The following is a 72,089-nucleotide window of genomic DNA, read 5'->3' on the forward strand; positions in this document are numbered from 1 at the left end:
CCATGATTCTACCTTGTCTTAAGAAACATCTATCCTCCTCAAACAAAATAATCTAGAGGATTTAGTTGATATATGAAAAAAGATGAGTCTATCAAGACAAGAGCAGTTTTACCAAAAACATGGGCATATAGCACATTTTCTTGTAGAAATGTTGACAATCAACTAGTCAGAGTTGCAGCATAATTTTGAGATCTTGCATACAAATATTTCATCTTCAATGAAGTCGATATGACACCAACCATCAAAGAATATTCGACTTTGTTAGGTTTGCACCTCAAGGCTTCTAACAAGATATATGTTAAAAAACAAAAATCAAGATTTCATAAAGATTTGGCTCATTTTATGGGGATAGACAAAGATATTGTAGACTCTCATACAAAGAAAAAACAAGAATAGGTTTGCCTACCTTAAAAGTTCTTTCATGATTTCATAATGCAACATACCGACGAAGAACGAGGGTTAGATGTATTCGCCTTAGCTATATATGGAATGGTGATATTTTCAAAGGTTTTGGGTTATATTGAAATAACAGTGGTTAACTTCTTCGAAAGTGTGATCAACAGTCGTAACCCTTCAACAGTAATATTAGCATAACTATTAGATTTTTGAGTCACTGTCATCGAAAGGGAGGGCATTTTATAGGCTGCATACAGTTATTGTTCGTATGGATGAAAAGCCATTTCGAATGGAGAAAATGTGCTTTCTCGAAGCTTTATGTCCGCAATCGAGCTCCAATCAAAGAATTCTATGAAAGTGGGTGGTCAGAACAAAAGTAAAAAAAAAAAAGTGGATAGCTTTTCTATAAGAACTGACAAGTGCCAAAGTAAGGTGGTTGGTCGCATGGATGAATCGTGAACCTATGCTATATCAGTGTGGAGATAATACTATGGTCCCACTTTTGGGTTTATGATGGGCAACAAGTTATGCACCACTTTTAGTAAGAAGACAGTTTGGGATAGAATAGTTCATTCCTATGACCCACGGGTTTCATCAATTGGATTTTTCTTACAGTGTGCCAAAAGTATTTTAGAGGATGAATGAGATAATTAAAGCATGGAAAAATCCTTGTACAGTGAGTCTTGGACTGCTCACTGATAAGGTCACTCAGGGGTACTTAGTTTGGAGAGCAAGACGATGACAAAAAATGGTATTTACTTATGAAAGCTTTCAACCGCCAACAAGAAGAAAGCTTGAAGAGACACCATCAAAATTAAAGCTTGCAACAAAAGAATTTGAGTCTAAAAAGGCTAAGTTAAAGCAAAAAATCTAGAAGCTTCAAGAAAAAAAAGATCAATGGAAAGATAGAGCTGAAAGACATGAAGCTAAAGTTTGCAAGATTGCTAGAGAATGTGATACAGCTGTTGAAGACCTAGCAGAGCTACACTAAGAACATAAAAGGTTATGTGTGAGGGAAAGGACTAAGGAGATAACAATTGTTAAGCTGACCGAAGAAAATATGCAATTGAAGAAAGAATATGTTGAATTGGAAGAAAAAAGTACCCAAGTACATATAAAAAATAACATGTTGAACAGCTACTTAAGCAGGTTGAGACAAAAGTTGAATGAACAAGGGGACCGCATTATTACATTGGTTAGAGAGCATAGAGAGTTATCATACCAAGTCTGATGTGGTAAAAAAGAGAACTTAGGAAGACAGAAGTACATTGAGCACCTAATGACCCAAATTTGTAAAAAGGTATACAAGGTAAGAGAGATAATAGAAGAGGTAGAGGCATTGAAACAAGTAGTGGCCCTAGTAGAAAAACATGAGCAGCATCTATTGAACTTCATCGAGGAAGCCAGAGCCCAGTATGAGCAGATCAAACAATTTTATGGTTATAACTCTAAGATGATAAACTCTATGTAAATGAAAATTCTTTGAATTAATGAAATCTTTTGGTTAAGCACTGTCTTAAGGTAAATGTTTTTTGCATTACATGCATTTTCATTCATTGCATCCTCAATCATTACATTTAACAAAGTAACCATGAGATAGTCATATAAACTTGCTAATTCTAAGATACGATATTAAAGGTTCAAAGATAGCTCCATCCAGTAAGAACCTCACTCATTGATATAACACAAGAGCCAAAGCTAGACAAATGGAGCAAAAAAACTCTCATCGACTTGAAAAGATAAAAAAAGCCCAAGAAAAGCTTGAGACTGAGTTGAGTAAGATTTTGGATGCTCTCAACAAGCTAAATAAAGGAAAAAGGATAGAAAAAAATATAAGCCAACAGGGCTCTCCATCGTAAAAAATGGTCAACCCTTTATATCCTCCAGGTTTTAGTCCACAACAAGCTCAGTCCACACAGGATATATTACCACAGCAGTTCATATATCCTGTATATCCTAAAATGCCATCAGCCTTAAACCATGGGCATTACCATAGCTATGTAAACCCTATCTTTACTGAAAAAGATAGTAGAACTAATCCAAGTTCCTAATCTAGATGATTCGAAAGAGAAAGAGAAAGAAAAGGTAAAAGTGGTGGAGTCTCAAGAAGATTCAAAGATTAGTATACTGGAACAAAGGCTACGGACTGTAAAAGAAATTACGTTCTATGGTTCTGTCGATGCTGTTGGGCTATGCTTAATCCTAAATGTGGTTATTCCACTAAAATTCAAAGTATCAAAATTTGATAAATATGATGGTATGAAGTGCCCAAAGACTCATATCACCATGTATTGTCGGAAGATGGCAACCCATACTCATAATGAAAAATTATTAATGCATGTTTTTCAAGATAGCCTTATGGGCTCTGCTACTAGGTGGTATGTCTAGCTAGACAGAACTCGCATCCATTTTTGGAGCAATATGGCCCATGACTTCATCAGTCAATTTTGTCATATTATGGATTTGGCTCATGATCGTTTATCTTTACAGAACTTAGAGAAAAAGGCAAATAAATCTTTTAAAGAATTCGCCCAAAGATGGAGGGATGTGGCTTCTAAAGTGCAACCTCCTCTAACCGAAAAAAAAACTACAGTGCTATTTGTCAGCACTTTAAAATCTCTCTATTATGAAAATATGATAGGGAATGCAACCAAAAACTTCGTTGACATGATGATTTTAAGAGAAATTATTAAGAGTGCCATCAAGAATGACAAGTTGAAAGGAGGTGAAGCATCCAACCAAAGAGCCCCGAAGAAGAAAGAGATTGAAGCTCAAGCTATGAGCTTTGATAGACAATAATTCAGGGGTTATCGACCCTATCCACCATAAGGATACCCTTCATATTATACTTCTGTGAATAACACTACCCCTTACCCATACCAACCAATCCTACAATCCTCTTATCCTCAAACATATCAACCCTCTTTTAGGCCTCAAAATACCACATACAGTCCTAACACTCAACCTACCTCAAGAGCCCAGACCCGTCCAGCCAGCCCAATGAGAGGTTTTTGAGAGCAACGAACTACTCATAAAAAACCTGTATTTGATCCAATTTTCATAACCTATATAGAGTTATATTGTGAGCTTTACAATAGTCATCTGATTACTTCTAGTAAATTAGAGTCACTTAAGCCACCTTACCCTAAGTAGTATGATCCCACAGTCTATTGTGACTATCACTATGGGATTACTGGTCACTCTACTAAAAATTGCATTGCCTTGAAACATAAAGTGCAACGGGTAATCAAGGATAGAACAATTAGTTTTGATACAGAAGGGATAACTGCACCAAATGTTAGTGGCAATCATTTGCCTAATCATAATGTGAATGCTCTGAGTAATGAACATGAACATCATTTGAAGAGAAAAGTTACAAATATTAGGACACTTCTCAGTCAGCTGTTTGATGTTTTAAGAAAAGCTGACATGATACAACTAGTGAGTCCGTACTGTTATCATGAAACATATATAGCAGGTACTAGTTGTAAATATCATAATGGGGTAATAGGTTACTCTATCAAAACTTGTGAGTAGTTTTATAGCTCTTGGATTCATGCTAGATGGAGGTCTGTGAAAAGAGAAAAAACTTAAAGAATGTTGAAGTATCCATGACTAACAAGCCTACAAAATTATTTCCAAAGTCGGTGACGATTCATTGTGGGAACAAGCTAAAGTCAATCTTAGATAAACTCATTCCCAGACCGATAACTTTTAAAGTTTCGACTCCATTCTCATATAAGGATGATAAAGCTGTACCTTAAAAATATGACTGCGATACAGTAGTTCAGGGGCAATAAGAGAATGTCTCTAAGGCTGACGCCTCTAATATAACTGGTGTAAGAGGCATTATCCGAAGTAGAAGATACTACACTCTAGAAATATTAGAGAAGGCTAAAAGAGAGAAAGCCAAGGTATGAGAAGGACGAAATAACCCTGAAGTGAAACCTGAGGAAGATCGCCCAAAGTCGATGTCAGAAAAAAAAGCTTGTGAATTCCTAAAGTTAGTAAAACATAGTGAATATTCAATTGTTGAATAAAAAAACAAAATGTCAGCACAAATCTCATTATTATCATTGCTATTAAATTCAAAATCACACTAAAATGTCCTACTAAAAGTATTGAACCAGACGTATTGAACCAGACGTATGTGGCACATAATATATCTGTTGAATATATAAACCACCTGGCTAAAAATCTAGTCATGCCAAATTATATTTCATTTAGTGATGATGAGATTCCCCTATAGGAAAGGGGAAGTACCAAGGTTTTGTATATCACAGTCAAATATAAAAGCCATATCATGGCTAAAGTTCTTATTGATAATGGTTTCGCTATCAATGTCATGCCTATGTCAACTTTGGCAAGGCTACCTATTGACTACTCTTATATGAAAAGATAGTCAAATGATAGTGCGAGCTTTTGATGAGATCAAAAGGGAAGTCCTGAGAGATATCGAGATGCCCTTACAAATTGGGCCGTGCACTTTTAATGTGAAATTTTAAGTAATGGATATCTTTTCATCTTATAATTATCTACTAGGAAGGCCATGGATTCACATGATAAGAGTTGTTCCTTCTACTTTTCACCAAAAAATTATGTTCAATATAGAAGGCCAATTAATGGTAGTGTTTGAGAATGAAGACATGCTAGTGACCCAACCTTTGAATGCCCCCATATGTGGAAATTACTGAGAAAATGAAGGAATGTTCCTATCGATCTTTTGAACTGGTCAACTTTTATGGGTGAAGGATTTAAAAATCAATATTTTTCAAAGATAGTGATGAGCCAAGTCATCAATAAGGGTTGGTATCTAGGAATAGGACTGGGTAAGAACTTGTAGGAAATAAAGGAACCCCCAACAGTGGTAGACAATAGTGAAAGGCTAGGTCTAGGCTATGAAGTAGTATAATGGAAGATCAAGAGAAGGCCAGCAGGTAAAACAGCAAGACTAATGATTATCTCACACTTGTACAAGACTTTCAAGCTTGGAGGATTCATGTACCCAGATGTAGAAAAAAGTACAAAAAAAGCTTTCACCCAATTAACCATCTATGCTATTAAAGATGAAATAGGGGTTAAGCAAGAAACGTGGGTCTACCTTTGTCCGTCAGATTATGAGCTGAACAATTAGAGTGCCATTGAAATGCCTTTGACTTTTGAAACTAATTTAATGTAATTGTACATCTCAATAGTTATTGCCCAAGGCATTAGGGTGATCTTTCTTGTTTGGGCCATTTATCTTTTATTATTCTAATAAAGATTAAGAATGCATTTTCATTCATTTCTTCTTGTGTTTTCATTATTGCCATTTTTCCAAATACATCTTGCCAACATATCCCATTTCATTCAATTTCAGGTCCTTAAATAAATAAAAAGATAATTATGATAACAATCAAGATGTTAGTTTTGAGAATTCAATTAACACTGATGAACTTGACAATGAAAAAAATTATGAAAAATATGTTATGCCTTCAGACCTAATGAGATTGATTGAACAAGAAAATAAGCCAATTGAGCCTCACCATGAGATAATTGACTTAGTGAATCTGGGAGATGAAAAGAATAAGAAAGAAGTCAGAATCGGTACTTCACTTTTGTCGAAAGATAGGTAACGTTTAGAAAATCTACTTCAAGAATTCATAAATGTATTTGTTTGGTCTTATCAGGATATGCCAGGGTAAGTACGGAGATAGTGGAGTGCAAACTGCCCTTAAAGCCAGAATGTAAGCCAATCCAGCAGAAATTAAGGTGAATAAAGCCTGAAATGCTACTAAAAATTAAAGAAAAAGTGAAGAAGTAGTTTGATGCAGGCTTCTTACAAGTGGCTAAGTATCCATAGTGGGTGGTCAATATAGTACCAGTTCCTAAGAAAGATAAAAATGTATGAATTTATGTAGATTATCATGATTTGAATAGGGTTAGCTCAAAGAATAACTTTTCTTTACCTCATATCGATACACTGGTAGATAACACGGCTAAACATTCAATGTTCTCTTTCGTGGATGGGTTCTTAGGGTACAATCAGATAAAAATAAATAAGAAAAAAAGTCATTGAGCTTCATCAAGAGATAATTGACTTAGTGAATCTGGAAGATGAAGAGAATAAGAAAGAAGTCAGAATCGACACTTCACTTTTGTCAAAAGATAGACAACCTTTAGAAAATCTACTTTAAAAATTCATAAATGTGTTTGCTTAGTCTTACCAGGATATGCCAGGGCAAGTACGGAGATAGTAGAGCATAGACTGCCCTTAAAGTCAGAATGTAAGCCAGTCCAACAGAAATTGAGGTGAATGAAGCCTGAAATGCTACTAAAAATTTAAGAAAAAAATAAAGAAGTAGTTTGATGCAGGCTTCTTACAAGTGGCTAAGTATCCATAGTGGGTGGCCAATATAGTACCAGTTTCTAAGAAAAGATAAAAATGTATGAATTTGTATAGATTATCATGATTTGAATAGGGCTAGACCAAAGGATAATTTTTTTTATCTCATATCAACACACTGGTAGATAACACTGCTAAACATTCAATGTTTTCTTTTATGGATGGGTTCTCAAGGTACAATCAGATAAAAATAAACAAGAAAATAAGCCATTGAGCCTCAACAAAAGATAATTAACTTAGTGAATCTGAGAGATGAAAAGAATAAGAAAGAAGTCAGAATCGACACTTCACTTTTGTTGAAAGATAGGCAACATTTAGAAGATCTACTTTAAGAATTCATAAATGTGTTTGCTTGATCTTACCAGTATATGCCAAGGTAAGTACGAAGATAGTGGAGCATAGATTACCCTTAAAGCCAGAATGTAAGCTAGTCCAGTAGAAATTAAGGTGAATGAAGCCTAAAATGCTACTAAAAATTGAAGAAAAGGTGAAGAAATAGTTTGATGCAGGCTTCTTACAAGTGGCTAAGTATCCATAGTACGTGGCCAATATAGTACCAGTTTCTAAAAAAGATAGAAATGTACGAATTTGTGTAGATTATCATGATTTGAATAGGGCTAACCCAAAGGATAACTTTTTTTTACCTCATATTGACACAGTGGTAGATAACACGGTTAAACATTCAATGTTCTTTTTCATAGATGGGTTCTCAAGGTACAATCAAATAAAAATGAATAAGAAAAAAAGCCATTGAACCTCATCAGGAGATAATTGACTTAGTGAATCTGAGAGATAAAAAGAATAAGAAAGAAGTCAGAATCGACACTTCATTTTTGTCGAAAGATAGGCAATATTTAGAAGATCTACTTTAAGAATTCATAAATGTGTTTGCTTGGTCTTACCAGGATATGCCAGGGTAAGTACGGAGATAGTAGAGCACAGACTACCCTTACAGCTATAATGTAAGCCAGTCCAGCAGAAATTGAAGTGAATGAAGCTTGAAATGCTACTAAAAATAAAAAAAAAATAAAGAAGTAGTTTGATGTAGGCTTCTTACAAGTGGCTAAGTATCCATAGTGGGTGGCCAATATAGTACCAATTTCTAAGAAAGATGGAAATGTATGAATTTGTGTAGATTATCATGATTTGAATAGGGCTAGCCCAAAGGATAACTTTTTTTTGCCTTATATCGATACACTGGTTGATAACCGATTAAACATTCAATGTTCTATTTCATGGATGGGTTTTCAAGGTACAATCAGATAAAAATAGCTATAGATGATATGAAAAAGACCACTTTCGTGACCATGTAGAGAACTTTTTATTACAAAGTCATACTTTTTAGGTTAAAAAATGCTGGCGAAACATATCAAAGAGCCATGGTAACACTTTTTCATGATATGATGCACAAAGAGATTGAGGTGTATATAGACAATATGATTACAAAATCTTGTGAGAATGAAGATCATGTCACCAGCCTCGAAAAGTTATTTGAAATGTTGAAAAAATTTTAACTTAAGGTGAACCTAGCCAAGTGCACCTTCGAAGCAAAATAAGAAAAGTTGCTAGGCTTTGTGGTTAGTGAAAAAAGAATTGAAGTTGATCCAGATAAAATATAAGCCATTCAAAGTTTGTCACCTCTGAGTACACCAAAAGAAGTTTAAGGTTTTCTGAGAAGGTTAAACTATATTTTACGGTTCATATCTCAGCTTACTTATAAATGTGATCCCATTTTTAAGCTTCTCTATAAGAATAACCCTAGAGAATGGAATAAAGAATGCTAGGTAGCTTTTGATAAAATTAAGCAATACTTGTTAAATCCTCCAATGTTGGTGCCATAAGTTCTAGAAAAACCCTTAATTTTATACCTGACAATGTATGAGAATTCAATGGGATGTGTGCTGGGACAGTAAAATACGTATGATCGAAAAGAGATAGCTATTTATTATCTGAGTAAAAAATTCACTGAATATGAGTCCAAGTATTCTCTTTTGAAAAAAATGTGTTGTGCATTAGCTTGGACTACTAAAAGACTCAGACAATATATGCTCTATCATATCACTTGACTTATAGTAAAATTGGATCCAATTAAGTACATTTTCGAGAAGCCTTCTTTGTCTGAGAGAATTGCTAGGTGGTAAGTAATGCTCTCCAAATATGATTCATATAAGTAAGCCAAAAGACAGTAAAAGAAAGTGTTATAGCTAAGTTTTTTATAGATCGTGCTGTTGAAGACTATGAACCAATAAGATTGAAATTCCTTGATGCAGATCTAATTACTGTTTTCTAATTAAAAAAAGGAAAGCATGAAGAAAAGTGTTGAAAGATGTATTTTGACGGAGCTGCCAATGCTTTGGGACATGGAATTAGGGTAATTATGATTTCTTCAGAAGAACAATATTATCATATAACAGCGAGGTTAAATTTCAATTATATAAATAACATCGTTGAATGTGAGACATGTGTCATGGGTCTACAAGCTACTATAGATAGAAGAGTGAAAGTATTAAAAGTGTTTGGGGACTCAGCTCTAGTTATATATCAATTGAAAGAAAAATGAAAGACGAGAGATTTAAAACTCGTTCCATATCACAAGTATATTTTAGAGTTGATAAGGCAGTTTAAAGATGTCCAATTTAATCATTTACCTCGAGAAGAGAATTTGATAGCTGATACATTGGTTACTCTGGCTGTAATGATTAGAATTAGTGATAGTACCTATATTCAGCCTATCAAGTTAGATGTCAAAGATATGCCAGATTATTGTTTTAATGTAGAAGATGAGAAAGATGAAAAACCCTGGTATTATGATATCTTACAGTATATTAAAGACCAGCAATACCCAATCCAAGCGATGAAGAATGATAAAAGGGTCATCTAAAGATTAGCTAGGAGCTTTTTTCTGGATGGAGATGTTCTATACAAAAGAAGCCATGATCAAGTATTACTGAGATATGTAAATAAAGTAAAGGTAAAAAAAATCTTTGAAGAAATGTATGATGGAATATGTGGGGCACATGTCAATGGACATATGATGGCAAGACAAATCATGAGAGTAGGGTATTATTGGTTGACAATAGAGATTGTATTGACTATGCTTAAAAATGTCATAAATGCTAGATATATGCTGACAAGATTCATGCTCTGTCATTTGCTCTACATGTTTTGGCACCACCTTGGCCATTCTCGATATGGGGCATGAATGCCATTGGTCCAATTACCCCAAAGGCTTCTAATAGGCATAGGTTTATTTTCGTGATGATAGATTACTTCACAAAATAGGTGAAAGCAGCATCTTTTGGAAGTGTAACACGATCTACGGTCTGTAACTTTATTAAGAAAAAAATCATCTATAGATATAGACTACCAGAGAAAATCATTTCAAATAATGCCAAGAATCTAAATAGCAAGATGATGTAAGAGATATTTGTCCAGTACAAGATTAAACATCACAATTCAACACCATATCGTCCGAAAATGAATGGGGCAGTTGAGGCAGCTAACAAAAATGTAAAAAAAATTCTTAAGAAGAAGACTGAGACCTATAAAGATTGGCATGAGAAGTTATCATTTGCACTGCATGCATATCGAATATCAGTGCACACCTCTACTGGGGTCACTTCATTTTTTTTTGGTTTATAAGATTGAAGCTGTATTGTCAATAGAAATAGAGATCCCATCCTTAAGGGTCTTAAAGGAAGTTGACTTGAAAGAGGCTGAATGGATTCGAGAGCGTTATAAACAATTAAATTTCATTGAAAAAAAGAGATTGACAGTGTTATGCCATAGTCAGCTATATCAAAGACGAATGATGAGGGCTCATGACAAAATGGTCTGACCTCATTGTTTTTGAAAATGAGAATTGGTCTTGAAAAGAATTCTTCTAAATCAGCATGATAATAGAGGGAAATAGACTTCAAATTAGGAAGGGCCATATGTGATGAAACGAGCTTTCTTGGGTGGAGCATTGATACTGGCTGAGATGGATGAAAATGATTTACCTCATCCTGTAAATTCTGATGCTGTGAAGAAGTACTATGCTTAAAAAAAGAGAGAGAAAATGAAAAAAATAAAAATAAAGACTCAAGGTAAAAACCTCAAAAAGACGGTTTGAGTCATAAAGGGTTTATCTAAGTTGAAAACCTAAAAATGTAGCTTAGATAGGGAAGATACAACATCAAATCTGAAAGTTCATTGGCATGGAGGCTCGTATATTCTGAAGAGCTCTAAGTTTTTTATTGCATCAAATGATTGAGTTTTCAAAAGGATTTTGAGATGTGTTATCATGATTTGTTCGATTGTTCATTTTTGGGCATTGTCTCCTTATGCTTATTTTTGTAATTCTTTCTTGACCAAAGTTTGCTAATATTTTTGCTAATAAAAGACATTCTACTTCACTCTTTGTGTGCCTTTTCTGTTGACTGTTTCCTAACCATTCATATTATTTTCTCCTTAATACTTTACAATGAAAGAAATGTGTAAACGCATTTTTACTTTTTGAGTTTAAAATAATGATTGATAAATGAATAATGGCATGAAAGATTTTCATATTACATTGAAGAAGTCAAAAGTGATAAAGACAGAATCAAGATGTTCAATTCCTGATAAGAACATTAAATTTGGAAAGAGATTTCTTACAGAAAGAATGTGAGAATTAAATGGAAGAGATGATTGAGAGTTACACTGGCTCGATCTTAAAAGAATAACGTAACTTGGCCTTTGAAGAATCAAGGGTTTGAGGCCCAAGAAAAGAGCTTGAAAAACTTGAGTACCACAATTGAATGGGAATTAATTAGCAATTGCATAGTATTCATTGAATTTTGCATGCACCCTATTTCGCATAAGCATATACTACATTTAGGAAAGTATGATGCATAAAATCAAAAAACTGGGGTATTCCAAAATCCCACATAGAGAGGACAAATGTGAAGACTTTTTTAAATTTAAGAAAAAGCTTGTCAAGTAAGTTTCTAATCCTTGAAATAGGATATCTCTCGGTATCAGGATCTTTTTCAAGATTTTTGGGCATAATCTTCTGAAATTCCTTCAAACATGATCTTTGACTCATTTGGACATGATTGTCAAGGAGTATTTTACTTTTCAAAGTTTTGTTGCCTTTATTTAGAAGAGCCGTTTATTTTTTCAAAAGTTCTGTTCTCTCTATTTAGAGGAGTATTTATTTTTTAAAGTTCTGGTACCTCTATTTAGATGAGTGATTTATTTTTCAAAAGTTCTGTTACCTCTATATAGAGGAGCATTTATTTTTCAAAGTTTCGTTGCCTCTTATTAGAGGAGCTTTATTTATTTTTTAAAGTCGTTAAGCCTCTGATTATAGGAGTTATTTATTTTTCAAAGTCGTTGAGCATCTGCTTAGAGGAGCTTAATCAAAATTTCAACCAAAAAAAAAAGTCGAGTGGAGCCTTGAATGGGTGTTTACGTCTTTGCACAATTCTTATTTCACAAAAACTGTGTAAAGGGGGACAACTGTAGACATTTAATTTGGTCCAGGCCCAGATCAATTAGGCCTGGTCCAAATGGGTAAACCCATTTTATATTTTATAATTTTATTTTATTTTTATTTTTATTTATCAATATATATTTATTATTATTTATCTATTAATGTATTTTTATTTATCTATTAATATATTTTTTATTATTTATCTATTAATATATATTTTTTATTTTATCTTTTATTTTATTGATTTTTGGCTAGGATTAGGATAAAAAAAATTAGATTTGGCCGTGAAATTGGAGGCTGAATTGGGATTGGATTCAAAGATTGAATCCAAATCCCATAGGGAGTTGGGATTGATCAGAAACTCTTTTGATCAATCCCTATAAATAGGTCCATAGATCATACAGGAAAAGGGGAGAGGAAACAGAAGCTAAAAAAAGGTTCTGATGTATTAGAAACAACTTTAATAATTTGTGGGAAATTATTTAGAATTTTTGAAGTTTTTTTTTTTGAAAAATTTGTGAAAATGTTCCAGAATCCGATGATATTTTTGGTCAACTTTGAAGTTTCCAGTGTGTTTTTCCAAATTTCGATAGACATTCAACTGGAATCTGGATTTTGTTTAGAGAGAAGGAAAAGAAAAAGGAAAATGAAAGAGAGAAGGAAAGAAGTAGTCTACGAAAAAATAGAGGTTGAGGCCTTTTATACCTATCAAAAATGACATCGTTTTAGCCTTACTATTCCTAGAGATTTGCGCGTTTTGAAATCGGGTGACCCGACCCGAGCACCAACCCGATCAGCGACCCGCGTCTCTATCCAAACCTCAGTCGAGTTGAGTCGAGCCGTTTTCAGCTGAACCGTACGTTTAAACCACTTCTATCTGTTAAGCTGAGCTGCATTAAGTCGATTCGAGCCGTTCCAAAGGTTTATTATTATTATTATTATTATTATTATTTATTAGATTAGAATTATTTGGTATTCTTTATTTTATTATTATTTTTATTGTTATTTTATTTTTTTAATGATTTTCTTAAAATAAAATTCTAAAAAATATTTTTGAGGAAAAGTTGAAAGTATCAATTTTCCTTGAAAATAAGTTTTCTAAAAAATATTTTCGAGAAAATGTTGAAAGTATCAATTTTCTTTGAAAATAATTTTCTAAAAAAATATTTTTGAGAAAAAGTTGAAAGTATCAATTTTTTTTAAAAATAATTTTTTTAAAAAAATATTTTTGAGGAAAAGTTGAAAGTATATCGAAATTAAAGTTTCAAAAAAACATTTTGGGGAAAAGTTGGAAATACCAATTTTTCCTTTTAAAAAAAAACATTTTAAGGAAAAGTTGAAAGTATCAATTTTTCTTATACAAAGCAATGAGTTTTTGAAGAGAAAAGGATTTATATCAAAGCTGAATCATTATTCTTTTTTTTCATTTTATTTCTTTTCCTTTTTGTTTTTTGAATTTTTTTTAAGGTTAAATAATCCGACGATGGAGCCTCTGCAAGTGAAACAGTAGTCCTCTTGCATACTCTTGAGGTGAGAGAATTTTTTCAATTTTTTGCTAAAAGTATTAGAATCAATTGAGAATAATTCTTAATAATTAATTATTTGGTAAATTTTAAGGCTTATTGGATAACACAAAATTAAGCTGGTACTATCTTTTGATGAGCGTTGTGAAAGTGCTATAACCTTTCTCACACATAATCGTACTCCCGAATCCTGTTCTGGTTAACAGACCCGAATCTATTCTTTTAGGGACCTTTAAACTTAGGTGTTTCTTGAAAGGATAGATTCTTTAGTTGGCCAATAGCACCTAAACAAAAAAAGATAAGTGGTGACTCCTTAAGTAAATGTCTAGCAATAGATCCCCAGATCTAGATGTTATGACACTTGGTGAAGCCTACTTTGGGAACCTAGGAAATCCTAAGTTGACTTGGTATTCCTACCTAAAGTAGAATTGCATAAGGTAGAAGAGCATATATAGGTATAGGCAGTATATACTTGAGATTTAAATTCATAATTAAAACTTTTTTTCTTTAGAAAGAGTCTTACTTAAAGGCAAATTCTATGAAATCTTCAAGAAACACAAGATTTACTCCAAGTTGAAGACTTGATTCTAAAAGGCTGCTAGGGTTCAAATTAAATTAGAAACTTTTTTTTTCTCTTGAAAAAATCCTATCCGCCAAATGCTCTTGCATTATTAAAAAAGAATATATCCAAAAAAGGTTACAAGATTACATGTAACAAAGCTACCACTTAAATGAGATATGACTAAACCTATTCTCTTGAAGTCTAGAAAGCCACATCGAAGTTATCTTATCTTTTTAAATGCTAACTAGAAGACATGCAGGAGATCCAATCCACAAGCCAAGTCAAATTAGCAGAACAAATATTCAAAGCAAAAAGACTTCTGCATTCAAGAATCCAAGCTTGGCCGAACCTAATCACATTAAGAGTTGAAGATCAAGTCAACCAACTCTTAGTTTAGGGTTTCTACGTAATCTTGTTTCATAAATAGCTAGATTAGGCATTAAGAAAATATGATTGAAGTGATAGACCAATCTTTAATTTTGTAACTTTCTTATTCTCTTTTAAGTTTTTATTATTCTTAAACTTTTCTTTACTACAATTTAAGTTGTTCAAGTTTATTTTTAATTTTCAAAGCAATTTAAGTTTCAATTTTCATGTTAAATTCTATTCTTGTTTTTCTCAATTCAAAATAATTTAAGTTTATGCAATTTACTTACTGTTTCTCTTTAGGTTGATGTTTGTATATTTTAATTAATTAATTCTAGTTCGATTTACATGTTAATGTTTTTTTATTGATTTAAATTGCTATTATCTAAGTTAGCAAAAATTAATTTAGTTAGATTGCATGTTCATAGGTTTAATTGAATTCAATTAAGATTTAATTGAGTTAATTTGTTTAAGTTACATGCTGTTAGGTTAATTAGTGATCAATACGGTTTAATTAAACTTGTTAAGTTTAAATTTAGTAACTTTGCATGTTAAATTAGTTAGATTTGCATGATTTTAAGTTTGATTGGTTTAATGTGCATGCAATTTACCTTAATTCTTCTGGTTTAATTTGGTTCTTGTTAATTTGTTATATTTGCATGTTTAATTTTTTGTTAGGTTGCTGCACTAGTTAATTTATAAGTTTTAGTTCTTGATTTCAGTTAAAGCATATAGTTTGCATAATTGGTTTTTGTTTAGAATTGCTACATGTTTAAAGTGATTTTGCATGCATAATTTTAAATTTTCAATTATTGGTAAGCTTGGTTTTAGTTTAATTTCAATTGTTTGCATTTTAATTCAATTAGTTACTTGTTGTTTTCATTAGTTTAAAGTTAAATTCATATTAATTCATTGTTATTGCATTTTAATAAGTTTAATTGCATTAGTTAAGTTCTATTTTGATTATTATCCTTATTATGATTTCTTCAAATATAAGAAAGGTGAGCCAATTTTAAGAATTGAATTAACTCTATTTGCAATTCTCATGAAAATTATCTTTATTTACTATTTGTATGATCTATGCACTTGCACATTCTTAATCACAAGCCTAGAGGCACCACTCTTGTAAATAACGATACCATTACCTCTTCCCTACCACTTCATTCTATAAAACCTCTAAGCTTAACCTTATTAACGACCTCCACCTCTAGTACTATCATCCCTATAATTTCACTCTCTAACTCCAAAACAATTATGTTTTTGGCTATTATCTCCCAAACATAGAACTACACAACCATAGAAATGAAAACACCAAAGGAAAACACTTAACTACGAGATATTGTTTGAAATAATAACACCACTAAGGCAAACACCTATAAAATCTCATAAACTCCTCTTTTGTTTACAAAATTGGTAAAGTAACCTTTAAAACCTTCCCATCTTCTATTTAAATGGTCTGAACTATTACAAACAAATTGACTCGACCTTTAATAACAAACATATTTTTTTAAAACACAATCATTTGAAATAACCTAATTTTTCAAAAACAATCAAAATAAATGATTTTGCAACCTAAAATGGTAAATTCAAAATTAATTAGTAATTATTGTCGCTATAGTTTTTTTTTAGTGCCATGTTTCCTACATTACCGCTTAAGAATCGTAACCAATAGCATGCCATAAACATGTGCTCAGTTACACGTTAAGGTTTCAAATCGAATGCTCACTTAATGAACCATCATAAAAGAAAAAAAATTCTAAGTCCTCACCTATTGCCTATGTAGCTCGTCAAGTCCAAAAAAAAATGCTTGCTTTCTTCTTCAAGCTGTTTGACACTTGTTGTTTCACCAACCACCTATTTTACATTTTTCCTCGACTAGCAACCAAGGTAAAAGTCTAAAGGTGGCCACTTTATAACCCCTTCAGACCTAAAGGGCTATTGTTATGCCTAAACAACCAATTAACAAAGTTAACTCCTGTATTCGCCAAGTCAATACTTACTTGCTACCATGTCACCATTAAAAAGGATCGACACTCAAACCCTTCGCCATAGAAAGGCTTGCCTACTAAGACTTCATCAATCATAAAGATGGATGATCAAATTATCTCCACTAACATCATATCACCCTTACACAAACCCAACTTGCCCCCAACTTAGCCCCAACTTGCCTGAAATCACTGTATACAACTCATACTAACAACAGATATTCCCTTCGAGCTCCACATGAACCCTATCAATTGCTACTTATTTTAACTTTAATATCGCCCAAACACTATCATGCACACCCCATATATGGTAAACAAAAAATCCAAATATGTTCATGAATACCTCTTCCAAGTACTTTATCATTAAGCTTTCTATACACTTCACCTTCTTCCTTCTCTCTCAACTCTTACATATTTACTTGACTTGAATGCCAAAGCGTATCCTAGAGAATAAATTCGGGTTTTCTCTAACGGTGACAATAAAATGTGATATTAGAAATTAGGGTTTAGTTATATTGTGATTTATAAAAGAAATTGAGAATTTTACGATTTAGTGCAGCAATTGGTGATTTAGAGAAAATTTAAAAAATTTAGGATTTTGTGATTCAAGGCAGTGATTGGCAATTTAAAGATATTTAGAAAATTTAGGATTTTGTGATGTTGTCATGATTTAGGGTTTAGGTTATTTTGTTATTTTGTTTTAAGGTTTACAATTTCAGTTGGTGTGTTAAGGTTGATTTTAAGTTTAGACAAAAAATGGATAGAAGAAGATGTCGAGTAACAAAGAACCCTATGCTTTTTTTTGGTATGAATAGAACTTGTTTATTTAAGTTTTTTCTTTTCTGCCCATTCATGAATCCACTAGTTTTGTTTCTGCCTATACATGAATGAACTAGTTTTGTTTTGAGCATTAAGTTGTTGTAGACATCCTTTTCTTATAATTGTTTTTGCTTATACATGAATGAATTGGTTTTGTTTTGTTTGTTATTATTATTGTGGATACCTTTTTCTGCCAAATCATTTGTTATTGTGCATTGTGTCATGTTGAGTGTTCATGTGTTTATTATGTACTTATTGTGTATTGGGGAGCCATATGGAGCAATGTTTGGGTTAATTGTTTTTTGAGGCATGTGAAGGCTATTATTATATTATACATATAACCTTATGATATATTTTATTGAAAATTAAAATGTTTAAGCTATTAGGGTTTATGTCTAAATCAAAATAACCATCTAATTAAAATTTTAAAAATTGATAATTTTTTAGAGCCTAACTCAGACTATTTCTCAACTGTTATTCATAATAGTAGTCAATTTGTGTATACTTGATTTATATTGAAAAAAAGGTTGATTATTTTGATTTATGCCATGTAGATGCTATTCCAATGATTGAAATGAATGATATGATAAAGGTATTAGTCTATGCAGGCAATATAAGATGTTATTAGAAAATGTCTGCAAGGGCATTTAATACTGATTTTGTTAAGCCTCTTAGAACAGATGTTGATATTGTTAATATGGTTACAAGCATGCCTAAAAATTATTACATCCTTGTGTACATAATCTATCATTGATGAACATAACGTAGATGATAGTTTTATTAAGAAAATACAAGTGGATGTTGCTTCAGACACTAAAACTAAAGCAAAAACAAAAGTAAGATGTAATGTGGAGAAAGATAAAAATGATAGTGACAGTTCTGATTCCAATTTTAATGAGAATGAGTGTAATATGAAAGGTGATGATGATCATGATTTTAAAGTTAGTGTAGATTTGATAATTAAAAGAGATATGAGTTTAGGTGATGAAGATAAGGTTGGAGTAGATGATAGTTTAGGTGTTGGAACAGAAGTAAATGAAAAGGAATATAAAAAATTAATTTTTTACACAATGCACGTGAATTTGATTCAAAAAGTGTTAATAGATGGCCATAATTCAATAGTGAAACAGGAATGAAAAATCCTAAGTTAGAGAAAGATATGTTATTTTTTAATGGAGAGGTGTTGAAAGAAGCCATAAAATAGTATGGTAGGAAAAATAGGTATAATGTCATGTTTGAAAGGAATGATAAAATGAAGGTTAAGGTGGTCTATAATAAAGGTTGTCCGTGAAAACTGTGGGAGGCAAAATTCAATTCAGAAGACTAACTGGACCATACTTGACAAATCAAGACTTATGTTTCTGAATATACATGTCTTAAAGAAACAAAAAATAAAAACCTGACTTTTAAGTGGATGGGTCAGCATTATGTTGACAAGTTTATTACTAATCCAAAATTTTCCTTGAGTTCTCTTCAACAAGATGTGATGACAAATTTTGTCATTAGTATGTCATCAATAAAATGTTTTAGGGCTAAACAAAGACTACTTGAAATTGTGTATGAAAATCACAAAGAAAATTTATAGGTATTTGGAGTAGCCCAAGTAAAACAATAAAAGAACCACTACAATCTATTTTCTAGATTATAGATTATTTAAAAAGATGTATGTTTATTTATAAGCATGCAAAGATAGGTTCAAAGCTATTTGTAGATGTATTATTAGTCTTGATGGTTACTTCCTAAAAGAGTATTATGGTGGATATTTGTTTATAGCTATTGGGATTGATGCAAATGATTGCATCTATCCACTAGCTTATGTAGCTATTGAAAATGAAAATTATAACTATTGGTATTGGTTTCTGCTTTACTAAAAAATGATTTTAAAGTTATAAATTCTTATCGTTGTACTTTTATGGTAGACAAACAAAAGGTTTAATTTTTTATCCCTTTAATTTTTTATTAGTTCCTTTTAAAATGAAATTAAAGTTATGGTATGTAACTATAATTTATATTTCTATTGTTTTGAAAAGGACTTGTGGATGCACTTATGGATATTGTGCCTAATACTAATGCTAAACACATAAACTGTATTAAGTATTTATACATAAATTTTAAGTCAAACCCTACAAATAAAAGAAAAGCTTTGAAGGACTATTTGTGGAAAACTACTAGAGCTACCTACTTAAAGGAGTTTGAATACGCAATGAAGGAAATAAAAGCCTTGTTAATTGATGCACACAAATGGCTTAAGGGAAAAGATCCATCTCAGTGGTTTAAGTCTCACTTCTTAACAATGATTAAGTGTAACATGCTTTTAAATAATTTAAGTGAGTTTTTTAACAAGTTTATTTTGGATGCAAGGGATAAGTCGATTCTGACAATGATGAAGACTATTAGGACAAAATTAATGCAAAGGATTGTCTTGAAGAGTGTAGCTACTAAAAAGTATTTGAGACCACTTTATTCCAAAATATAAAAAAAATTAGATCAGATTGTGTTACAATCAAGTAGGTGCTGGCCAAAACATACTTGTGGTCTCATTACCAAGTAGCATGTGGGCCATCAAACTAGCATGTCGTGAACTTTCAATTGCATACCTATTCATGCAAAAAATGAGATTTCATTGGGATTTTATGCATGCTATTTTAGCCATGTTATTGTCTAAAAAAAGGCCTAAAAAGTATGTTGATCCATGCTACAGCAAGACCATACAAGGCAACATATATTTCAACCTTATTTACCCTATCAAAGGTGCAAATCAATGGACAAGTGATGAAACCCTAGAACCAATACTGCCACTCATTCTAAAAAGGCTGCCTGAAAAACCACATAAGAATAAGAGAAAGAAAAATGATGAAACAAATGGTAGTCAGTTCAAAATTAGCAAGAAAGAAGAAAAACTCAGTTGAAGCGCATTTGAAAAACATGGGCATAATGGAAGAACATGCAAAAGAGAAACTAGTGGTAATAGCCGACTGAATGTAAATAGGGGATTTGTCAAACCAATAAGAAGAAATATGTTAAAGTTACTTGTAAGTGTTTTCTTTTATTAATTAAAAATGATTAATGATAATAATAGATAAAATATAGTAACTTATTTTTATTATTTCCATTTTACAGATGAGGAGAGCTATTGAAAGTACTAGCCAAAAAGCTAAAGATTCTGCCACTGAAAAGGTAATATATAATAGAAATATTTGGAATCATTTAATCTAAACACTTACATTTTTAATGTATTTTTAAGGATGTTCATCCATCTTCAACCACATCTAGAAGATCTAGAGAGCCACCTTAGCCACCTCAACCACTTCAAAAGTCAAATGAAAAATTTGGAAAGCCATCTTAACCACTTTAAAAGTCAATTATAGGATTTGGAGAGCCACCTCAAAACACAAGTAGAAGTTTGGAAAACCACCTCAGCCATTTCAAACCACAACAATTGAAAAATCTAAAAGGCAATTTCAAATACTGTTAGATGGATGCCTAATGTAAGTAATTATTTTGTCTACCTTAAACCCACCCTAAAAAAATCCTTAATAATAAATATTGAATCATTTAATATATTTATGTGTAGGGCTCTAGTCAAGTTTTCCAATTACAACAAAATTATGTCTCTAGCCTAAATGGAGTTTGTGAACCTGTTGGAACTCCTACAAGTACTGAAGCTAACCAAAAAAGAATACAAGTGTAGTGCAAGTACTTAATTTAGCATGTTGCTAAAAGAAAGCTACTTCCAACCAATATTCAATACAACAAAAAAGGCATTAAAGGACAAGCAAAGCCAAAACCATGGAATGAAAAACCAAAACTTGCAGAGGAGTTTTTATTTTGTGTACATGACTGGGTTTGTGAATGTTGTGGACATAAATAGTTTAAGAATTTGATCTAATAGAAATGTCTTAGTTTTTGGTATATTGGATTAGTAACAAGTCTTTCTTTTTTTTTTTTATAAGGGTATAGGTTCTTTTTGTAAATAAAGAGTTTATTTTTATTAATAAGGGTATACATGTAAAGAATTTATATATGTAAAGAGAATACAAATAGATTGATGTTTAGGAGTTTGTTTCAAGTCCAACATACTAAAACTACATTTAACCAAAATGGTGTAAATGCCTTATAATTCTTAATACAATCATGTTTTTTAATCTATTACTGCTTTATTTGTTTTTGATTTATTGGTTTTTTTATTATCAATATAAAATATGTTTTGGCTTGATTATAATTATCAATACTTTATTTGTTAAAGTTACATGTTTGTTAAAGTTAGGTTTAGAGTAAAGTAATAGAAATCACTACATAATCTAATAGCATACTGAAACAGCTAAATAATATGAGTTTATTACATAGTATAGCTTTCACTTGATACAAAGATGGTCTAAAACCCATCCTATGGCTACCATCATTCACTAACATTAGATAAAAAATACACAACAAATCCATACTCCTTCAATTTCATTATGCCTAATGCACCTAAAACATTACCCTAAAACCAATAATACATAACATTCAATAGTAAACAAACTTAGATAATTATATCAAAGTTTATTCAAAGCGAAAATCAAATAACAAGCCAACAACAAAATCCATAATACACGTTCCTTTCTTCGTTAGCTTTCAACGGTTCTCACTTTTCTTAAAAACCCAATAAGCACAGTTCTTGCATGATTATCAACTGGTGGATCATACCAATTAAAGAAACAACATTCGTATGAATGCATATAACTCTTGCAACCCAAAAACCTTCTTCCAAGATTGTCATTTGACTAGGAGGTCTTCAACTTAGCTGGTATTCCACAATGATAAAAAAAAATACTCATATTAGTGTTTTTCATTATTAATCAAAGAAAAAGCAAAACTGAAAGAGAATGAACAAAAAAGATAAGGGAAAGAAATGGGGAAACGGGGAAATAAATAAAAAAAACGTTTGTAATTTTGTATAACGTGAAAAAAAAATGGACCATGTCAACAGAGTGTTTTTAATTAGTTAAGCAATATAAAAAAAACTTTACCTTTTAATGGCACAATAACCTAAAAAAATATTTATTCAAACGTTAGTGATTATATTGAAAATTTTAATATTTTAGTGACCACTTTAAAAACATTGTAATAGTTTAATGACCAATTATTTAATTTGCCCTAGATTAAATTTTGTATATAATGAAATTTATAGTATATATTTAATATTTGTGAAATTAATAAATAATTAAAAATTAATAAAATTTATAGTATATATTTTATCTTTATGTTTGTATTTATGTATTTATAATAATGTTGTAAGTATTTATTATATAATTAATTATATATAAAATTTTTTTTGTGTAATTAATTATATGTATAAATATATTTATATGTGTACTTATTCAAAATTTTTGTTATTTACATGTTTATTTATTACGTAATTATATAAGTTTTTTTGTCACTTTAAATAAATAATTAAAAATCTTTTTAAAAATTAATTAATAAAATCTATAAAAAGGGAAAAAGAGACTCTGATGGAAAAACTATTTTCTACTAAACCTTAAAACTCTAATTGTAGATCATGGGTACAACACGATGAAAATTGTTACGTCTAAATCAATCAATTAACAATCAAAACTCGATCAATGCACCAAGTTCCTTAGGTTTCTCAGACAAGGCACATCCAAATAGACATGTCACCTATCCTATGGGAACGGCTCACCACTTATTCAAGAAAATCACTTTGGAACTGACTAATGGGCCACCAACTTGCCTTTTATCATTAAATGTTGCCTTGAGATCATTAAATACAACCCTAAGATCATTAAATGTGGCCCACATCTACCTGAAATTATTAAATGCAATTCACATCCATTTATGTGGGACCTCCTCAAGTTTTATATCCCCCAAACTGTCAATTGTTTTAGTTAGATCATGACTCTTTATCCTATATGGAAGGTGGAGAAGAACCATGTACATAAGGAAACTGAGGTAAACCTAACCCTAAAACTCTTTTTTTCTTGAGGACACACACTTTACCATTTTTCTATCTTCCTAGTCTTATTCCTAAAAACACACATTAGACAATATATTGATTTGAGCGACGAAGCACATCTCGGAGTGACAACTCCATTATCCTTTTACTGTGCTTTTTGATTATAGGTTACAACTATCTTTTCCCTCATCCTCATTTTTTTTCTCTTTAATTAAAACACAAGAAAATACCATCAATAAAAATAACTCAATTGTACTATTTTTATATTATTTGAATGAGATAATAATGAGTTTGTTTCCTCTAATCACATTGCACTTTCGTGAAACGAGGATCTAAATAGACCCTAACTCAAGAAAGGGAAGGGTGGAAATTAATTATAAGATTGGAGTGTGTGGCTCGAGTTTCATGGATTTCCATATATATAAATATAAAACATTAATTTAAACATTGATGGATTTTTTTGCCACATATTCTAATTGTAGCTTGTAATTTATGAATTTGAAATTTTACTTTTATTATTGTCGTATAATTAGTAAGATCTAGTTTAAGTTAAAAGTAGGTTGCTTTTGATTCAATTTCAATAGTAAACAAAAAAAAAAGTAATTTTTAAATTTAAAAGTTTAATTTTTAAACTTAAATAAAAATGCTTCTTAAAAAGTACTATTTTGAATAGATTTATCCATGAGTAGGACCTAAACAAAGTATAAATAAGCTTCAAGCTTGTTCAAGATTAGACCTACCCAAAAAAACAAGTCTTATTTTAGAATCCAAACCCAGTTTATTTTTAAAAGAATATCTAGGCCCGTCCAAGTTAGTCTATATTTCAATTTTTTTTAAATAAAAAATAATTTTATAATAAATGTTATAAATAAATAATTAACAAAATAAAACTTAAAAATACTTTATTTATTTAAGTTTTTGAATGCAATTAGTGTATATAGGTATGTAATATTAATGTATATATTATTTATTTATTTATTTATTTTTATGTAATATAAATATAAATAAAATATATGTAATATTTATTCAAATTGAATCGAATTCGAATTTTAAATTTCATATCCAAAGTCATGTTAGTTTTTTAAACGGGTCAAATTTTAAGCCCAACCTTATTTAACCAGTTTAAAATTTATGTCCAAACTTTTTTAAATTTCATAAGAACTTTCAAACAAATAGCCCAATTATTAGACAAGTTTATTTTTAAGGTGAAAAAATGTGTTTGAAATATAAAATCACTATATTATCTTTATATTTTGAATATCTTATTATTTTTTATACATATTTTTAAATATTTCAATTACTCACATAACACTTTTTCACAATAATACCAAATACTTAAAATTTTTAATCACACATTTCTCGATGCAATTTCTCAACTAAAAAAATTTTCAACAAAAACAACAATTCTAAATTAACCCTAAATATATATGGCGTTGCAACGTTTTTATAGGTAATATCTAGCCATTGCCTTGGAATTTTCCTCTTTTCTTAACTAATTTTAACGGTTCCAGATCTATGGAAATCTCATTTGATTGAAAGTCATAGCACACTTATTACTGTTAATTGAGGATTTTTTATCTCGTTTTTCCATTTTCTCCTCTAACTGATACGAAGGAAAAGGGAGGATTTGAACGTGAACCATTGCAATAAAAGGAAAACTGGTTATGCTAAAATTAGATTGTGGCAGAAGTCGAGCAGAGACGCTATTTCCATGCACAGCAAATGCCTTAAAAGTACTTTAAATATTTCACAATTTCCATTCCCTGACACAACAAAAAAAGCCCTCCCCTTCCCGTATCTCTCCTCTTGCGTTGCTTTCCTCCAAGAGAAGAGACCATGGAGATCAACCATTTCAATATCCTAGGCCTCATGATCTCCCTCTCCTGTCTCTTCTCCTTCTCTGCTTCTACCTCTGCCCCTTCACCCCTTTCCAGTGATATATCGGTCCCGTTTGGATCACCAGCTTCCGCTCCATCTTCATTCGATGTACAGTACTCTTTCAGCTTTCCTGAACCTGAAGGGGAAAAGCCTGGTCAAACATTTTCTATATTACCTGGTAACATCGATCCTACCCTTCAGCGAATCTGTGGAGACACTGACCACCCCATCGAATGTCTAATCACAACTGTTCCATTCCTGGGTGAAATAGTTGCTATAGAACCTGTGTCTATCCTCAAAGTCGGGATTGAAGCAATGAATAACAAGACCAAGGAAGCGTTGGCCAAGGCTACGAGGCTCGTTCAGGATCCGTCTACCCCAAAACACGTCGCTTCCTGCCTTGAAACATGCATCGACAGCTACAACGCCATTCTCGACAGCGATCAGAAAGTCCTTGATGCCATTTCTATTCGCGACCTTTACCAGTTGAGCATGGAGCTAAGCTCCAATGTGGAGAATGTACACGCCTGTGAGGATGCTTTCGAAGAAGCCGACATTGAGTCGCCAATAAAGGAGATGGATTTATTGCTTGGAAAGATGATTAGCAACAGTTTGGCCATTGGTGTCGACTTGGTCCACTTTTAGAGGAACAATTAAAAAGGTCTAAAATCAAACGAAATTAAGTCAAAAAATTATTGTGTTTTAGTGACAAAAAAAGGTATCTTATATATAATTTTTTAAGAAAAAAGTATCTTATAATTTGATTCGTCGTTCATTGTGAAGCAGAGACCTTTTGCGGCAAAAAATAAGAAACTTTGTTACCATTTCTTATCGTTAATTAATGGTACGGCCCTTTATTGGGCATATATTTTTCTGAAGGAATATTTTTCATGTTAATTTGTCCATTCACACTTTCTACACTTGTTTCCTGCAAAAAGAAACAAAAGAAAAATGTGTAATGATGGTTAAGAAACTATTTTCTAAACATTTGATTGAGAGTACTTAAATATAAGAAATTATTTTTTAAAAATTTATATTAATGTACTTAAATATTTGATTGAGTGCAATATGCATATATCTTTTCACTTCAAAATACTACTTTTTTCAAATTAAAAAAAAAAGTATACTACCCTTCTTTTTTAACTGTGACGAGTTAGCTTAGCTATTTTAATATCCAGGTTGAAATTAAAAATCATTTTTATTAATTTCAATCTTAAATAATAAAAAAATATAACTTTACAGTTTGAAAAACTGGCTTGTATGTTTAAATCAAAAAGTTAATAAAGAGGTTTTTTTTTTTTTTTCAACCACTACTTTTGTGGTTAAAATAATTTTATTATCTTCATATCTCTATATTTTTATTATTTTATATGTATTTTTTAGATATATCAATTCACTACAATACTTTTTTACAATAATACGGAATACTTGAAAGTTTTAAACTTTTTTAAACACTTCTTTTTACTAAAATATAAAAAAGCCTCTCAAGTATTAAAAAAAAATTTAATTAAGTCCCTATACTATTATTTCATCTATATAAGTTTCTTAACTCTTATTTTTCATTATCCAAACCTTTATATTATTATTATATCTAAATACATATCTCAACTCTTATTTTCACTATCTAAACCCTTCTACAATTAAATTAATGACACATTAACATATTTTAAGACATGTAAATACAATGATATGACAAAAAATTATGCAAGTGACAAAAAATGTATAAAGAATGAAGATTTAAAAAATAAATGGCCTAACAAAAATTTTTATCAATTGGTATTATAACCAAAAATATTTATTAGAAATGAAATACCAATATATAAAATTAATAATAAAAAAAAGAAATCTCTATATTTATATGAAAATTAATAAAAAAAGATTAATTATTTGACACCATAACCGAAAATAATTAGTGATAAAAAATATCTATATGTAAAATTAATATTTAATAATAAAAGGAAATGTCCATATGTAAAATTAATAAAAAAGTCCATATTTATATGAAAATTAATAAAAAATAATAATCATTTGATACCACATAAAAATAATTAAAAAAAGAAATGCCTATTTGTAAAATTAATAAAAAAATCTATACTCATATGTAAATTATAAAAGTGATTTTAAGTTCTTTTTTTTATTATTTTTCATATAAATATAGATATTTTCTTTTTTTATTAATTAGAAGGGTTTAGATAGTGAAAAATAAGAGTTGAAGGGTTCATTTAGTTACAATAATAAATAAGGACTTAAATAGTGAAAAATAAGAGTTAAGAGGTTTATTTAGATAATAAAAATAATAGCATAAGTGTTTAATTAAATTTTTTTAAAATATTGGAGGATTTATTTTTCATATTTTGGCCCACATTTATTCAAACTAAAATTTTTTTTAAACTGTGACAGCCACTCTAAACTAAATCTTATTATGTAAAAAGAGTTTAATACAAACAAAAACACTACTCACAGTGATAGTTAAATTATTACAATAATTTTTATATTTTATAGAAATTTGAAATTTAGATTCTTTACTATAATTCATAGAAATGTAGTCACCATACTACCAAAAAATGAGATATCATCGATGAAAATTTTTATCAATAATACTTCATTTTTCACCGGTAATAATATTACCAATGGATTTACCAATGAAAAAATTTTGTCCGGATAAACCATGTCGGTAATGCTATTCTATCGATATTATTTTATTCCGTCAATAAATTATCAATGAATAATTCTGTTAATAAAATATTTTTTCTGTCAATTCTTATTTTAATATTTTTTTTCAAAATTAATTAAATTTTTTTAAAAAAATACATCAATAATAATTAAAATTTTGTTGATAATATTTATTTTTCAATCATATTTAACTATTATTTTATAATTTTTTATCATTTTATTATATTTTTGAAATTATTTTTAAAGTAATGATATGAATATTAAAATATACATAAATAAATAAATAAAATATTTTATTTATAAAAAATAATAATATTTTGTAAAATTATTTATAAATTCTAATTACATAAAAATACAAAAATAACGATATGTTCCAAATCCTTAACAAAAAAATACAAAAATACATATATGTTCCAAATCCTTAACAAACATTTGGTAGTACACAAATTAATATTTGGCTTATTTGAAACTAGGAAACTATCTTTCTTTGAACGAAACTCAAGAAGTTTAGTAAGAGTGAATCTTAATGCATGTGATGGTAATTGTGGAGCCATTCGATATCTTGAACAGAGAGCAAAGATAAAGTCAACCAAATTAGTCTGCAACTTCATATATAAATATGATTATAAATAAAATCTCTAACTGGACACTGTATTCATTAATTCAACATCCTAGCTAAAGATTGAAATTCGAAATTTGAAAGAAAAAGCCAGAACATACGAAAAAAATTTCAAGATACCTCAGCCTCAGACTGTAGAGCAGCAATCTATTCAGGTCTACCACCATGCTGCAACTCCTAAAGTAGGAAGTAAGAAGGACCATGTCACATGCTACTCATCTGCACTTTATAAATCATGTCCTGACCAACATGTAAAAGTCAAGAACTAAGTTAGTACATTGATTTTGGTAGAAAGAAGTCAGTTATAAGCAAAAAACGCATGACTAGCTAAATTTACAAAGCCAATGAAACTATGGATAGGTAATAGTTCAGTTGTTGATGATGAATTGTAACAAGCAGAGCACATAGATCAGGGTCTTAGACTATAATCAAGAATTCGGAGCAATTATATAAAACACAAAACATAATATGGCAGAGAGCAATTCACCTTGAAACGGTGAACGTCACTTCGGCATATGACAAGAGTTTTTATGCTCACTTTCACATCAAGAGGACCTAAGACGACAGATAATTTATCCACAACATAAACGAGTATTAATTCAATTGTCTGTCCATTTGATTGCTGATCAAATATATGGTAATGTAATCTGGTCCAATCATAGTTGATAAAGTCAATTTGAAAAATGAAGTTTTATTCAAAAGAGGAAAAAAATGATAAAAGGGGGTAAGAGAAATGATTAAGAAAAGACAAGTCTGAAAATTTCAGTTAAAGTTTGTTATAATCACAAGTTACTCATATTTTAACTCAAATATGTAGACAGCAGACCTATATCACAGCCACTAACATGGGTTATAGCCATACAGGCAACCAAATCATCATGCTCAAATTTCAAGTTCACTACTGCCTTGAGTCACGAGTCTGTATGTCCTTTTTACACATTCAACACTGGTTTCCAATTAAGTACCCTTTTCAATCAAGGGGATGAATCACAAATTAGTAATAAGATTGTAAAATTTCTTGTTCTCTTTTTATTTTATATTTTTTTTGTCTTAAAATATTTATCATATATTATTTTTACGAAGTTTTAAAAAAAATTTTTTGATTTTAATGTATTTAGTATTAAAATTAAAATTATATGATTTTTAAGATAAAAAAGTTTAAAAATTTTAAAATATAATTGTAAAATACAAAAAAAATAGATATAAAAAAAAATAATTTTGAAACATCTCAAAAAATTAATAAAAAATAAAATAGGAGTATAAAAAAATTTTAAAATATAATTTTAAAATATAAAAAATAAAAATTTTAGATATTAAAAAAAATCATAATTTTGAAACATCTCAAAAAAAAATAAAATAGAAGGAGTATATTTTTTTGATTGTCTAAAATTTTTTATATATATATTTTAAAATTATATTTATAATTTTTTAAACTTTTTATCTTAAAAATCATATAATTTTAATTTTAAAAATCATATAAAATCATATAATTATATATATATATATATATATATATATATATATATATATAGTGATGGCCTTGTCTACGCAAGCATGTGTTTGAATGCATTTTAATGATAAAAAGGCAAAGGCAAAAGTAAAGAAGATGTTAACCGAGAGAAGGAAGATGCTAAGGTTGAATTTTGAGGGTTTTGATCCCAAGTAGCAAGATGCTATATTATTCTCCCCATCATCTTCGACGGCCTGAATTTCACCCACATTTGCGCCATCTCTGATTTATTTTTCTCTGCCTCTCTCTCTCTCTCTCTCTCTCTCAGTAGCCACACTCCAAACTATCTTATCCTCAGCAAATACAAGCTGAGTTGACAATTTGATCTTCCTTGAAGCAGCCGCCCATATCTTTTTAATCATTCGTCAGGGAATCTTACCTAACAAACGACCTTTGTTAAGAGTTGCAGCACAAACTCATGGTGGTAGATTAACCAAGATAATAGTTCAGTTAATGATGAATGGTAATCGTGTAAAATATATGCTATACAAATTTTGGGAACAGTTAGCACAACATTTAGCAAATGAAGACCAACCAAAGGCGCGCGAAATTTGTGGAGAGCGGCAGAGGGGAGGGTGGCCGTGACGCATCGCGAGCGGCAAGGACAAGGGCGGAGAGTGAGCGAGGGTTTCTCTGCTATTTGGTCGGGGGGGGGGGGGGGGGGAGAGGGCGGCAAACGAGCTTCGTCGAGGAGAGGAGAGCGCAGAGAGCGAGCGAGCGAGGGCTGGTCTACGAGAGGAATGGGGATGAGGCTTAGGGTATCAAAAAGGGTTTGGGGATTTTAATTTTAAAAAAGCTACCGATTACCAAGAGAAATTTCGTAGGTAACCAAAATAGTATATAGTTTAAAAAAGCTTTATTTTATTTTATTTTATTTTAAATTTTTACAAAATTTTTTAATCAATAAAACAATTCATCGATAGTTTATCACTAAAACATTTGCTTACGGATTATAGACAGATTATTTCATAGGTGATTCTTATACTAAAATTTCCACTTCCTTCCAAATATATATCTATTGAATATCGATGAAATTTTTTTTGCTAGTAAAATCCATCGGTAGTTCATTGATATTTTACTGGTAAATATTACATTATTAAATGTTTATGATCCATTGATATTCAATTTATAATAATTTCATACTATTTTGATTTGATAATTATAATTTAATTGCTAAACTCATCAAATTTTTATTGTTAAAAATATAGATATCGATGTTGACCTAAAGATATAGATGTTGATCTTGCTAAAATGGTATTAATTTTTCTGATGTGATAATATGGATTAATGAAATTAATTATCAAAATTTGTAAATCATATTTGTATTCAAACAAAATTTGAATTTTAATCATTTTAGTATAATTTATAAAAATATCTTTTTCATACAAATTGAATTTAATAATATTGATACAATTGCTAATACAATCAATTACTTTTCGTTAATTTTGTTGACTTAACCGTTGTCATTTTATAAAAACATTTGAAAATTAAAGTCCCAAAAAATCTAAAACAATTTGACAAATTATAAATGATAAACATTTTAAAAATAATTTTTCAAGTTTTTTTGAATTTTATTAAAATATGAAATTAAAAATTTTCTAATATTTTAAGTTTTTTAAAAATATAATTTCTTGAATTTTTTTACAAAAGTAAGATTTTAATTTAAAAATTCAAATTTATGAATTATTTAAAATTTTTCTTCATTCCTAAAAATATTAAATTTAATTTTTCCTAATATTTTAAATTTAAAAAATATTTCTTTATTTTTTAAATATCATATTTCAATTTTTAAAAAATAGTTTCAATATTTAGAATTTATCAATTTTTAAAAAATATTATATTTAATTTTTCCAATACTTTAATTTTAAAATATTAAATTTAATTAGTAAAAAATCTAAAAATTTTATAAAAATTTGTAAATATTTAAAATATTTAATTTTATTAAAAAATTAGAAAATTATTAATTTTTAAAATATAATATTGGTAAATATTTAAATTTTCCAAAAATTTATAGTTATATTTTAAAAAATGAAATCAATTTTTCATAAAAATTCAAGAAATATTATTTTTAAAAAAAAGTTAAAATATTGAAAAATTGAAATTAATATTTTAAAACAGAAAAAAAAATTTTAAGTAATTCAAAATTTTTAATTTTTTTAAAAAATTGAACTCTAATTGTTTAAAAAATAAAAAAAGATTTTTTAAAATATTAAAATATTTGAAAAAAAACATTTATTGTTTTTGTAGAATTCGCATAAGCTTAAAAAAATTATTTTTTTATTTTTAATTTTTCTTATTTTTAAAAATATTTTAGGATATGTTTTAACTTTTAGATGATTTTATAAAAAGATAGTAGTTATGTCAATAATTTAATGAAAAATAGTTGATCGTATTAGTAATTAAACCAACATTATCATATTTAACTTGTACAAAGATGATATTTTTATAAATTAGACAAGAGAGATTAAATTTTAAATTATGTGTGAATATAAGATTATTTGCATAATTTGACGATTTATTTTATTAATCTATATTATCATGTAAGTAAAATCTACACCTGATTAGTAAAGTTAATGCTACATTAACAAAGTTAACGACTACATCATCAAATCAAAGATTATGTTAGCATTTTAACGATAAAAATTTAACAAAATTAGTATTTAAATTAATATTATTAAATCAAAATAATACAAGACTATATTTCAATAAATTATAATAAAGAAACTAAATTTCAACTTTCGTTAAAATATATGAACCATTAGCATAATTTAACTTAAATTAATAAAACATAAAGACCCATCCAAATGTTCGGGGGAATAGGCTAATAAATTAGCAACACATAACACTTAATAGGGTTAAGAATAAAAAGAAAGAGCTACTATTATGAGCACCTAAACTTGCACATGCTTTTGCAGCATAAATGTCATAGGTCATGTGATCTTTAAATCGAAATTACGTGTCTGTGCGGCACTAAGACTACTCATAGTTGAGGTCAGCCTTTCGCGAATCCATTTCTCCATGGATAGCTTGATATCGATTATTTAAGCGGCTTACTCGTAAGCTTTTTGTAGCTCTAACCCTGTAAAGTCTCACGCATCATTCTCAAACTCTATAAGGAGGAACCTAACTCCCATCATCATCGTGAGCACACAAGTCTCAAAGTGGCTTTGAGCACCCTTCTATGCTCGCAGGCACCAAGGTTCCGAGCACCAACCTTCGAATCCATATAGGGGCATGCAACCCCAGTTTTCTTAATTATATCTCATTTTGGTATGATGAAAACTCAACACCATTCCCATTTAGATCATCCATAAGCTCTCGTGCCTAAAACCTGAAAGCATGACACAGATGTTGGTCTGTAGCTAGTCCAGAGCCATACCAAGCTTATTTTATCTCACGAAAACATATATCTCAAGGTCTTAACCCTTAGCCTCATTCTAGGTTGTCTATATGTATTATGGACACCTTATATCATGCCCATCCCACCTCGTAAAACTCAAGTGTGCTATCCTAACCACAGCACACCTCCATCGAATCACCATAAGGGTCAGCATCGTGCCTGTTTGCTAGCTCATTTATCCTTCAAGCTTGATGGTGCCCCTCTTACGTAAATACCATATCATAATCCTTGGTTACTAATTGAATCGACTCAATGAGGGAAAATTGAGAGGCATAATGAACGCTAGTGTCTAACCCCATTGTTTAACGCAAAGGTATGCTAAAAGGCTCATTGGCCCAAACTGTCTTCGAGTTTATCATGACCCGAGAAGATACTATGCCACACTCATGACCCAACGATACCCGTCCGCTTAGACACCACATGTACCTAGGAGTAACTCACTTCAAACTAATCAGGTCCTTCGCTTGCTCACTAGCCAATGGAGTGGAAGAGAGCTGACATCAGTTGTCCTCTTATACAAAGTGTAGAAAATTTTATAGCTCTGCTACTGAGAACCATAAGCATGTTTGAAATTGGGTCACTTTTCTCTCCAACCATCTTAAGGCCCTCTTCAGCCAAACTCAGGGCCTAGTAACTTGTCTCTTGGCCATCATAATTCCAGCATTCTACTCGCTGCTTTACCAACCCATCAAAGGTGCTTGCACATGGTTTTGACCGACAGCATCCAATTGGTTACTAGGCTCCAAAGGTCCTGTACATTGGTCCGTACATTTTAGAGTTAGTGTTGACATTGCTTGCACATTTAATCAGCAACATGCTCCTAGACTTATACTGTCAATGCATAGCTCTAAGATCACTCTCGACCATAAAGCCTCGTCCATTGCTCAATTCAATGTCAATCATGACAGAACTGAAGCACACCAAGATTTGGCTATAATAGTAAACATGTGTAATAGCAGTAGTAGTTGAAGAAAAAAAGGAAAAATAAAAGGCGTTTAGGCAAAGAAAAGAAGAACAAATGAGCGAAAGGTAAAAAAAGCACACACGATAGAGATAGAAAGAGTTAAAAGGGTGAGTTGTGTCGACAAATCAAGTGATCAAATCAAAGATCTAAAAAACTTAAAATCCACCTTCCAACCCATCCAAACGAAAAATAAAACACAAAAAATAAAAAATCCACCTTCTATTCCATCCAAACGAAAAAAAAAAGACACAGGGAGTGGTGTGGCAATAGCAAAAAAATGGAGAACGAGGAGATAATAAGTCATTTTCTTCTCCTTTACCTCTATCTGTCCTTTCTCATTCGTTTCACCATTGTTACTACAGTTTATATCTATCCTTCTCTAACCCCAAAACTTCTCTATAATCTTAACCTTCCTTCCTACCTTCTTTTTTTTTTTCTCCTTTACGAAAATCCATATATATATTTTTTTACATTCCAACATACTCCACTCTCTTCGTTTCTCTTTCGCTCTGCTCTTTCCTCATCTTCTTTTCTTTTTCTTCTCTTTCGAGGGTTCCTCAATTTCTTGTGTACGGCCATATCGTGAAGGTAAATAATCGATTAGTCGTGGGATTTTTTTTCCCCTTTGCTGATTTGTTCTACGGATTTGAGTGGGGGTTGAATTTGGTTACTTTTCGATAATGGGTTTTTGTTTGATGGATTGGTTCGTGTGCTTTTGGATATTTTTATCTCGGGTGCTTTTGATTTGATGATGATTTGCCTGTTATGGGATAATATTATTCTCCAATTCTCTGTATCAATCTATTTCATAGGATTATTTGGTTTTTATCATTTGGACCAAGGTTAATGCCCCTTCTACTGCATTTTGAATTTCTTTCGTTTCTTTCTGGGTTTATTTAATCTGGATAATTCGATCAATTTGCTTATGAAAGTTCATGTTCTTGATTATTTGGCCTCCATGTTTTTACATTGGAAATTCCTTTTGCTATATTATGCTGCTAGTGGTTTTTAACCACCCAATTCGTGCCCTTCATTTTTATTCTATTATGTCTTTTATGCGTTTTTATGGATGTTGTATTTTGAATCTTTAGCCCTTTTATCCTCAAATTTCTTGTTTAATCTGATTTCGTGTGTGATAAATTAAAGCTGCTTTTGTAGTGATTGGGGATCTGTGCAGTATAAATCTACTGCTTTGATTTTCGTTCTTTTAGGATTAATGGTCTTGCTGGAGCATCCTTCTGGTAAAATTAGCTGATAACAACTTTATCTCCATGGAAGAGTTTTCTAGCACTCGACGCTAGAGGACGTGTCTGTATGTTCAGCTTATGTTTTCATCATTTTATTGTTGGTCTACAGCTATAAATTCACATGGAATGAAATTAGATGGACTCTCTCTGAAAGCAAGGTCATGGATGTAGAGAGAAATAAAGAATCTTTTTAAGGGTTATGTATCAGAGTTTGATACGGAGACATAATTATATTATTTTTAATTTGTAAAATATTTTTTATGAGATAAAATTAAAAAATTTAATGAGTTAAAGTAAATAACATCTCATAACTTGATGTGAATTTTATGTTATTGTCAGCTTAAAGTATTAGTGATGTATCATCGAAAAAGATAAGTTATTGAAAGAGTAAAAGAAGATGTCATAATTTAAAATAAATTTATGAATCTCATATTAATTATGTATTAGGTCGATTTTAAAATATCGATAATCATATCATTTTTTAACTTAATGAGATGATTTTTATGAAATAAAATTGAATGAAATTTAATTGTAGATGTGTCAAAAGTTAGTGTCGTGGACGTGACACCGGCTGTGCAATATATCAATTACTTGAAACAATTTCTTATCTCATATTCAGAAATCTCTGTGGTATAAGTTGTTTCAGAATTTAGTGAAAAATACGTTTTTCTGGAAAGAAAAAAAATGGAAACATGACATTTGAAATATTTTTCTTCTTTTTTTATTGGTAAAAAAACAAATAATGGTGTGAAAAAAATGATGAGCAAAATTGTCAGAAGTTGAATAACAACCGCATATCTAAGGTATTGATTTCCCGTAAGTGAACAATAGAATAGACTATTTTCATTTATACTGCATCATGTTTAACGAATTACCTAAAGTACTCACAATTTTCAAGAGCATGTAAAAGAAATTGAAATCGTCTCTAATTTATTTGTTAAAGATGTTTATCCATGCAACGGGTTTGTATCGAGTGGAGATAAGATAGCAACACTTTATAAATACTTTATATGTCTTTATGCTTTATGTAGTATAAATTATATATTATATATAAAATAATAGAAAAGATATGTCAAACTAAACCGGATTCAGATTTTGAATGTTGGAGTGTAGATTTGATCTATTCTCCTCCTTGGGATGGATAGTCTAGCCCTCGGCCCCTTGGGCAAGTCTAATTCGGTTGGATCAATATCCAAGTTAACGGGCCGAACTTTAACTCCCGAACGTTGACGATAATCTTTTTAAAATACTATAAAAACCGATGTACTATCTGCTTCTGGATCGTAACCCGTCCGTAATCCAGATTCGGGTCAAACAAAAAGATCAGTTAGGGGAAAACGTAAGAGGAAGTCACTGTTTTAAGTAAAACTAGTTTCTTGTTCCACTTCACTTCTCTAGAATCGTCCCCGAAGGCCACTGCCCCCCTTAGCCCTAAACTGAGAGATAAGGTCACCTTACATTCCTCAGTCCATTGCAATAAAAACACGGCTTAAACAAGCGTTCCAATTTCGGTTTAAATCTGGTTCGGACAGGTAAAAGGTAGATAAGAATGGCGCAAACGTGCGTTTCGACATTGGCGTCGTCTCTTCGTTCGACTTCTCTGCTATTCTCTCCAAACTCAAGCCCCAATCTTAATTCTTATAAGTTATCTCTTCCTTTCCATCCCCTTCATCCCAGGTATTTCCTTTTTCTTTTTTTTTTTTTTATTCCCTCTTTCTCTTTTTGAATTTCAAATCTTTTTTAATCAAACGATTAATTCGACATTCTGGAATCTAGGAGGTAGAGTTGCCGTTCTTCCAACCTTAATTAAAACACATTTTTTTTTCATGTTGGTTTCTGTTGGGAGGATGCAAGATGGATTTCTTATTTCCTGATATTTTGGTTTTTACTTTTCACCTAATTGGCTAAGTTCGAAGTTTTTTTTTCAGGAAATTGAAGAAGCTTGTTAGTAATCAAAAGAATGTGATGAGTTCTCAGCCAAAGGCTGTTTCCACTGGAGAGTTTTGGCCTCCAGAGACAAGCTCTCGTCAGGGAATCTGGTCAATAAGGTACATGCTTCTTCGAAACTACAACCCTATGTAATTTTGTATACCTTTATGTGATAAAAGATTAGATATATTATTTTGTAACTATGTAGGGATGATTTACAAGTCCCATCGTCACCTTACTTCCCTGCATATGCACGAGAGCGGGGGCCACCTCCGATGGTGCAAGAGCGATTTCATAGTGTTATTAGCCAACTTTTTCAACAAGTATGGACTTGTTTTGGTTGTGAATTTTGGTTTCAAAAGGCTTTGGTTTCTCTCTTATCTACTTCTTATAGCAGTTGTTTCTTTCAACTCTTAGAGAATAGTTCGCTGTGGTGGACCTGTTGATGATGATATGGCAAACATCATTGTAGCTCAGCTTCTCTATCTTGATGCTGTCGATCCTCATAAGGTTTGTTTGGTTCCATGCTTGCTCTTTGTCAATATCACACACCATTTTTCTTTCCATAAAAAAATAAGCAACCTTGAATGCCATTATGAATATTATTTACTACTTGTGCATTTGTTGATCTTGTCAACAGGACATTGTCATGTATGTCAATTCCCCTGGAGGGTCAGTTACGGCAGGTAATGTATCTATCTAATGAGAATCATGTGTTTATACTTGAACTGGTTTGTGTCAAATTGCAAGCTAGTGACAATTTTCTATTGCCTTGCCTAACTTGTATGGTTTTGAATTTTCTTAGGTATGGCCATATTTGATACTATTAGGCATATCCGGCCTGATGTCTCGACTGTCTGTGTTGGACTTGCAGCTAGGTATAAATTCATTGATGTAATTGTTTCTGTTTGTAATGCACTTATATTTTCAAATCTAAATTATGGAATAGTGGATAACAATAGTTTTGCATCTATGTCTACTTTGTCTATTAATTGAGGATTGATCTTAACTTTGAAACTTAATATCACGGTATTTGATTCATTCTGACAGATATCCAATCCTTGATGAGAATATATCTTAATATGTGTAATATATATTTTTTGGCCAAATGGGTTTTAATACTTAAATTTACTTGAGATAGAGGGGGCGTAGTGATTGAGATTGGATTTTTTTTTCCTCATGTTCCCCCAGCTTGATGCCTGAGCTTTGTATTTCAAAGTCACATGTAGTTTAATCCCCCACTTTAGGGAAGTGGAGTTATGTGTATTCTATTTGGTGTCCCTGCTGCCGGAATATTATAGGTTTACAGCCTGGTTCTGGCCTGTATGTCTGTTCATAGTAGCTTGTATGGCTGCATTTTGTGACATGGCTTACACTCAGTCTCAAGTGTTACATCGTAATGCATAATAATGGATTTTATGAACACTAGGGTGGGATGGGAACTGATTGTTTGGCATGAGGGTGGGCAAAGGGAAAAGGAGGAGCCCCCGGTATGAGGGTGGTAAGGATAGGTTTAGGATGTGTGGAGATGGGGTGGCCTAAACTGCCTGCTGTTTTTGCAGAAAAAACCTGCCCTGATATCGGCATGTCAGCCTAGAAACCTAACAGGTGCTGTTAAAGTTGCAAGTTTTAGATTGTTTTTCTAGTGATTTATACGTCTAGGGAATTAATTGCCTAATGACATATCCTTGTTTTCTCTGGTAACAGAGTATCTACAATTTGGGTTTAGCTAGTTATAAAATTAGCTACGGAGCCAAGGGTCAGTACCTTTTCTCGTCTGTTGATTGAAATTCCACCAAAATGCTGGTTCTTGATTCTGTTTGAAATGTTTAAAGCATTTTTATTTAATGCTGAAATAATTTTCCATTTTGTGATGGAATTGTGTGGCTGTAATTATTGATTACTTTCTGGCAATTTGAGATGGACGATAAAGGCAGTTTCAAGATTCTTGTGAATCCCTTTGTCGTTCCTATAATCTAGATGACAACATAATCACACAGACAATGGACTGACAAAATAATCTTATGTTATTTATTTAGTCTTTCCCAGATGCTTAGAAGCTGAGTATTGGGTCCTAGTTGACTTTTGTTAATTATATGAAAAAATAATGTTTTTAGTACTAGAGCCTTATGATTGATTTTTAGAAATTGCAAACCTTTGATGTGAAATAAATATCTAAATTAAGATGTCTGTGGATGTTCCTGAGAATAAGATTTTCAATTTGCATGCGGATCCAATTGTTTGCAATCAGTAATGGATATGTATTTTGTTTTTCCATGAACAGCATGGGAGCTTTTCTGCTTAGTGCTGGAACCAAAGGTATATAATGCTTGTGATTTGTACCATTCATAGCTCTGTTGTTTGGTGAGGTTTCCCCCAGTCTACTAAATGCACTTATCCCTTTGTTTTCTTCGAAACTCTAGGAAAACGATACAGTTTACCTAATTCAAGGATGATGATACATCAGCCTCTTGGTGGAGGTCAAGGAACTCGAACTGAGCTGGAAATTCTGGTATGCATTTTTCTTAGCAAACCTCATGCTGTTTAAATTTTCTACTTCTGCCTCCTCTACCCCTCTGCATAAATCAGATACAATCAATTGTATCTTGATGTTTAGGATAGAAGACAAGCAAGCACTGGTGAACATGTATTTTTGTTATTCTTTGCTTTGGTGGATTTTGAGTGGGGTGGGAGGCTTGTTAAACTTTGTTATTAAAGATGGACCCAAATTTAAAAAGAAAAAAAATTGTTTTTTGAACAGTGTACCAGTGGAATGCCTTCATGAAGATCCTTGCCAAATATCAACATTTTGGATTGTTTAACTGTTTTGTTTGTAGCCTCTTTTTCGTCCAGTTGTTATACGGTACTCTGACTAGCAGACATGATTCTCAGGTAACTGAAATGATGCATCATAGGGCAATCTTAAGCGGGTATCTTTCTTACCACACTGGTCAAAGCTTCGATAAGATTACCCGGGATACCGAACTTGATTTTTGGATGAGCCCCGAAGATGCGATGGAATACGGACTTATTGATGGTGTCATCATGAATCCTCTCGATGCTCTTCAGCCACTTGCTTCTACGGCTGATAGTAACGCATAGCCTAGTGTGTTTGTTCCTTTTAGGTATTTTTGCTATCAATGGCATGACATATTGTAAAGAGAACCGGAAATGATTGTCCAGTTGAGTCTATTTGAATATTGAATAATAATGATATTTCCGGTGTAGCAATATGAATTTTGATGTTAATTATTAAACCTTAGAAAATAGGTGTAGTCTTTAGGAGAGTGCGTGCTTCTTTCTCTTTAAAACATCTTTTGCTGTTAATTACGTAATAGCATTCAATAGGTTTTTTTTTTATGTGACCATATTTGATCATTTAAAATATAATATAATAGTATTATATAAAAACAATATAATAAAAGTATGAATATGATGTGAACTAAAATTTTAATAAAAATTATATATAAATTTAATAAAAAATATATATTTTATACATTTTATATCATACATATTATTATATAAGTTTCATATAAAATATATATAAATATATAAATTATTAATATTTTATGCAATTAGAACTATCGAATCGCAAGAACAAGTAGAAATAATCTTGGTTGGCTACTATTTCCCAATCATGAAGATCTAGTACTAATTGACAGCGTTACGCAAGTCTATGCATCATTACATGCTGGACCGAATTTTTTCCATTGGAGACGCTTTCAAAGTAATGAAGATTGAATTGGTACAACGAGTACAGTTAATCTAATGTCAGATATTTTATGTGGCGAGCCATGCCATGACATGTATTATGGATCGCTTCTTTTTTTTTCTATATATATATATATATATATTGAAATAATGTAATCACGTGACATCAAGTTTACTCTTATTTGAAATCAATTTTTCGAAAGTTATTTTTTTTCCCAAGAATAAACCACAATCGATCATTCGTCTCATGTTCAATCGATCATTTGTCTCACACATGAGAACCTTTCTTGGTTCGATCCTAAGACCTATGGATTATGGGGCCATAAATCTCTAGTTGACCTCGAACACCAATCCAATACTTAGAAGCACAAAAGTCTTGAACACTGTTCCTATGACAACTCATTGAAGGGTGTGTAGCCTCCAATCTCGCTAGGCAATCATATTTTAGTACGGTGAGAATCCAACATCATAGTCACATGTTTCACAACTCTAGTGCCTCGAACCCTAAGTTGCTTTTATGATATTGGCCCACAACTAATCTGGACCTACACTAAACTTGACTCATTATTCATGAAGTTCACACTTTGGGGCCTCACCCTTTGGTCTCACATTAGGTTAATCATATACATGATGGACTCGCAACATCATGCCTTCGTCTCATAGAATACTCGAGTGTGCTACCTCAACTGTCCCATACATGCCATCACAAAGGCACATAGGTCAAGTACCTTGCCTAATTGCCAGCCCACTCATCCTTTAGGTTCATTGGTGCCCTCCTACACAAGCACTATCTCATAATCCTTCATTACTCGTTATCCAACCCACGGAAGGAAACCAAAGGACATAGCAAACGCTGGTATGCAACCTCACGGCATGACGCAAAAACCCGATACGAGACCTGTTGACCCCTATCGTCATTGGGTTTCTCATATTCAGAACAGACACTGTCACTCTCGTGACCTTACAATGCTTATCCACATATACATAAGATATGCCTATCAATAGCTTACTTAAACTAGCAAGCCCCCACCTACTTGCTAGCGAAGGGGATGGTGAAAAACTGACACTAAACATCCCTCCCATATAGAGAGTAGGAACTTTTAAAGCTCTGTTACCAGAAATCATACCAATGTTTGAAATATGGACATTTTTCTCCCCGAGCTAATCCAACCCAACTTTAGCAAACTCAAGACACCATGATCTTCCTCTTTTTGATCCCATTAATGCTAGAATATCCATCAATTCTCCATTAACCCACTTAAAGGTACCGCACAAGGCTTCACCCCAAAATGCTAGACCAGGCTGATAGGCTCCAAGGTGCCCACATGACGGCCTACTCCAAAGCCTACACTTGGCCGCACATAGCTCAAAGATAACCCTCTTATGGAATAGGTCTTGTTTGGTTCTCTACATCAGGATAAACGTGATAGCACCAAGGCACACCAAGGCTTGCCTATGACATCCTCCCTTGCTATATTGATGTCCTCATCAATACCAAGAGCACACCAGAGTTTCTTTATCTCACAAAGTTGACATTTTCTGATGTCCTTTTCATGTATCCTCATTAAAGACTAGGTCATGATATTGTCAAAAGAGGCATCGCTTATAGTTCTGCTTCATTATCGCTGTTAACAAGGTCTCATCCCAGCTCCACTGCACCTCGTGTTTTTTCTCTATCAAAAAATCAAACTTCAATTAGAGCTCAATTTGTACCGCTGTGCTAGTGTACCCATGATCACAAAGTTACAACCTTGAAGTGCCTTTGTTGTTCATGACCCTCAATTAAGTGATTGGCCTCCTCTTGCTTTGCCCTATAGTGATACGTCCTTCTACATGTGACCTATCGCACCAACCGAGCACCTGCGGCATCGACTCTTCAATGCACCTTTTTGGACATTGTGCTTAAGTTAACCGTACTCATGCAGCATTACCTACAGTGGACCGAAGCATCGTGGCATTCAAACACTTTGATCATCTCCCAACTTAGGTATTCTAAACCCCTCTATGGTCATTTCTTTAGGTATGGCCCTTTAGCCAACTACTTCTTAAGGTGGCACCATCTCGTTGCTACCTCAGTCTTGGTTACAAATTCAATCACAATGCTTTTCCATTTTTGCTCAAGCTCAGCTCCATTTGCAACCATATCCCCATTACGATTTCAGGTATTCTGATGAAGCTCGCATTTGCTTTCAATCAAGCTTTACTCGACCTTGGCACAACTCGAAATAAGAGCAGTTCCTATATCCCAGACAATACTCAAGGATCCATCGATCCATTTCATACTCAAGGTCATTGACCTACTCAAAAAACAAGGTTCACCAACCCACTCGAACCCATGGTCAAATTCCCTAAGCCCACATCAACTCATAATGTCCACTTTGGCTCAATCTTAATCAGTGTATCTTTGTATTGCTCAAACTCTTCTAATCCGCTGACCAGATCCACCTTGTAATGCCATGTTTATCGGCTCTAACTGAATCAGTCCACTATTCAACACAACTAAAATTGGCGCATCCATTGCCTTACTCGAACTTAGATAGTCCATTAACCATCTTAACTCATACAACCTTACCCACAGGCCAACTCGAACACATTTGGTCTTTTGACCATCCCAGGCATATCTATTTTTGTAGAAAGCCTCCTTACCATAAGCTCAATTAGTCATATCATGCTCCCTACTAGGGCTCTTATAGCACAAACAAAGTACACTAATTAGTAACTTATCTCAATCAACTCAACTTATGTCCCTTGGGACAATTCTTAGTTAGACACACACGGCCAAACTCAACACCCTTTTAAGGTTAGCCCCATTTCACATTTAGATCTCATGAATTGACCTCATACTGTATAGCCTCTAACACCCACACAAGTCAATACCATTTAATAGGTAAGGTTAGACTTCTATGCCTTTCGCTTAGCATCTAAGATCCTCGAAGGCTTTGTTTGTAACTAGGCCAATTTCCCTCATATAACACTGAATTTGATGGCTTTTTCCTGAGCCAACATTGTCTTGATATCGTAATTTCACAACTATTGTCTTTTTTAAGCTAACACCATTTAAAATCTCGCATCCACACAGTCACAGACCGCGTTTCCATTCTAGCATAAAAAATGAGCCTAATTAGATTCTGATACCACTACTATCACAGACTGTGTTTTTCTTATGCTGAAACAATGCAACCACACGGCACCAAGACTACTTTTAGTCAAGGTCAGCCTTTCACAAGTTTTTTCTCACAAGGACAACCCATAATCAATAATTCGTCTCATGCATAAGAGATTTTCTTGGCACAATCCTGGGACTTATGAGTTATGGGCCTATAAGTCTTTGGGTGGCCTCAAACACCAATCTAGTGCCTGCAAGCACCATGGTCTTGAGCACCAACCCTACAAGAACTCACATAAGGGCGTGTAGCCCCAAGTCTCACTAGGTAATCACATTTTGCCATGGTTAGAATCCAACACCATGCCCACATGCATTGTTTAACAGCTCTAGTGCTTGGAACCTTGTGGTACTTCTCTGATGCTAGCCCATAACCAACCAACAACTACACTAGGCTCAACTTACTATCCATGAAACTCACACATTTAGGCCTCAATCCTTAGTCTCGCGTTAGGCCACCCACACGCATGATGGATACCCAACATCATGCCCTTATCTCATCGAATACTCCAATGTGCTGCCCAGTTGTAGCACATTCCCACAAATGTCATCACAAAAGCACATGGGTCTAATAACTTGCCTATTTGCTAGCCCACTCATCCCTTAGGCTTATTGGTGCCCCTCTTACATAAGCACAATCTCATGATCCTTCGTTACTTGTTATTCGACTCATTGAGGGAAAATCGAGAGGCATAGCGAATGTTAGCATGCAACACATGGCTTAATGTAAAGGCACAATATGAGGCCTGCAAGCTCTAACAATCCCCGAGTTTCCCATATCTCAAAAAGACATTGTGTCGCTCTCACGGCCCTATGGTGCCTACTTACCTAGACACCACATGTGCCTAAGAGTAGCTCACTTAATACTAGCAGGCCCCCATCTACATGCTAGCCAAATAGGTGGTGAAAAGCTAAAACTAAACATCCTGCCTCTATAGAGTGTAAGATTTTTTAGAGTTTTGCTACCAAAAATTGTAACAATATTTGAAATGAGAACACTTTTTTTCCTCAGCCAATCCACTCTTAACTTCAACAAACTCAAGGCACCATGATCTTTCTCTTAATCCCAATAATACTAGGATATCCATTGATATTCCACCAATCCATTTGACAATACCCGCACATAGATTCATGTAGGAGCACCCGACTAGGCTAACATGCTCCATGGTGCCCACACAACGGACTGCTCTAAAACTCATACTTCACTGCGCATAACTCAAGGATTACCATTCCATAGACTAGATCTTGTCCATTATTCTGCATTGACATAATCATGACAGTATCAAGACACACCAAGAGATAGTCATGACACCATGGTAAATGTTGTGTACATAGTGAACAAGTGAAAACACTGCTCCTAACGGGTGACTTGAATTGATGTTAGGTTTTCATACAAGGAAAAAAAATAGATGACATGCTATAACATTGGATACAGGTTGTAACGCACACACTGATCAACAATGAAAGTTTATAGTTTCAAATATCAGTACGTTACTTTTTTTTTTTTTGTAGCCTTGACATGATCATCAACCAATACTTGATATTTGTTCTTGATCATGGCAACCATATCAATTTGACAAGTTTAGAAAAATCAATAAGGTACACCAACAGAAAAAAAGGTATTACCAACTTAATTTCCATTGATAATAATATTATTGACAAAAAAATTCCATCAATATAAGCGAAATCAGTAATGCTATTCCATCGATATTACAAAATTCCAACTATAAATTATCAACGAAAAATTTCGTCAATAAAAATACTTTTTTTCTATATATTATTTTAATAATTTTTTTCAAAATTAATTAACTTTTTTAAAAAATTCGTCGATAATAATTAAAATTCCATCGATAATATTTATAATTTCCATTGATAATATTTATTTTTCAATCATATTTAACTATTATTTTATAATTTTTATCATTTTATTATATTTTTAAAATTGTTTTTTAAGTAATGATATGAATACTAAAAAATACATAAATAGAAAAAATAAATAAATAAAACATTCTATTTCGTTTATAAAAAATATAACAATATTTTACAAAATTATTTATAAATTCTAATTATATGAAAATATAAAAACACATATATGTTCCAAATCCTAAACAAACATTTGGTAATGCACAAATTAATATATAGTAGTATTAGTTTTAAGTTCACATGTTTAAGGCATATAGGAAGTAGTTATTTCTACAACTATAACATCACTACAATGTCATGCAATTTCCACCACCAAAATCTCATTGTGTGCAAGCTCGTTTCTCTTTAAAAGAATGAAATCCCAAAAAAAAAAAAATGAAATTGAAGAAAGAATCCAATGATAGCATGATAAAATGACACCAAATCCATCAATAACACCATGCTACAAAATGTAGGGCAGAGGGGGTCCATCAGCTTACTAACAAATTTACGAACTAAAACATCATGAAATATGCAAGTACAACTAACCTTTCAATAACAATGACCAAGTTTATTGGATGCTATTTGTCTCTCAACCTACATACATAAGCAAGTTTAATTAGAACAATGAGGTGTACAAAGTGTCAGGAATTAGTAAACAATGAGAAGTACCATTCCTCATCTTTTTGAGCATCAAACAATGCTCGTTTTGGGTAGATATATACTCTTACTTGTATTCTTGGTACCTACAAAGTAAAAAGCCACTGTATCAATGCCATCATTATTGGGTTCAATCTAATATACTAAAATCTGGGTTAAAAACCTAAAATGCAAGTTGCAAGTGGTCAATCCAATTTATTTATAAAGTTGAGTGGACTAAAATGACTAGCAGTTCATGTATTCCAACTACTAAAGAAGGCAACTTACATTGAGGACAGGTGAAATCCTTCTTGCATGGAAGAGCTCCCCTCCTGTTACACAATTTGAGAACAGCAAATTGTTAGCACAATGTTTGAATGATACAAACACAAGACCTTCCTTTATGAAGCCACCAAACACTTAAAAGAAAAAATAATAAGAAAAAAGAAAGAAACAAAGGGAAAGAAAACTCTTACAAGTTGTTCCTTGATGAAGAGCTGCAAAACAAGTTTAAGTTCAGATTCCTAAGGAAAAAAAGATGAAATAATTGTTAGCTCCACATGATATTAAAGATGAAAGTATAAAGGAAAGAATAAAATAAAAGTATTCTGACATGTTCTCCTGACAGCCAGGTTTCTCAGGGCCTTGCCATGTGAAGTCATTGTATGAAAGGTCACTGTATCCAAGCATTGACAATTAGTATAAATTTCCAAAGCTAAGATGAAAATGTACTTACATAACATTATTTGATTATTTAGAGATATCTTTTTTTACTCTTTTTATTTTCCCCTTTGAGTGTTATGAACAATGTGCTTAGAAAAGGCAAGAAATGGAAATATAATAAGAAGGATCATAGACACAAACATACATGCTAGTTCCTTGCTTCAAATATAGAATCTGGCACTTAAAATACTAATAAAAAACCCACTTTAGATACTCAATAAGTTGTACCAATTAGAATAACAGAAAAGAATCAAATTATCTCTAATTTAAAATTTTAATTTCACATATTGATGTCACTTTTTTAAGTGATTTTGGACTGCAAAACAAGTTTAATGTTATATATAAGCTACAATTGTTCTCATCCCTAAAACCATGAATGTGACATTCTATTTGTGAACATACACCAATATTTTCTACCTTATACAATTAAGAAGTTCAAACTACTTATTCAGAATCTTAAAACAGAATCTTAAAACAATCTTTTTCTGCAATGACGTCCAAAAGAGAGCTAAATGCAGCCAAAATTTCCAGTTAATACTTGTACAAATCTTAGACAATCTGCACTTATGCTGGTTGGAATTTTCCCAACTAATTTGTTGAAACTGACATCCCTGTTGCAATGGGGTGAGATAATTTTATGACAGTGCCTAACTTTTCAAACATGATTTTGCATTCTAGGAGTCTCCGAAAGACAAATCAGTAAGTAACTTGCTTTTTGAATGAATCAAAAGGATATGAGTTCATTGCCAGTAATAACTTGGCGATAAAAAAAATCTATTCAAGAAGGTTCTTGGGGCAGATTTTGACCAAATAAATAATAGAGACCTGTACTCTAGAATATTATCTCCAAGGAAAGTAAGAGGGAATAAGTCAAGAACTTTGCTTTCATGATATATGCCTTAAGCAATCTTCCTCAATTCAAAATAGATATAATTAAAACCAAAAAACAAAGAAACCAAACATGTTGTTTTTGACATGCTTATCAATTCTAAAAGTGCCTGACATTTTAGTGCATGGCTTTCTGAGTGCTAATTATATCCTAGGCACCCTTTGGCCTGTTGATATATCCTTACTTATAAGCATGATACTTGATTAATTTCTATTCAGAAAGACCATGACTTTTTCAGCACAACACTCGCATAAGATATAAAGTCTTTAATTTGTAATATGAAAAAAACATGGTCTACAATTAGACCAGTGCACACTTTACAGTAAGATTGTGGTGAAGAATGTATGGTGGTTGTTAATTGAAAGTTATTAAGGTAATAAATTTAGTTTCTTAAGAAGAGAATAATGGACTTATCCATGTAGAATCAAAGGATAGTTACGTTCATAAAAGTAATACTAATAATAATAAATATATTCCCTCTTTATGAGTGCCCTGTGAAAAAGAAAGACAATGCAAACAGCAAAAGGTAAAGAAACATTTTGCTTTAGCGCATGCTTTACTTACAACATTTCCAGATTCTTCATTGCCCAAATGTATTTAGGGATCTCTCTGAAAATGTTACAATTCCTCAAAACCCTAAGCAAATATAACTCGATAACATTTAGTCAAAATGGATAATATATAGATGGCACCTTCAATATATTTGATATGTGAGAACTAAACAGACAATCCTACCATGCCTGTAATGTTTCTGACCATAGAAAAACCTGGATTTGGCCCATTTATGTCAGTAATCCTCCTACATAAAAGATAAGTCCAGCATTCACAAAGCCATCAGTAAAAAGACGAAAAAGTAGCTGTGCAATATAAAGCCAATGACTACAAGTAAAGGAAGCATTATACTCACAGCTCAATTAAATTACTCAAAAGAGATGCTAGATGGAATTGGTCCCTCAAGTCCACTGGCATGCATTTCTCTGTAACAATCAGAATAAACAAGTATAATTATAAGAAAATAAATAAATATATATTTATATATATTAAAGATCAGAAATAAATCTTACAGTCTGCTGAGTTGTTCGCATTTGTATGAAACTAGGTATGGTTCCATTGAAATTGTTATCATTTATCCTTTTGCAGTAGACAGAAATATATTGTTGCTCCAATGAACATATCTAGGTATATGGCTTTAAATAAAGGTAAATTTGAAGAAAGTTACAGATCAATTAGATTTCTTAGCAAAGCAAATGGCAATGGCACGTTCCCAATTAACTGATTGGAGGATAACAGATGGGTGTTCATAAAAACAGGCGGGTGTTCACAACAAAAACACAAACAAGCCGACGGGCTTTACCTACCGCAGAATTCAACGACGGACGAAGGACGATGCCATCGGACGATGGAAGGAACCAACAGACGACGGAGGATAATCGACGGCACCGGGAAGGAAGATCCAAGGCGCGGCGGTGAGAGGAGAGTGGCAGAGATTATTCGGCGAGAGAAATGGGAAAAGGGGGTTTAGGGATTTCAATGCGGGGATTCGAAATTTTATTTAACGCGGGGTTCAGGGGTTCAAAGTTTAATTTAAATAAAAAATTTTTAGAATAATTTACCGACGGAATAATCCGTGGGTAATCCATCGATTTAATCTTTACTAACAGATCATTGATAAATTATTTCATTGATATTTCTCGTGATAAATTTATCTTTTTGGCTACTAATAATTTACTTACAAAATATCAATGAAATAAATTCAGTCGTCAAATTTTGTCGATAAAATTCGTTCAATTTTAAACCAAATTTTGGTAATGGTAGGCCAAGAACGCTGAAATGCGAATGGAATTGCAGCTGACGTTTCATAGTTAGTCTAAAAACAGAGAAGTTCAACTTAAAGACCTTGATTGATTTTTTTTCTTTTTGACAATCAAAAATTAATAATGAATGCCCAACCATATATACTTGCTTACTACTATTAGATGTATAATTCTCTGAATATATTGATCTTCAATCTATACAATATTGGAGCGAGACAAATAAGAGGAAAATAATGGCTGAAGTTTTTCATTTAAACGCAAAGATGGCTGGCCATATAGCTAACTAGCTATACCGAACAACTTGTCAAACGTTATAAGGTTTAATTATCCAAAAAAAATAGGAAAGAGAGAAATTTTCCAACTTTGCTATAGCTGAAGCTTGAATGAAGGGATTTTGACAGTTTCATTCTGCTGTATTTAATTATTTTTAAATCGACAGTTTGTGTAAATTTTGCTTTATGGTGTTTGAATAATTAAATTTGAGTTATCCAAAAAATAGTTATCCACGCGAAGGTCTTAATAAATATATCATCTTTTGCTTCAATGATTTGTGATACCCACTTGTGAGCTATGAAGCACCAGTACTTTTGGATAATTAGTGTATTAGTGTGTTTCGTATTGTGCATGTCTGGGAAATCAATCACGTAAAATTTTGAAAATGAAAAAATAATAAGTTATTATTATTCATTTTTTTTAGATATGATTAATCATTTAAATAGTTTATTTTTTTAATAAAACTAAAAATAAATTTAAGATTCATAAAAAAATATTTTGATCTTTGCAAATAAAATTTGGTTTTGAAATTCGATTATAGGTGATGAAAAATTAGTAATCCTACAATGCTTGTTTAAAAACGATAGCAACTAATTATACGTTATCTTTTAGTATTGAATGAAAATGATTTTCACTTGATGTTTAATAATTGATTTTTTTTAGAAAAAAATCAATTTTATTTTTTATAAAAGAAAACCTTATTTAGGAATATTGTGAAAATTTTTAAGTTAAAAAATTATCTTAATATTTTCTATCACCTAGGCAGAATTCAAAGATAACTATTTTCGATTGAAAATTCACCATGACATTTTTTTAAAATGAAAATAACAATTTTTTGTAAATGATAATTGTTGATGACTTTCCAATATATAAATAGAGTATCAAAAATTATTTTTCTGGGAATGTTATTTTAATTTTAGTTCAAAATTCCTATTTTATGAATAAAATTTCTATGAAAAATATTTTATGCAAAAAAAAAGCAATGATGCTACGATTAACAAATAAATAATAATAATTAAAAGACCTAAGCACAAGAAATGATGCAAACAATAATCTAAAAATAAAGATATGTAAATGGATGTCATGCATGATGTTGAAATTGGGTCCTTAAATATAAAGAAACCACTTGGACTCTTCAACTTTTAGGTATATTTTAGGTACGACTATTTATATTTAAGAGCTACCTTTTATTACTTTTTTTTTGTTTGATCTTATTATTGTTTTGGGTTAAGGAATCATACAAAATATTAGGATTAGGAGTATCACAATTTTTTTATTCTCTAGGTGACATTTAGGAACAAATTATTTCATATGAGATTCTCATACAAATCCTTTGAATTTTAGGGTGGCTTTAGGTGTTGAAACGGGTTCAAGGTTTTACGATTTAACCAATTTTAGGGTCTACAAAATTTAAGGTTTTGGTCAGATTTAGGGTTAGGGGCTAGGTTCAAAGTTTAGGTTAGAGTTTAGAGTTAGCTTTAAGGTTTAAGGTTTGTTTTAGGGTTTGAGTAGGCTTTAGGGCTTGACTAAGGTTTGAGGTTTGGTTTAGGGTTTAGGCTAGGTTTAGTGTTTAGGTTAGGGTTTAGGGTGAAATTTAGGTTAGGTTTTAGTGTTTAGGCTAGGTTTTAGGGTTTGAGTAGGGTTTAAGGTTTAATGTTTTTAAGGTTTTTGGTTTAGAGTTAGGTTTTAAGGAGTTTTTAAGGTTTTGATATAATGTTAGGGTTTAGGGTTTTTAGGGTTTGGTTTTGGATTTTTTTTTTGTTCCTATGATTTTTGTGAACTCAAAAAATCTCAAACATCTAAGTGTACTTTCGAAACAAGTTAAAAAAACCAAGATTTTATTCTTTAATTAAGGTTTTAATGTCTAAATAATTGATGATTGCCAAATTTTTAGTTTTTATGAGTCTATTTTAGATTTAAATTTTTAAAAATTTTCTTCAATTTGGTACTTTTAATGTGTGAAATCTTGATTTTAGGCTTAAGTCAAGTTGGATGTGTAAGCCATGCAATCCATGCAAAAGGATGCAACATTCAGTTATAGCCAAACCTAATTAGCTAAGGGATTTCTATCATTCATTTTGCTAAAGAGGAGTTATATAGGCAAGAGGCTCTTTGTTTAATTTAAAAGAGTTTTACTCTAAGAAGAATGCATCAAAGAAGATAAAGGTTAGAGTTATGGTTTAATAAGGACTTTTTTATTTTTATCTCAAAAGTTTGAAATCAAGTAAACCAAATTTAGAAGATTGGTCTTGGATTTCACTTTAGCCAAAACTCAATTCAAGTGACAAGATAAAGATTACATGGCAAGATGGATAAGCATGAAGGACCAATCAAGGAATCTTATTCGACCACACAAGCTCCATCTCACCTTTGAGGACTCCCTAATTCGACCAATCTTCATTAAGATCAAGATAGAATGTAATCTTTTAAAAGTTTGAGTTAAAATAGGATTTTGTAATCTTTATTCCCCTTGGCCAAACCTAGCACTATAAATAGGCTTTGCATTCTCACTTGTGACACATCCCACATATCATTGTACTTTTCTCTCTTATTTTTTACTTTTTTCAATTTTTACTTAGATTTTTTTTTTGGCTAGGTTGACAGACTAGTTTAAATCTTTTGTAATTCTTGTGACTCTTGGCTAGGATGATAGACTAGCTATAATCTTGTTTTCTAAAGCATTCTTTCAATACAAGTTTATTTGAATTCAAAGATCTCTCTTTCTCTGTTTGTATGCACAACTTTATTTTTTTTCAAGTTTTCAAATCTTTGTTTTATGCTTTCTTTACAATCGACCAGCATTCACTTTCTTTTCAAGCTTTAGATTTGCTTTTATTTTATTTTATATTTGGCCAATTCCTAAAATTATTGAGTGATAATTGGTTGGTTGGCCTTTGGCCTATACAATCCGGTTACAATTTCCATTGCTTTCATTATTTGCTTTTCAATACAATCAATCAACCTTTTCGATTTGTTTAAATATAAAGCTAGCAAACATCACCTTTACTTGTTTTACACCCCATACATAATCCTCGTATAAATGATACTCTACTTCATCACTTTATTACTTGATGTGATCTATGCATTTATAGACTATAAAAATAGCAGCAATCAGTAATGCTTACTATATGACAATACTTATGACAATTAAATGCTAAACATGAAATTAAAACTACCATGATAATACTAAAACATTTTCACAAACACTTAAAAAAATGCTAAATGACTACATTCTTATTTTATTAAATACTTAGAAAATTCCTACAATACTTTTTTTTTTTAATTTTGAAAATTTTTATGAAACACTTAGAAAGCATTTTAGAAAACCATTTTTATTAACAAAAACATTTATTAAAGACATAACAAACCTCCTAAATGGAAACAATTTCATCCACCAAAATACATCAAAATGGATTACAAGATGGAAAACATTTAAACACAAGATCCTAAACATCACAAACACATCAAAACATGAAAACCAATCACCACAAATACATCAAAACACAAAGACCAAGAAAAGCAAAAACTACATGTATGAAAAATAGAATTGTATGATGAAAAAAAAAATTAAAGAAAGGAAAAAAAAAGGCTAGCTTAACGTTTTTCACCAAAAGATTTTTTTTCTTTCCTAAGGATATGCCGTCACTCCTTTGCTACCCATTTTCTTCCATTTAAAGTTGGATAACAAGAATAAAAGATGGTGTTTTAAACCCTTATGAATAGCCCCTCGATTAAGCTTCCTAGGAAAAACATTTCTTGCCTTTTCAAACCTTATTTCTTTTCTATTTTCTTACTTTTTTGGTCTTTCCTTTCCCTTTCTTGCTGTGTGCTACCACTATTCTTTCTTCAGCTCCCTCATTTCATTCTAGCCCAAATATGCTACATTTAAAGACTAAGACTTCTTTTTTAACCCTTTAATCCTTTTCATTTAATAGTTGTAGTGATTTTGTTTTTTCCCCTAAGCTAGGTGACTAAGTAATGCAACTTTGACTCTATAATCTAAACACTTTTAAGCTCAATGATTCTAAAGAAATACAACACACATGTTGCCTTTAGTGTAGTTGTTCTAATGTGAAAAGATCATTTTACCTTTATTAGTGCTTTAAGCCTTTTTTTTTTTTCATGTTTTTCTCTAGAATCCTATGATACAATACTTATATTCATGATTTTAATGGATCAAAATTCATAAAACAATATGTAATTATGATCTGAAGCTTTTCATGAAAAACCAACCTTAAAAAGATAAATTATAAAAATACCCTTAAAGGTATTTTAACAATTTTAAGGTGACTAAGCAATGCAACTTTGACTCTATAATCTAAACACTTTTAAGCTCAATGATTCTAAAGAAATACAACACACATGTTGGCCTTTAGTGTAGTTGTTCTAATGTGAAAAGATCATTTTACCTTTATTAGTGCTTTAAGCCTTTTTTTTTTTTTCATATTTTTCTCTAGAATCCTATGATACAATACTTATATTCATGATTTTAATGGATCAAAATTCATAAAACAATATCTAATTATGATCTGAAGCTTTTCATGAAAAACCAACCTTAAAAAGACAAATTATAAAAATGCCCCTAAAGGTATTTTAACAATTTTACTCCTTTTGAGGGGCAATCAAGATTTTTAATACATCAAAATTCATAAAATAATATTTAAACATGATTTGCAGTGCTATACAAAATATCAACCCTAAAAAGGTTAAATTACAAAAATGCCCTTAAAAGGCATTTAAGTAATTTCATCGTTTCGAGGTGCAATCAAGATTTTTAATGCATAAAAATTTATGCAATGATAGGTAAACGTGATTGGAGTTTTTCATGAAAAACAAAACCAAAAAGCTAAATGATGAAAAATTTCCTAAAAGGTATTTTTGTAATTTTACTTTTCTTGAGGTCTAATAAGATTTTAGAAAGTCTAAATCATAATTTTATTAATCCTAAACCTTAATAATCCTATTCAAGCGTGAATTCTATAGGTCGACTCAAGTTTGATCAAGTTTGAACACATTTAACCACGAGGTATTTTGGTTGCTTTCAACTCAAAATTCAATTTTTCCAAAAATTTCTTTTATAAACATAAGGATTTGAAAAAGATTTGATCCATTCCAAGTAATCTTGATCGATCTTGACCTACTTTGACTTTAGGCCTTGTCATAACATCTAGATCTTGAGATCTATCGCTAGACATTGATTGAGAAGTCGTCACCAATTTTTGTTATTTAGGTGCGATTGGCCACATAATTGAATCTATCCTATTTTAAAGAGAAATCCTAAATTTGACTTAGGCATCGTCAAAAGGTAGATTCAATGTCTACAAAGCCAGAACTAGGTTCGAGAGTGCGATTACATGTGAGAAAGGTTATAACACCCTCACGATGCCCATCTAAAGAATGGAACCAGCTCGATTTCGTATTATCCATTAAGCCTTAAAAATCTTACCAAGTAATTAATTATTAGAAATTATTCTTAATTGACTCGAATATTTTTAGCAAAAAATTAAGAAAATTCTTATACCTCAAGAGTATACAAGAAAACTATTGTTTCTCTTGTAGAGACTCCGTCGTCGGATTATTTAACATTAAGAAATTTCCAAGAAAAGAAAAAGGAATAATGCTTCCACCTTTTATGGGAATCTCTTTTATTACTTTATTTCATTTTTTTTCTTAAAAAATTTATGCCTTCATACGTGAAAAATTGATACTTTCAACTTTTCCTTAAAGTATTTTTTCTTGAAATTTGATCTTCAAGAAAAATTAATACTTTCAACTTTTCCTCAAAGTATTTTTTAAAAAATTTTTATTTTTAAGAAAAATTAATTCTTTAACTTTTCTTGAAATTTTGAAATTAATTTTTTTGTTATTATTTTTAGCATAAAGATTATTTAAAAAAATAAATAGCAAGGCAAAATATATATAGATATATAACAAAGTTTGTGGTTTAGCTCAAGAAAGACAACTTGGCTCCACATTCAGGATCAGCTCAAAAGCTGAGCGGCTCGGCTAGCCACTAAAGTGGCTAGGAGTTGGACTAGGTCAGGTTGAATGATGGGATTGGGTCAAATAATTTTTGATGCGTGGATCCTTGAAATGGGTCAAAGGGAACCTGATTTCTTTGGCCAAAATGACACCGTTTTATAATCTTATAAAAGTCTTTTTTTTTTAAGCTTTCCTTTTCATTTTACATATTTCCTCAGATCTTCCAGCTTCTCTCTAAACCAATTGATGAACATCATAATAAACTTTGAAGTTTTTAGAAATCGGCAGAGCTTTAATGTCACCGTCGCCACCTGCCATCTATTGCTTGTCAACGCCAATCTTGCCTAAAATTTCCCCAAAATATTCCTCATCGTTTCCCTTTGTGTCTTTTACATATTGGTTTTCTTCAAAACTCACTTCATAACCACATATCTACAAATTTAAATGGAAACTCCTCTGAAAACTGTTGTATCGCTTTCGATGTGTCCTTGCTTATGTTGTTTCCTTAAGTCGATTGTCTTTTGCTGTGAAACATAATGGTTGTCGATTGTCCTCTTTGGCTTTTTTGCTTTTGATTGTTTGTTGATGGAATCGTCTGGTAGTGGGAATTGTTAAATGAATTATTGAATATGAATCTATTGGAAAACCTGGTGTTGGGGACTGGTGGCTACCAAACTAGAGATTTTTATTACTGGGTTTGGGGACTGTTTACTAGGTTTCTAGGCTGCTATTTTTTATAGTGGTGGTTGTTGATGTTCATTGTCCTGTCCTTCTTTAGTCTAGAATGCCCAGAAAAATCTAAAACCCATAACCAAAACAATGAAATAAAAAAGTATTTTGCAATTTTTCCCTTTTTGAATTGCTTCCCCCTCCACCCGTTGCTATGTGCGATTGATGATTTATATAAGGTTAGTTTAAGGATTAAAAAATAAGAATCTTCTCATCCTCTCTTCTGTTTATCCCCTATTTAAAAAAAAAATCCTTATTTATCCCAGTCTTAAAATTTAAATCTCTTTATCTTATAATTTTCTTAGGACTAGAACTCTACTTTTATTTATCATTTTCTTTTATTTTATTTGAAGCTTTTAAAAAAAACAGGTTTGAAAAAATAAATGTCTACAGTTGCCCCTCTTTATATATTTTCTATGAAACAAAAATTATACAAAGACATAGACACTCATCATGACCTTATTCAAGAAAGGAACAAGTCGGAGTAATATGAAGTCTAAAAATAGGAAAATTTAGATAGGACCAGAATTCAAGATGAACGACTTGGACTAAATAAAAAAAAAATTTGGCATAAGCTAAAATCTAGAAATGTAATGACCTGAATTGAACCAAAGTCTGAAATAACTTGGACTGAACTAAAGAAGGATCTAGTATAGGTCGAAATCCAAAACAAAATGACTTAGATTGAATCGAAGTCTGAAATGAATAATTTAGACTAAGCTAAAGAAGGATTTGACATAAGTCAAAATCAAAACGACTTAGATTGAACCGAAGTCTGAAAAGAATAACTCAAACTAAATCTAAGAAGGATCTGACATAGGTCGAAATCCAAAACAAAATGACCTGGATGGAACTAAAGTCTAAAATAAGTAACTTAAACTGAACAGAAGAAGATGTGGCATAGGCCAAAATCCAAAATAAAATAACTTAGATGGAATCGAAGTTTGAAATAATTAACTTGGACTGTACCAAGAGAAGATCTAGCATAGGTCGAAATCCAAAATAAAATGACTTGGATTGAATCGAAGTCTGAAAAGAATAACTCAGACTGAATTGAAGAAGAATTTGGCATAGGCCGAAATCCAAAACAAAATAACTTGGATAGAACAGAAGTCTAAAATAAGTAACTTAGATTGAACTGAAGAAGGGTCTGGTAAAGGTCGAAATCCAAAACAAAATGACCTAGATGGAACCGAAGTCTAAAATAAGTAACTTAGACTGAATAGAAAAAAGATCTGGCATAAGCCAAAATCCAAAACAAAATGACCTGGATTGAATCAGAATCTGAAATAAGTAGCTTGGATTAAACTGAAGAAAGATTCGGCATAGGTTGAAATCCAAAACCGAATGACCTGGATTGAATCGAAGTCTAACTTTACAATGATTATGAAATTTCAAAACTTTAAAGGTTCACGATTTGAAGCATTCAAAAATTTCACAATAAAAAATTCACAATACAAGTTGGCACTCAAAAATTCATAAATTGAGTTAAAAAAAATCACAATTTTGAAATTCAAAGGTTTGCAATTCAAAAATTCGCAAAGTTCAAATATTTGTAAAAATTTTAGACTCGCAAGAAAATAGATTTGCATAAATTAGAGATTCATAAGACTCTCAAATTCACAAGAAATGGAGATTCAAATTCACAAGAATTGAATTCACAAAAATTAGATATTCGCAAGACTTTCAATTTCACAAGAAATGGAGATTCGTAAAAACTTTCAGATTCACAAGAATTGGAGATTCGTAAAAACTTGAAGATTCGCAAAAATTAGAGATTCGCAAAACTTTAAAAGTTCACAAAATTCAAATATTTGCATTCGAAAAACTTTTAAAGATTCACAACCAAAATTTCAAAGGTTCTTATTCAACAACTTTAGTGTTTCATATTCAACATTTCAAGGATTTTGATCCAAAAACTTTAAGGATTCACATCACAAAATTTTTAAGATTTTCATTAAAAACTTAAAGATCCTCATTTGAAACTCAAAGATTTTTATTTGAAAATTTTTAGAAATTATGCTTGGAGGTCTCACAAATCATCCTTTACATTGAAAATGTTTCTTTAAAAGGTTTCACAACTTCACAACTTTTCAAAATTTGGAATGTTTTGCTCGTCAAGAATCTCATCATGAAAAGTTTTCCTTAGTTGAGGTTTCAAAATTTCAAACTTCTCCTACCAAAGTCAAAATTTTGTATGATAATGATGCAGATGCTTTCTCAATGATGCAAATGCAACAACGCAGATTCTCATAATAATGCAGATGCCATACTCTAAACCATGATTCAAATGTTTACTACAAGATGCAAATGCATGACTAAACCATGATGCAAATGCAATCATTAAAACAAATATTCGAATATCCACCAAATTATGTACATATGATCATTCAATTAAAGTATTCACATTCGATCAAAATGGACTTTTAAAGGTTATAATGTAGGTTATGGTAAGGGTTCATGAAAGAAATGGATAAAATAAGCTCAAGACAGATGTTTAAATCAAACAAATGATCATTTCCCATCATGTGATGCAATTTGGCATTTTTTCCCATTCACATCATTTCACTACCTTTTCTTTTTTCATTCATCTTATTCCTCACAAAAGGATTCTCACTATTTTACCATAAATCATTTGTGGCATTTATTTTTTTTTCTTTTTTGTTGTTTTATTTTTGTATAAGGGGTTCTTCTTTCTTTTCACTCATTATCTTTGAGACATTTTATAATCTTTTATTTTTTTTCAAATAGGTTTTTTTTCTTTAAATTTACCCTATAGTGTGGAGAGTGATCCTCGGTTATGGTTCTTTAAAAAAAATCATAACAAGCTCAAAAGGAGTAGCAATTGATGATTTTATTTTTATGAACAGTAGAAGAAATATGGCCATGTTTTATCTCAAATGTGAATGCCTTTTTGAAAACCATATTTTAAACAAAGACAAACTAATTATATGCCTCTAAAACATGTCTATTTTCATGAATGATATCTATTCACAAAATTTTTTTTCTCAAATAATCTCCACAGATTAATATGAATGAGTTTTCAAAATTAAATCCTAGAATTATTGTTTGTAATTGTCTAAATATTAACCATTTGGAATTTGAGAATGGTAAAAAGATGGATATGGAAAATAACAAAAATAATGATTTGGATGGAAGAGAAAATGTAATGAAATACATCAACTTGCCTTTTATTAAAATGATAAAAAAAGAAATCTTATTACATAAAAGAAATCTTAGCATTACTCTAAAAGAAATCTAAGCAACTTTCAACCAGTATCAATGTCCTTGTCCTTTTCTAAAACTATGCCCCTGTTTGATCAGGTGAAGGGTTTTTATTGACATCTAATTTTTTTGATTTGTTGAAGCTCACCAAGCCTTTTCTGATCAAACTTTACACTTTGTGCTTGAAAACATGGCAAGTTTCTATAGAATGATCCATATTTCTATTATGGTAATCATATGTGGCATTAGCATCATACCATTGGGGATAGGGTGGCTTTATGGTTCTAGAATAACTGGAGATATTAAGTTATTTTTAACCAGTTTTAGGAATAACTTAATATAAGTTATAGGGATAGGATCAATATGAGCCCTTTCTTGATTATTTTGAGATCTTCTTGAACTACCCGCTTGGTTATTAGGCATTGAAGCTGGTGTAATAATAGGATCAGACCCATATACAGGTGTTTGAAAAATTGGTCAAAAGATTAGTTGTGGAACAAGATGGTAAGAGATTGGTGCAACATGATTAATAGCTGGATAATAGGTAAGATATACTGACTGTGGGTATAGGGCATAACTTTTGAACTATTGTCCTTTAAAACTCACAGTTTGAGCTTCACTTTTTTTTCTTTTGGACATCCCACCTTTCTTTATACTGAAGGTTTCACTTTCTTCAAGCTTGCCACTTTTAATGACATTCTTTATCATTTCCTCAGAGATCACCATATCAGCAAAACTCTTGGTGGCATTCCCAATAATTTTCTCATAATATGGAGGCTTCAAAGTATTCATAAATAAAACTATTGTTCCCTTTTTAGTGAGAGGTGATTGAACTTAACCAATTACATCTCTCCATTTTTGTGTATACTTTTTGAAGCTTTCAAACTATTTTTTTCCATACTTTGTAAAGATAAATGATATGAAGCTAAGTCTATAATGTGTATGGATTTGATCTAACTAGACATACCACCTCGCGATTGAGCCAATGAGATTATCTAGGAACACATGTATCAGTAATTTCTCATCATGGGCATGGACAACCATTTTATGATAATACATGGTAACATGAGTTATCGGACATTTTATCTTATTGTATTTTTTAAATTCTAAGGCTTTAAATTTTGGTAGAATTACCACATCTAGAACTAAGCATAGTTCAGCTGCATCTACAGAGCCAAAAGAATTTATTCCTTTGATAGCTCGCACTCTCTCTTCTAAAAAGTTCATTTGTTGCATGCTTGGGTCTTCCATCATCTTAGAAGTCTTCATCTTTAATCTCTCTTTCTCTTTAAGATCATCAAAATTAGAAACCTTAATTGGATCATATGCCTTTGCCCCAAAGGTAAGGTTGGTGTAGCTATGAAATGGCACTTTAGGATATGCCCCAAAAAATGGCATCCATAGGGCTTATGTATTTTAAGGAGATTGGCCTTGATTTGGGCCAAACCCTGAAGGGTGTAGAGGATCCACAATATCCTATTTCTCATCTGAATTTGGGGTATCTTTTACTATTTTACCTTTATCTAATTTCTTTAGCATCTCTATCATCTTTGCTAACTCCCCTTTTATCTCCTCTTAAGCTTTATCAATCTTGTCAATATAGGTACTTTGTTCCTGTTCCATTTGCCTTGATCGTGATCAAGTATTATATGGGTGATGTGTAGGTTAGCTTGAATTTGTCGATGGTCCAGCTATCCTTGAACCTTTGATTACCACAAACTAAGATGCTTGCATTACTACATGCTCATGTCATGAAAGAAGGATTATAAAATAATCTTAATATGATTTCAGGTTGACACATATGAAATGAATGCCAAAAATATATGCAACCTAATGTTATCTTGCTTTGAAGGAAAGAAAAATAGATGAAAGAAAAAAAAATTCAACTAACATGCATCTTTTCATGACAATTCATACAACATGACAATAGTAATTAATTTCCACTAAAAAAAATCAATCATTGTAAAAATATAACTTAGCTGTTGGATTTTTTTATGAAAGGGGAAGGCAAGGCTCTAACTATAGGTTAGTTTCCTTTTGTTCACTATATGTGGTTCAAAGTTAATAGTCTAAAGGTTCGCAAATTGATCCTCACATCTTTGTCCATCATAGACTAGTAAGGCACTCCTACCCTTACCCATCACAAGTTACAAGTGAAAATGATTCAATTTGAGTGAGAGTATTTCACTAGCCATTGCAGAGGCATTAAAATCTCATAAAAGCATAGGTATTTTACTCCCTTCTAAAGGGATAGAGCTCGGGTACAAAACTCATGTTATGCATATGCATATGAATGACATAATAAATAAATAACTAAACAAAAATCTTTTTAAAAAATCAATTTTATTAGGCTTTTGGATAACATAAATTTATTTGTTGGCTTGACTTTCGGCATGTTCCCAGCGGAGTTGCCAAACTGTCATAACATCTAGATCCGGAGACCTATCACTATACATTGACTTAAGGAGTCACCACCAATCTTTTTTATTTAGGTGCGATTGGCCACTAAATAAATCAATCATGTTTTAAAAAGAAAATCATAAGTTTAACTTAGGTATCTTCAAAAGGTAGATTTAATATCTACGAAGCCAGAACTAGGTCCGGGAGTGCGATTACATGTGAGGAAGGTTATAGCACTACCACTACGACCATCTAAAGGATGGTACCAACTCAATTTCATGTTATTCATTAAGTATTAACAATCTTTCTGAGTAATTAATTATTAGAAATTATTCTTAATTGACTCTAATATTTTTGGTAAAAAATTAAGAAAATTCCCTCACTTCAAGAGTATACAAGAAAACTATTGTTTCTTTTGCAGGGACTCTATCATCGATTATTTAACACTAAGAAATTTCTAACAAAAGAAAAAGGAATAATGTTTCCACCTTTTATGGGAATATCTTTTATTGCTTTGTTTCATTTTTTCTTAAAAAATTTATGCCTTTATACATGAAAAATTGATACTTTTAACTTTTTCTTAATACATTTTGAAATTTTTATTTTCAAGAAAAATTGATATTTTCAACTTTTCCTTAAAGTATTTTTTCTTGAAATTTGATCTTCAAGGAAAATTGATACTTACAACTTTTCCTGAAAACATTTTTCTTGAAATTTGACCTTCAAGGAAAATTGATACTTTCAACATTTCCTCAAAGTATTCTTTGAAATTTTTATTTTTAAGAAAAATTAATTCTTTAACTTTTCTTGAAATTTTCAAATTATGTTTTTTGTTATTATTTTTAGAATAAAGATTATTCAAGAAAAAAAATAAATAGCAAGGCAAAATATTATATATATTCGAAGTTTGCAGCTTAGCTCAAGAAAGATAGCTTGGCTCCACACTTAGGATCAACTCAAAAGCTTAGTGGCTCGACTGGCTGCTCGAGTGGCTAGGAGTTGGATTGGGTTGGGTTGAACGATGGGATCAGGTCACCCAATGGTTGACGCATGGATCCTTGAAACGGGTCAAAAGGAACTCGATTTCTTTGGCCAAAATGACACCATTTTATAATCCTATAAAAATTCCATTTTTTTAAGCCTTCATTTTCATTTTACAGATTTCCTTAGATCCTTCAGCTTTTCTCTAAACCAACTGATGAACATCATAGGAAACTTTGAAGCTTTTAGAAATCGATAGAGCTTCAACGTCACCATCACCACCTACCATCCACTGCTTGCCAGCCCCAATCTTGTCCAAAATTTCCCTAAAATATTCCTCATCGCATCCCTTTGTATCTTTTATGGATTGGTTTTCTTCAAAACTCATTTCACAACCACATATCTACAAATTTAAACAGAAAATCCTTTGAAAACTATCGTATCACTTTCTGTGTGTCCTTGCTTGTGTTGTTTCCTTAAGTTGATTGTCTTTTGCTATGAAATATTATGGTACCGATTGTCCTCTTTAGCTGTTTTGCTTTTGATTATTTGTTGATGGAATCATCTGGTAGTGGAAATTGTTGAATGAATTATTGAATATGGATTTGTTGGAAAACTTAGTGTTAGGGACTGGTGGCTACCAAACTAGAGATTTTTATTACTGGGTTTGGGGACTGTCTTTAGGTTCCTAGGCTACTATTTTCTATTGTGGTGGTTGTTGATGTTCATTGTCTTATCCTCCCTTAGTCTAGAACCCTTAGTCTAGAATGCCTTAGAAAAATCTAAAACCCATAACCAAAACAATGAAATAAGAAAATATTTTGCAATTTTCCCCTCTTGAATTGCTTTCCCCCCATTGCTGTGTGCGATTGATGGTTTATATAAGGTTAGTTGAAGATTCAAAAATCAGAATCTTCCCATCTTTTATCTGTTTATCCCTTTTTTTTAATAAAAATCCTTATTTATCCTAGTTTTAAAATTTAAATCCCTTTATCTCATAATTTTATTAGTAATAGAACTCTAATTTTATTTATCTTTTTCTTTTATTTTATTTAAAGCTTACCAAAAAAAAAAAAATAGGTTCGAAAAAATGAATGTTTATAGGCCTTATCATGAGTATTTCGATCATTTTATCCCTTTTGTTCAAAACTCAAATTTTGTTGTGAAGTCTTCAAAAATCCAATGTCTAACCTATTTTTTACCAAAATCAACCAATTTTCAAACAAGTATGATTAAATTGACTTTAGGTTGACTTTTGACCTTTTTCTTTGATTTTTACTATCTTTTTCGCATTTCATAAAAATCAACTTATTTAAAAATCTTTAAACATTCATAAATTTTATAGAAAACTTGAACATTAATTGGGTCGCAATTTTAAAAGCATCACAACTAACTAGAACTTGTTTGGATAAAATTTAGTATCTATAATGGCCTCTTTTTACATATTTCTAGGAATTAAGAATAATGCAAAAACGAAACAATAATTTTGTCTGTGATTAAAGATTAAAAGATTTTTTTCTGCTTTTTTCTTTTTTTTAAAAAACTTTTTTCGTTAGAGGCATCCGAAATTGAAAAAAAATGACTAGGATTGAATAGTAAGTTAAATAAATGATCGAGATTGAATCACAAGTAAAAAAAATAAAGTAACCGGTACTAAAGCGTAAATCAAAGATTAAATGATTAAGATTAAACCGCAGTAAAAAAATAAATAACTGGGACTAAATCGTAATTCAAAAAATGAAATGATAGAAACTAAACTATAAGTCAAAAAGTGAAGTGACTAAAACTAAACAGCAAGTCAGAAAATCAAATGATCGGGGATTGAACCACAAGTTGAAAAATGAAATGATTGAAAACTAAATCGCAAGTTAGGAAATTAAAGTGACTAGGTTTGAATAGGAAGTCAAAAAATGAAATAATCAGGATTAAATTACAAGTCAAAAAATAAAATGACTAGAACTGAACCGCAAGTCCGAAATTAAGTGACCAAGACTAAACCTCAAGTTGAAAAATAAAATGGCCAAGATTGAGCTGCAAATAAAAAATCAAGGTGATCTAAAGTGAACTGCAAGTCAAAAATTAGATGATCAAGATTGAATCACAAATCAAAACTAAACCGCAAGTTAGGAAATTAAAGTGACTAGGTTTAAATAGTAAGTGGAAAAATAAAATGATCGGGATTAACCGTAAGTCAAAAAATAAAATGACTAAGACTAAATCGCAAGTTCAAAATTAAGTGACCAAGATTAAACTACAAGTCAAAAAATAAAATGGCCAGGATTGAGCTACAAATAAAAAATCAAGGTGATCTGAAGTGAACTGTAAGTCAAAATTTGGATGATTGAGATTGAATCACAAATCAAAAAATAAAATGCCCAAGATTGAGCTACAAGTCAAAAATTAGAGTGACGAGGATTGAATTACAAGTCAAAAAATGAGGTGATCGGGATTTAACCGTAAGTTAAAAAATTAAATGATCCAGACTAAACTGCAAATCAAAAAATAAAAAGACTAGGATTAGACTACAAGTCGAAAATTAGAGTGACCGAGCTAGATTGGGTTTAAAACTCAACTGATGCCAACTTCATTAGGCTTAAACCTCTATGCTATCTATATTAGGTTTAAAACTCAACTAATGATAGCTTCATTGGGCCTAAACGTCTATGCTATCTAGATTGGGCTTAAAACTTAATTGATGCCAACTTCACTAGGCTTAAACGTCAATACCAAGCAAATTGGGCTTAAATTTGTCATCTAGTACCAATTTAGCTAGTCTTAATAATCCAAATGCTAGCTAGATTAGGCTTACATCTCTTATCTAGTGCCAATTTAACTAGGCTTAACAATTTTAATGCCAGCTAGATTAGGCTTAAAAACTCATCTTCACTAAATATTATCTCGAAAATCTCAAATTTTCAACAATCCTCAATACTTTCTCTTTCTAAGAAAAAATTTTCCTTATCATATACCTTTTCATCCTTTCTTATAAGCTTTTCTATCTTTTCTTTTTCTTGGCAAACTTTTTTTCTTGTCTCTTGAATTGAGAGATTCTTTTCCCTTTTTTTATTTTCCCTTTAATAGACTTTTTTTTTTGTTTTTTACTAACTCTTTCTTTTTTATTTTTTTGCATTTTTGAATTATACAAATGCTTTATGTGAATATACAAATACAAATGCTTTTTTTTTTCATGATGCAAATGCTCGAAGATGAAAATGCAAAATCTCTTACCAGTTAATTTCTTTGCTAAAAGTATATGACTTTTATTAAAATGCAATTTTTGTGGCTACCTTTAATGTGGTAGATGCAAGAATTCTATAAAAATATGCACGTGCTAATATATACTCCAATGATGCATGATGTAAACACTTATCCAAACATATGAATGCAAATCCTAACTTTGATAATGTGAATGCGTTGATCCTTAAAATCATAAAGATGTAAATACATAACCTTATTATAAGAAAACAAACATAAATGATCAACTATCATGATGTAAAATGACAATGATCTTTACCATGACACAAATGCAAGTGTCTTTGTGTAAATGTAAATATCTTGTCCAACATGAACATACAAAGATAAAAATGTGAAGACCATAACCAATGATGGAAATAACATTCTCTTCTTACGATGCAGATGCCTTTAAATGGATACTACTGCAAATACTTATCCCAATGATGAAAACATTTCCTTCAAGGCTGGTTATATAGATTCCTATTATAATGATACAAATGCTTGTCAACTAAAATGCAATGCAAATATTTATCCTCAGAATGCGACTTTTTTTTCTATAGGTGCACATGCAAGTTTCTACCCTATCAATGCAAATATGTTCTAATTGAAATGCAACTATTTATTTTAATGATGCAATTGCCTTTTTTTATGATGAGAAGCATGCTAAAAGATGCAATTGCTAAAAATATTTTTTCCTTTTTTATTTTTTAATTCTATTTGTTTCCCCCACTCATCTTATTAGTTTTTCAATTACTCCCAAATGAATTTTCTTTTTTATTTCTTCTTATCATTCTTCTCATTCTTACATCTATCTTCCTTATGGTATACTTACCATTTTATGCTTTTTGTTCAACTAAAGCAAAGTTTATTAACTTTTTTTAATTTTCATGCTCAATTTTTTTTTCTTGATCCATCATTGATTACAAACATGCTACATGTGTATGATAATTTTTAATTTTAATATATTGATACCACCTAACTATATAGTATTTTTACAAGTTAAAAAAGGTGGTAAATTTTAAATTTTGGATATTTTTAGGATTTGTTATGTTGTTTTCATGATTTTAGGGTTTCAAGCCCATGAACATCATTTTTACGCAATCCATGCATGCAAGCATGCAAAGAGCTTTTTTGGCCCACTATTGGAAGCTCATAAATGAACCACCTTGGGTGTAATCTTTTCATCCATGTAGCCAAAAGAGGAGTTTTACTTGCACATGAGCTCTCCCTTATATTCAGCCAAAATGATTTATTTTATTTGTGATTCTTTTGCTTAGCCATGAAGAAAGTTTGACTACATAATGATTTTATATGTATTTAGCTAGCCTACTTCTAAAAAGAAATCAAGTACACATATGATATTTAAAGAATTTCTAACTACCATGGGCTCTTACATGATTGGCCAAGGTGTTTTTATCCAAGAAAAACCTTTTTTGATTAAGTTAAGCATGCACAATGATTCTTATCTTTTTCATTCGACCAAGACTCTATTCAAGGACTTCATGCAATTTTCACTAATATGAAGACTAGATACATTTAGACAAGGAGAATTTAAAAGAAATAATGACACTTTAACTTAACATTGAAGACTTTTACTAAAAGAAGACCTTATCTCTTCAAGATTTGGATATCTTAGTTGAATATAAAAGTAGTGATTTGTCAAGATTTAATCAAGCATTGATCAAAGGGTAAGATTGCATTTTAAAGACTTGATTCATTTAATCACACTTAAGCAAGAAGAGTCTCATTCAATCATACCTCCTTAAAAGATGAAGATGAGTCTTATCATTTAGTGTTTGAATTTGAAAACACATATTGTAATCCCTATTCTTTTGGCCAAACCCCTCACTATAAATAGGACAGCCATTCACCCCATCCCATCATCTTATTCCTTACTTCGCTTTTCTCTTTTAGTTCTGAGTTCTTTTATTTGTTTAGTTTAGTTATTGGCTCTGGTAATAGATTTGCCAATAACAAAGTTTTATTTTCTCTAAATTTTTTTTTCAATCAAATAAGTATTTTTCAAAAATCTTTTCTTTTATTGTTTTAATTTCAATTCTTGTCCTTTCTAAATTTCAGCAAAATAATCTTTTACTTTAAGTTCTATTTAAGCACTATTTATTTCTTTAGAAGTTTTAGCCATAGTCTTTTGGTGATATACAAAGTTTACTTTTATGTAATCTTTCTTTTTTTTTTTTTACAAGCAATTTAACAATTCCTATTTTTTTTTTATTTTCAAGTTTTCACTTATTTCTTTTAAGATTCTATTTTGGCTCTTATCTCTAGCTTACCAAGTAATAGTTGGTTAAGTGAGATCTAAGCCTACATTACCTTTAATCTTTTCTATTCTTTTCTTTGCAACCAAACCCAAGTTTTCATTTGTTTAGATATAGGATTCTAATATCTCACCTTTGGTATTTGAAGAGCAGCTCAACAATTACAATTTATAATGTTTGAGGAGATGATATTATAATACTTACATTTATTACTTGATATGTGCACTTACAAGCTATATTAAAAGTAGTAATCAAGTTTTTGGTACCATTACCGAAGATTATAGTAGTGTTTTCAATATTATTAAAGATTTCTTAAACTCTTATAATCTCAATTCTTTTTATCTTCTTTACTTTTACTTTTGTTTGATCTTTTCTTATTTGCAAGCATAGATCCAAAAGTGTTGACTTAACTCCAGTTGATCAAGAAGTTGAAAGGACGTTCAAATGAAGAAGAAAATAGCAATCAGCACCACGTACACCAACACCCATGGCTAATGCAAACAATGAGGGGCAAAGAACCTTAATAAACTATACAGTTGCCAATTCTGATGATTTTTAAGCATCAATTAGAAGACCAACCATTAAGCAAACGATTTTGTGATCAAGCCTTCAATAATACAAATGGTCTAGACTTTTGTGCATTTTAGAGGGCTACCAAGCAATGATCTTAATCTTCACCTTTTTAACTTTCTTGAATTATGTGATACTTTTTACTAAAATAATGTTTTTGATGAAGTTGTTAGACTAAGATTTTTTTTCTCTTAAAGATAAGGTGAATAGTTGGTTGACATTATTACCACTTAGCTCAATCACTACATGGGATGATTTAGTTTAAAAGTTTCTAGCAAAGTTTTTTTCACCAGCTAAGATGGCTAAGCTAAGGAATGAGATCACCATATTCATGCACACAGATGGTGAAATATTACATGATGGATGGGAGTGATTTAAAGAGCTGTTAAAAAAATGCCCACGTCATGGATTACTCCAGTGGCTTCAAATTTAAATTTTTTATAGTAGTCTCAAACCACCTATGAGAACCACCTTAGACTCATCTATTGGAGGGGCAGTTATGAGTAAGAGTTTTGTGAAAGCAAATAAGCTTATTGAAGAGATGGTTGTTAACAACTACTAGTAGGGTATAGAGAGGAAGGTAAGTAAAAAGTCTACTAGTTTGTTTGAGAATAATGATATCACCTTCTTCAATTACCAATTAGCTGCCCTTATTAAAAAGATTGAAGCCTTAGAAAACCAACCCTAAGCCAACCATATGAATCCTATACAAAATTTTTTTATGTCTTGTTATATCTGCGAATGACCTCATTCGACTGAAAGATACTAATTCAAAATAGAACCTGTCTAATACATCCAACAAGCTAAACCCAACCATAATCCCTATAGTAATACCTATAACCTTTCATGGTGAAACCACCTAATTTTTCTTAAAACCAACCAAACCACCAATCCACCAATAACCAAATAACTACCGCCCCAATCTACCAACTTACAACCCACCATAAGAAAAAAAACCTAGTTTTGATGACATGTTGACATAATTGATGCAAGCTAACAATACCAACATCCAAAGCCAAGCTGTATCAATTAAAAACCTTGAAATCTAAATAGATTAACTAACTCAAGCCATAGCCAATCACCCTGTGAGTACCTTACCTAGTAACACTAAAGCAAATCTTAAAAGATAAGGTAAGAAAAGATGTAATGCAATCTATTCTTTGAGAAATGATGGTATTGAGGATTTTAATGAGGAGGATAATTTTATAAATAAACCTATAATGACAAACCTCCCCACTTTTGTGAAGCAACCTGAAGTATATTTTGTGAGAAATGAGGATAGACTAGAAGATGAAGAACTTTTGAAAATTAGAAGAGAAATTTTGAAAGGTTTTGACCTTAGGGCGTTAGAGGCCTCTAAAGATATTAAAACATATGAGGAAGACCCTAAGAAGGAAAATGCTGAGACAAACTATGAAAAAGATCCTAAAGAATGCATTAAAGGGTATGTTAAAGAATGACAAATGCTACTACGAGTAAAGAAAGCACTTTTAAAAATCATTTAGCTTAAACCTGAAGATACAGTCCAAAAGGAAACAATCTAAAAAGAAACAATTCGAAAAGAGGTAAGCTAAGAAGAAGAGCCAAAAGATGATCAAGAGGAGTAAGCTCAAGAAAAAGTACAACCCAAGCCAAAGATGACTGCCATAATATATAGGTAATGTTTCAACATAGCATCATCTTTCTTAAAGCCTATTCAAAATAAGTTATTCAAAAAATTAAAGGAAATCATATTTTTAGAAGATTGCAACCTTGAACTTCAATAACTTTTGCCCAAAAAGTAAAAAGATCCAGGGAGTTTTACTATTCTTTACAAAGTTGGACATTTAAAATTTGATGATGCTTTTTATAATCTTGGTTCTACTATAAATTTAATGCCTCTAAATGTTTTTATGCAATTAGGGAATGGAG

At 31.3% G+C, this 72,089-nt stretch overlaps 3 protein-coding genes, 1 long non-coding RNA gene and 1 other non-coding gene across 18 annotated transcripts; 2 read left to right on the forward strand and 3 right to left on the reverse strand.

Moving 5' to 3' along the window:
- The first annotated feature begins 24,817 nt into the window (after positions 1–24,817).
- On the forward strand, positions 24,818–26,270 carry LOC111283882 (uncharacterized). The gene has a single exon (XM_022872525.2). The coding sequence runs from the start codon at positions 25,284–25,286 to the stop codon at positions 25,968–25,970; it is 687 nt and encodes a 228-aa protein (XP_022728260.1). The 5' UTR covers positions 24,818–25,283; the 3' UTR covers positions 25,971–26,270.
- Positions 26,271–28,306: 2,036 nt separating this feature from the next.
- On the reverse strand, positions 28,307–30,772 carry LOC111283767 (uncharacterized). The gene is made up of 3 exons (XR_002689430.2): positions 30,663–30,772; positions 30,232–30,506; positions 28,307–28,857 (listed from the first exon to the last, which is right to left on the reverse strand). It is a non-coding gene; the product is annotated as an uncharacterized LOC111283767 (long non-coding RNA).
- Positions 30,773–34,795: 4,023 nt separating this feature from the next.
- Positions 34,796–41,027, forward strand: LOC111283729 (ATP-dependent Clp protease proteolytic subunit 5, chloroplastic-like). Of its 3 annotated transcripts, none has more exons than XM_022872331.2 (9): positions 34,796–35,079; positions 37,667–37,786; positions 37,876–37,990; positions 38,085–38,177; positions 38,308–38,353; positions 38,473–38,545; positions 39,952–39,986; positions 40,091–40,179; positions 40,560–41,027. In XM_022872331.2, exons 2-9 carry the CDS (start codon positions 37,704–37,706, stop codon positions 40,767–40,769), a joined length of 744 nt encoding a protein of 247 aa, XP_022728066.1. In that variant the 5' UTR covers positions 34,796–35,079; positions 37,667–37,703; the 3' UTR covers positions 40,770–41,027. The 3 variants fall into 3 exon arrangements, with proteins under 3 accessions (XP_022728066.1, XP_089614610.1, XP_022728064.1); XM_089758484.1 differs by lacking the exon at positions 34,796–35,079 and adding an exon at positions 37,019–37,415 and having other exon boundaries at positions 40,429–40,568; XM_022872329.2 differs by lacking the exon at positions 34,796–35,079 and adding an exon at positions 37,025–37,415.
- Positions 41,028–46,845: 5,818 nt separating this feature from the next.
- Positions 46,846–50,581, reverse strand: LOC111283441 (putative LRR receptor-like serine/threonine-protein kinase RFK1). 12 transcript variants are annotated; one of them, XR_016340972.1, is made up of 10 exons: positions 50,053–50,441; positions 49,602–49,671; positions 49,430–49,493; positions 49,259–49,330; positions 47,696–47,758; positions 47,559–47,606; positions 47,371–47,414; positions 47,116–47,189; positions 46,993–47,040; positions 46,846–46,906 (listed from the first exon to the last, which is right to left on the reverse strand). XR_016340972.1 is itself a non-coding variant. In XM_089758487.1 (10 exons), the coding sequence occupies exons 3-9, from the start codon at positions 49,474–49,476 to the stop codon at positions 47,036–47,038; spliced, it is 294 nt and encodes a 97-aa protein (XP_089614613.1). In that variant the 5' UTR covers positions 49,477–49,493; positions 49,602–49,671; positions 50,053–50,538; the 3' UTR covers positions 46,846–46,906; positions 46,993–47,035. The 12 variants fall into 12 exon arrangements, 10 of the variants coding, with proteins under 10 accessions (XP_089614613.1, XP_022727748.1, XP_089614612.1 ...); XM_089758487.1 differs by having other exon boundaries at positions 47,175–47,189; positions 50,053–50,538; XM_022872013.2 differs by adding an exon at positions 49,759–49,881 and having other exon boundaries at positions 46,846–47,040; positions 50,053–50,435.
- Positions 50,582–70,482: 19,901 nt separating this feature from the next.
- LOC149519746 (small nucleolar RNA R71) lies at positions 70,483–70,589 on the reverse strand. Its single transcript, XR_016341142.1, has one exon. It is a non-coding gene; the product is annotated as a small nucleolar RNA R71 (small nucleolar RNA).
- Positions 70,590–72,089: the final 1,500 nt, after the last annotated feature.

Source organism: Durio zibethinus, chromosome 3, assembly GCF_047325235.1.
Source record: "Durio zibethinus cultivar Kanyao isolate XHJ-2024 chromosome 3, ASM4732523v1, whole genome shotgun sequence".
Taxonomy (NCBI): domain Eukaryota; kingdom Viridiplantae; phylum Streptophyta; class Magnoliopsida; order Malvales; family Malvaceae; genus Durio; species Durio zibethinus.

What these genes read in the sequence shown, in the direction of transcription:
- LOC111283441 (XM_089758486.1), bottom strand. Translation starts at nt 49,476, where the DNA reads ATGGGCCAAATCCAGGTTTTTCTATGGTCAGAAACATTACAGGCATG. An exon ending in TCAGAAACATTACAGGCATG is followed by an intron (nt 49,331 to 49,429) that starts GTAGGATTGTCT and finishes ATATTTGCTTAG; the next exon opens with GGTTTTGAGGAATTGTAACA. An exon ending in TCTTCATCAAGGAACAACTT is followed by an intron (nt 47,415 to 47,558) that starts GTAAGAGTTTTC and finishes ATTGTGTAACAG; the next exon opens with GAGGGGAGCTCTTCCATGCA.
- LOC111283882 (XM_022872525.2), top strand. Translation starts at nt 25,284, where the DNA reads ATGGAGATCAACCATTTCAATATCCTAGGCCTCATGATCTCCCTCTCC.
- LOC111283729 (XM_022872329.2), top strand. Translation starts at nt 37,288, where the DNA reads ATGGCGCAAACGTGCGTTTCGACATTGGCGTCGTCTCTTCGTTCGACT. An exon ending in TTAGCCAACTTTTTCAACAA is followed by an intron (nt 37,991 to 38,084) that starts GTATGGACTTGT and finishes TTCAACTCTTAG; the next exon opens with AGAATAGTTCGCTGTGGTGG. An exon ending in TGTGTTGGACTTGCAGCTAG is followed by an intron (nt 38,546 to 39,951) that starts GTATAAATTCAT and finishes TTCCATGAACAG; the next exon opens with CATGGGAGCTTTTCTGCTTA.